Source organism: Panicum virgatum, chromosome 1N (assembly GCF_016808335.1).
Source record: "Panicum virgatum strain AP13 chromosome 1N, P.virgatum_v5, whole genome shotgun sequence".
Taxonomy (NCBI): Eukaryota; Viridiplantae; Streptophyta; class Magnoliopsida; order Poales; family Poaceae; genus Panicum; species Panicum virgatum.
Genome location: NC_053145.1, coordinates 65,905,652 through 65,974,504, shown reverse-complemented (window position 1 = coordinate 65,974,504; position 68,853 = coordinate 65,905,652). Strand labels below are relative to the sequence as shown.

General features: G+C 44.4%; 6 protein-coding genes and 1 long non-coding RNA gene across 14 annotated transcripts; 4 read left to right on the top strand and 3 right to left on the bottom strand.

Annotated features, from left to right (window-relative positions):
* Positions 1–10,943: 10,943 nt before the first annotated feature.
* LOC120657637 (serine/threonine-protein kinase PCRK1-like) lies at positions 10,944–15,464 on the top strand. Of its 3 annotated transcripts, none has more exons than XM_039936022.1 (5): positions 10,944–11,382; positions 12,159–12,538; positions 13,011–13,271; positions 13,449–13,571; positions 14,666–15,464. In XM_039936022.1, the coding sequence occupies exons 2-5, from the start codon at positions 12,161–12,163 to the stop codon at positions 15,185–15,187; spliced, it is 1,284 nt and encodes a 427-aa protein (XP_039791956.1). In that variant the 5' UTR covers positions 10,944–11,382; positions 12,159–12,160; the 3' UTR covers positions 15,188–15,464. The 3 variants fall into 3 exon arrangements, with proteins under 3 accessions (XP_039791956.1, XP_039791955.1, XP_039791954.1); XM_039936021.1 differs by having other exon boundaries at positions 10,944–11,443; positions 12,142–12,538; XM_039936020.1 differs by having other exon boundaries at positions 10,947–11,382; positions 12,142–12,538.
* Positions 15,465–19,790: 4,326 nt separating this feature from the next.
* LOC120657636 (OVARIAN TUMOR DOMAIN-containing deubiquitinating enzyme 9-like) lies at positions 19,791–24,168 on the top strand. Of its 6 annotated transcripts, none has more exons than XM_039936016.1 (12): positions 19,791–20,180; positions 20,432–20,580; positions 20,730–20,810; positions 20,900–21,033; positions 21,634–21,707; positions 21,896–21,950; positions 22,801–22,875; positions 22,961–23,034; positions 23,135–23,183; positions 23,308–23,392; positions 23,478–23,534; positions 23,685–24,168. In XM_039936016.1, exons 2-12 carry the CDS (start codon positions 20,472–20,474, stop codon positions 23,750–23,752), a joined length of 861 nt encoding a protein of 286 aa, XP_039791950.1. In that variant the 5' UTR covers positions 19,791–20,180; positions 20,432–20,471; the 3' UTR covers positions 23,753–24,168. The 6 variants fall into 6 exon arrangements, with proteins under 6 accessions (XP_039791950.1, XP_039791952.1, XP_039791948.1 ...); XM_039936014.1 differs by having other exon boundaries at positions 19,792–20,180; positions 20,432–20,604; XM_039936017.1 differs by having other exon boundaries at positions 19,797–20,180; positions 20,437–20,580.
* A 4,889-nt stretch (positions 24,169–29,057) lies between these two features.
* Positions 29,058–33,619, top strand: LOC120657635 (P-loop NTPase domain-containing protein LPA1-like). The gene is made up of 8 exons (XM_039936013.1): positions 29,058–29,410; positions 29,504–29,665; positions 30,534–30,811; positions 31,083–31,164; positions 31,416–31,835; positions 31,960–32,628; positions 32,837–32,944; positions 33,069–33,619. The coding sequence occupies exons 1-8, from the start codon at positions 29,315–29,317 to the stop codon at positions 33,336–33,338; spliced, it is 2,085 nt and encodes a 694-aa protein (XP_039791947.1). The 5' UTR covers positions 29,058–29,314; the 3' UTR covers positions 33,339–33,619.
* Positions 33,620–34,621: 1,002 nt separating this feature from the next.
* On the bottom strand, positions 34,622–40,911 carry LOC120657634 (pumilio homolog 1-like). The gene is made up of 11 exons (XM_039936011.1): positions 40,623–40,911; positions 39,455–40,139; positions 38,015–38,849; positions 37,363–37,924; positions 37,130–37,271; positions 36,907–37,014; positions 36,587–36,799; positions 36,399–36,509; positions 35,724–35,918; positions 35,266–35,440; positions 34,622–35,143 (listed from the first exon to the last, which is right to left on the bottom strand). The coding sequence occupies exons 2-11, from the start codon at positions 40,088–40,090 to the stop codon at positions 35,112–35,114; spliced, it is 3,009 nt and encodes a 1,002-aa protein (XP_039791945.1). The 5' UTR covers positions 40,091–40,139; positions 40,623–40,911; the 3' UTR covers positions 34,622–35,111.
* An 897-nt stretch (positions 40,912–41,808) lies between these two features.
* LOC120657633 (thioredoxin-like 3-2, chloroplastic) lies at positions 41,809–44,295 on the bottom strand. The gene is made up of 5 exons (XM_039936010.1): positions 43,921–44,295; positions 43,001–43,075; positions 42,857–42,923; positions 42,409–42,426; positions 41,809–42,327 (listed from the first exon to the last, which is right to left on the bottom strand). The coding sequence occupies exons 1-5, from the start codon at positions 44,232–44,234 to the stop codon at positions 42,229–42,231; spliced, it is 573 nt and encodes a 190-aa protein (XP_039791944.1). The 5' UTR covers positions 44,235–44,295; the 3' UTR covers positions 41,809–42,228.
* A 226-nt stretch (positions 44,296–44,521) lies between these two features.
* Positions 44,522–47,237, bottom strand: LOC120657632 (probable protein S-acyltransferase 15). Its single transcript, XM_039936009.1, has 7 exons — positions 46,896–47,237; positions 46,376–46,471; positions 46,184–46,285; positions 46,039–46,107; positions 45,319–45,417; positions 45,135–45,230; positions 44,522–44,978 (listed from the first exon to the last, which is right to left on the bottom strand). The coding sequence occupies exons 1-7, from the start codon at positions 47,094–47,096 to the stop codon at positions 44,889–44,891; spliced, it is 753 nt and encodes a 250-aa protein (XP_039791943.1). The 5' UTR covers positions 47,097–47,237; the 3' UTR covers positions 44,522–44,888.
* Positions 47,238–59,640: 12,403 nt separating this feature from the next.
* On the top strand, positions 59,641–64,724 carry LOC120657630. The gene is made up of 2 exons (XR_005668250.1): positions 59,641–62,900; positions 64,414–64,724. It is a non-coding gene; the product is annotated as an uncharacterized LOC120657630 (long non-coding RNA).
* Positions 64,725–68,853: the final 4,129 nt, after the last annotated feature.

Below are 68,853 nucleotides of genomic sequence, written 5' to 3'. Positions count from 1 at the left end.
GAAGTCTCGCACGAAGACGAGCACAGATGATTACAAGCAGACAAAAATTCTCAAATTTAATTTACAAAGCAGAGCTTTACAAAATGAGTTTTAAACAAATTATCAGAGTTAAACATGCAGCGGAATTTAAATAGAAGTTTAGTTTAAAACCCACGATAACTACGATGACGTGAGGACGTCACATCGAGCCCACCAATGTGAATCCTGGTTAGCTCCAATCAGCAGTAGTTACCTGAAAACAGTGTGACAACAAACCCTGAGTATACTAATACTCAGCAAGACTTACCCGACATGGGTATACTTAGCCCACTATCTAGACATGCAAAGCTTTTTGGCTCTGGAGTTTGTTTTGCCGAAAGGCTACTAATACTAAATCCTTACTTTCAATAATTTAGCTCAATTTAAGTTTATCAAGTACCAACTAAATTTGCCTGACATCTAAAGCAAGCATGGTTGATCACATTAAACCTCTATTAAAACCATTCAAACGTATTCAACTCATTCTCATTTCATCCTTTACTACGATGTGACGAAGTGACCAAAGTTCTCTTAACCGAGAGAGACGGCGAAACGATCCGATTTAACCTTGCAAGGTGGACCTAACTCACTGTAGCGAAAATGGCCTCTTATGCCATATTTCAATATAATGTTTTAGCGATTGATGACACACACAACACTTGGACTAATATGATTGTTAAGATAAACATTCCCAGGCTTTTAGGTTCAAGTGATGACAAAGAGAAGATAGGCGTAGCTAGGCCTGAAGGGCCGCCCCTACGGGGGTTCCAAGGGACAAGATTTGAGGCATTTTGCTATCATCGGTTAAACCGACGTAGGGCAAAATGAACTCACCGGTGCAATCACAGAGAAGGTCTGCGGGCTAGGGTTTTACACCGGATGAACCGACGCTACTGAAATTGTATACGTCGGTGCATTGGCAGATGAAGACCGAGGAAAATGCCTACACCGGTTGAACCGACGATGCATCGGTCAATTGCATCGGTTCAGTTGTCCAGAGAGGTGGTTTTTGGAGGAACGTGAAGAATTTACACTCACCGGTTAAACCGACGCTAATATTGCATACACCGGTTGATTACATCGGTTAAACCGGCGATACACCGGTTGATTGCTAACGGCTAGTTTTTCAATTAGCAGTTTACATACACCGGTTGAACCGATGATGGCTTTTGGGGTACGTCGGATTAACCGGCGTTACGCAGTTTTCTGGCAGCTTTTCTCCAACGGCTATATTTGCTTATGCTGCCTATATACACCCCCAAGGCCGGGTCATTTGAGTGTGCTGGAGTTCAAGGAAGTATACAAGAGCTAAAGATCATCTCCAACCACCATAGAGCTTCATTGTACATCATATAGGCTTAAGCACACTTGTGAGAGTGCTTAGTGCTTGTAATAGGGATTAGTTCTTGCGAGAGCTCCCTTGAGAGAAGTCTTGCTGCGGCTAGCAACTTGTGATCCGTCGTGTGACCCTCCGTCTTGGTGTGGAGTGGCAACGACACTTTGTGCGGGGGAAGAGGAGGCCCCCTCCTTGGTGGAGAAGCTCCGTAGTGGATTACGGCCGGGTGACCGAGAGAGACGGTGGCGGTGCACGAGACTCGGTGTCTTAGGGGGCACTTGCCTTTGGTTGCCGGCATCGCCTTGGTGGCGTAGTGCAAGACGGTGATCGGAAGAGCCTCGGTGTCCCGTGGACGTAGGCGTTTGTGCCGAACCACGTTACATGACCGTGTCTACTCGGGAGTTTGCATCCCTCTTGCACTTACCTCTTTACTTACCGCATTACATTTCCGCATTTACTCTTTCTTGCTTACCTTTAATTTCCTAGTTAGTTTGATTAGGATTGGCTATAGGTTGCAAGTCTTTTGGGGTAAGTAAAGGGTAGCATAGATAAATCTTAGTCATAACTAGCATGTGTAGGACGTGTTAGGTTTATCTTATGCAATTAGATTGAGCCCTAGGTTAAAAAGCGATTAGCGACCCTATTCACCCCCTCCCCCTCTAGGGTCGGACACCCCGGTGATCCTTTCACTCACACGACACGTGCAGCCACGCCGGACCACATATGTCAACCGTTCCCATCATTACCCCGACGTCTGAATCACGCCTGCCAAAACCCAGGTGAAGGGCCCCTCACGGCGAACTCCTAGAGAACCCGGAGGTGACATACACTCCAACACCCGCCATCATTCCACTCCCAGAGTGAAAGTGATCTAGGCCCCTAAGTGGGTTTTGGTGTTAATGACAAAACACATGTGCATTTAATTGTGTAATTGAGCGTGTGTGCAGGTGGTGAGTTTGTATAGGTGAATCAAGTGACGATGTACAACCCCTCAAAAAGGAAATGAAAAAGCGGAGTTCAAAGGATACTCATGGAATTAGATTTTATATTTGAATTTCGAGTATAGGAACGCCGTACTATCAAGAGGGACTTGATTCAAGGGCTTTGATTTGTAATTAGTACTCAAGAGAACCTAGACAAATACTTGTGAGCCACAAAACAACTCAAAGGAGCAAAAACCAGAGTTTTTCCCCTGCCATACCCGGATACTCCGGGTATAGGGCCGGATACTCCGGACTCCGTTGCCCGGAGTCTCCAGGCATATACCCGGAGTCTTTTGAGGCTGAAGAGTATATATACCCCCTCCATACCCTTTCAGCCTCCTCTCTTGCCACTTTGACGAGCTGAACTCAAACCTAAGCCAAAAAGAGCTCTCTCACTCTCCTTTCTCCATTCTTGAGTGATTCCCTTGAGGGATTTGAGTGAGAAGCAAGCAAGAGCAAGGATTAGTGCTAGTGAGCCTCATTTCCATCTCTTGAGCACTTGCCCGCGGATTCAAGTTTGTTACTCTTGGAGCCTTGTGCTCCTAGACGGCTAGGCGTGCTTGTGATTACTCAACCAAGATTGTGAGCTGCACAAGAAGTTTGTAATCTCCATTCCTCACCGAGGAATCCATAGTAAGTAACTTTGGGCTTGAGAGGTGATCTCGCCCTTGGAAGAGGAGCATAGGGGTTCTTGAGCACCGTCACTCGAATCCTTCCTCAACGGAGACAAATCCTTGTCTCCTTCGTGTTAGTTTACTTGATTTCATTGGTATTTGCTTGTGAGACTTCATTTCTAGGGTTTGAGCTCGATCTACTCTCTCACGAGTTTCTAGTGAACTTTGTTTGTTGGATATCATCCTTAAGGAACCCCTGGTACTCATTCTCTAGCTCGATCTACTTTTCTTACAGAGTTTCTTGCAGTTTCGTTTCAGGTCGTTCAAACCCGGAGACTTCGGAAATAGCTCCGGATACTCCGGACCACCAAACCCGGAGTATCCGGGCATATACCCGAGTATCCGGGATAGTATGCGTCTGACATTTTTGTTAAGTATTTTAAATTGCAGATTGCCTATTCACCCCCCTCTAGGCATCTTAAGATCCTTTCACAGAGTAGCGGGTCGCGATTCAAAGTATCGTTGCAAATCAGGTAATTAGCTTACCGGTTTCGACTACCTCCTACTTCCGGCATGTTGTTAGTACTATTCAAACTTGGTCAGCACGGCCAACAACGGTACGGTCCTCAATCGACACAGACAGAGGATTACTTTCCGTTCCTTTCATATCCAGATCCAATTCCTCTCCGCCCGGTCTCCATTTTTCTTTACTCACAGATTCATTCTCAAGCCACTTTTCCATAAGTAACAAAAACCTATAGCTCGCGAGTGACAGCAATCACTCGACTTCTACCGGATCCTAGTTAAGCATGGCAATACTATGACACATGTATACTAGTATAGACTCATAGGTACCTAGGGAGAAACATGCATACTAGGGTTCCATACAACTCCTAAAAACATAAATGCATAAATACTTAAATACACATTGAATACTCAAATTAGGGGTTATGCTCCGGAGCTTGCATGGGTTTGACACAAAGTCAGTTAGTTAACTTGTACTCTTGCACCAGCTTGACATCATCCCAGTCCAAGCATGCACTCCAGTCGGTCCTTCCGTCTTCTGGATTGGTCCACCCGTGCACCATCTTCTGGCTCGGCTTCAACATTGCCCTCCGGTTCCACATGTCGCACATTTAGCGTACCTAAATGATATGCAACGATGGAAATGCAATGCAATTAAAGGAAAGACATGACTGGGTAATCATTTATCGAGCAAGCACCGCATACACACTAAAAAGGCAACTGGGTTGGTGCTACAACATGAGAGTTCAAACAAGTATTTTAGCCTGAAGTGTTTCCTACAAAAAGTGTGACTAATCTGATTAGGAAGACTAAGCATAAACCTAGAGCAAAAAGAAGTAAGCTCTGGACTTTATTTACTAACCAGCAAACACAGGCAAAGCACATAAAAAAACAAGCAACAAACTGGTTCTAGCATGGTTAGCATGATTACCCAGGAAACAAGAATTATCTACTGAATTTAACATGTAGGAAATCACCTCTTAGCAACACACAAGAGAACAACTATATTTAGGAACCAAACAAGGGCAACAACTTGACATGCAGCAAGGACCCGATAGCATAAATTAATTAGCATGATAAGATACTGATAAAGAGTGTAAAAACAATTTACCAACATTTATTGCTAACATAAAGCATTTATTTTAACCCTAGGATGGAAATCCAACAATAATAAATCCACAAACACGTACCTAGGCTATGCACCTAAAATTTTTCCATTGAACTACACATGAAAAGAGTAGGCTACCACAAAATTTTCAATATTTTTAGACAAACAGAACAACAGATACAAAATAAACTAGATTAACCACAACCCAAAATTATAGCAGGGGCAAAAGTGACATTTCACAAGCATGGGTATTTTTCCTCTGTAGATCTTGATTTAAGAAACCTAACAAAATTTAGTTTGTATTTTTCTGATTTTTTTAAGATTTTTAATTGAATTTAGAAGTTCACTGCTTTTAAAACTAAAAAGGAAAAGGAACTTTGCAAACAGGCCCCTGGAAACTTAAAAGATATTACAAAATGGCCCTTGGCCGGGGTTGGAGACAGGGGAGGCGGCGGCGGCCCGTTTTTCGGCGCCGGTGATCGCCGGCGGCGAGGGGGACGTTGGGGGAAAGCTAGAGGGTGTCCAGGCGAACCTGTAGAGGGACTTGGCCGGCGTTGGGGTGACTCGTGGTGGCGGCGCCATGCGAGCAGGCGGCCAGCGGCGGCGCTAGGTCGCGGCGGCGGCTCTCCGGCGAGTAAGGGAGGGCGCGGCTTGGTCGATGAGCTTCCTTGGGAGGTAGGGAACGCGGCTGGGTGGTCGTTTGGGGAGGAAGGAGGCCGGAGGTAGGGGCTCCATGGCGAGCTCCGCTCGGCGGCGACTATGGCGGGTGGCGGCGGTAGCTGGCGGCGGATGGGCCGATTCGGCCGGGGAGAGTCTCGGTCGGGCTCAGTGAGGGGCGGCGTAGGTGGAGGGCAAGGCAAAGAGGGTTGTGGCGAGCTGAATCGATGCGGGGCGGCGAGGGGCGGCCGGAAGGGTGTCGACGGTGGCTCTGCTCGGCTCGGGTCAGCGCGAGCACGAAGAGGAAGAGGAAGGGAAGGGGAAAATGAAGACGACACCGGGAGGAGATAAGCACGAGCTCGCGCGGAAGAGGTCGGGGCGCGATGGCCGACATGTGGACACGGACATCGAGAAGCGGCGACGGCTTCGGCGGCATGTCGAGCAGCGAGCAGGGGAGGAGATGGAGTAATGGCATTCCTGTAAATAATTCTAGGTTCCAAAGCCCAGTTCATAAACTCACCTTTTCTCCTTCATGGCCTCAAATGGAAAACTTTTGAATACGAAAGTTGTTCAAAATTTTGAGATCTTCAACTTTTGTTTCAGTCAAAACTTTATTTGAGGTTTAGTTCAAAAGTCAAATTTGAATTTTTGAGAAAGTACTTGGTTGTCCTATTCATGGTTGAATTCAAAATTTTCCTAAATTTTTGTGTAGCAACTTGAAAAACCACCAACATGAAAATTATTCACAGTTTAAAACTCTACAACTTTGTTTTTAGGCAAAAGTCCATTTGAGCAAGAATTTAAAAGTTATTTTTAAAGCATGTTTCATTGGATTTGAAAATTAGTCATCATTTCATGTGTTAACAAGCTAGCAAAAATTTAATCCAAATTTTTTTAGCACGATTAACGCTAATGATGATGTCAAACACATGACTAATCCTAATTACTGGTAATTAACACCTGGGGTGTTAAACGCAAGCACGGCACCGAGCGCGCTCGACGCCGGCCTCCCCTCCCCAGCGCCCCGCTCGCCTGCCCCATCCCCGCCGCGCACGCCGAGCTCCCTTGCCGCCTCGACGTGCGCGCTCACTCCTGCTCCCGGCTGCCCCCACGCGCTGCACGCGCACGAGTCTGTGCGCAGCACGCGTTCCACGCGACCGCGTCGCTCGCCATGCTGCCCGTCGACCGCACAGCGCCACCGCCTCGCGGCCCGAGCCACCCTGCTCAGCGACGCCGGCGGCCGCACAGCACCCCGCCTCGCCACTCGAGCCGCACGGCCTGACGCCGAGCACCGCAGCCGGCCCCTCCACTAGCTTGTCCTCCCCTGCACGTCCTTCCTGCCCGAGCCATCGCGCTGCCGCTCCACCGAGCGCCATTAAGGCTGCCCGCCGAGCTCGCCGGCCTCCACCGCGCCCGCTCCCTCCGCCGCCTTATTCCGCCTATAAATAGGCCCCCCTGCGCCGCTCCCCACCCCACAACGCCGACCACCGCCACTAGCCCTCGCTCCTGCATCTCAGCGCCGCCCGCCACCGCGGGCCACCGTCGCGCCGCCCCCTCGCTCCATCCCAACCCAAGGTGAGAGGGGCAATGCAATGCCCTCGCCCTTCTCTCCCTTTTTCCCTCCTCCTTGACCGCCGCGGGATCCCGCAGTAGCGCCACCACGACCATCGCCGCCCGCCGACCGTCGGGGCCGGGCCGCTTCACTCCACCCCCGCCCGAGCTGCGGCCGGGAATCGATTCCCCGTGTCGCCCTCCCCCTTTTCCCCCTCCTCCTTTTCCCCCTCCTCGGGCGCCACCGTGGCCCGGAGCCGCTGGCCAGGCGCCGCCGGCCACCGCCCCCTCCTTTCCTCTATTTCACGGGAGTGGAACGGGAGGGAGGAGGAAGAAAGGTAATTTTGCCTTTAGGCCCCTGCCTTTCTCTCTATTCTATTAAGAACCCTTCCACCTCTCTAGTTCTTTTCCAAAAGAAACCTTTCATATTTTTCTATTCGCAAATAAACCCTCCACCATATAGAATATAATTTTGAATATGCCCCTGCCCCTTTTCAGAGTAACCCGTGTATTTTTAGAAATTGCAATCAAGTCCTTTCTATTCCAAAAGTAATTACAAATAAGCCCCAGATCCCGGTTTAGCCCCTAAACCTCTCTTTAACCTATCATTTCATGCGCCAAACATTCTCCGATTGACCTGAAACCTTACCACGCCTTTTCTAACATAATTCCGGCCATACCATTAGAAAACCGCCCAAAAATATTATTTCTAACTCCATATCTTAATTGTTCCCGATTCGAGCTCAACGATAAAACATTTATTTCTTCTTCTTGATTGTGTGCTTGCATGTGTGCATCGTAGATTATGGTGTGAACGAAGGAGAACCCGTCGACGAGCAGTACCGCGAGCAAGTGAACGAGGACCGGTTCCGCGACCCTGAACCCGGAGGACAATACCTCGATCAGGACTACCCGGAAGGCTTTGAGAACAGCAAGTTCAATCTCATCCTTTGATGCATACTTTGTCCCAGTTTTATAAACACAACCTATTGGCCTGTTTTACAAAACTGCATATTATTTTGCTGCCGAAAACATGGTTGGATGGCCACCCCTTGATTTGTTATAACCATTCCTTGACCACCTAGATTAATGTCTGAATATGATTTATTCTATTTGGATGTTAATCGCTGCTAGAACGCTTAGGACCTCGAACACGGTACCACTTGTTTTATAAAAAGAAAATGTGTGAGTGTGTGGGAAGAGAAAATGTGGAATTTTCGAAAGATGACTTTAGATGGGATGGATGGCACTTCTGTGTGAATTGCCGAATGGTGTGCTCATACCTGTGTGGTTGAGCAAGGTTGGGAGATATCCATCTTGTCATAATTAAGGACCGAGTTGGTGTGTCATCTTGCCCAACTTCACTATCGTGCAAACCACTAGACCGTTGTATGTGGCAACAGCTTAGCATAAATCCCACTAGTTAGTCTGATAGCCATCAGGAGAGCTGAGAGCAACGGGTGATCAAGGAGAAGGGATAAGCTCTGTGTGACTTATGCCCTGGTTAAACCTCAGGGATAGGTCAATGGCCCCTTGGTGGATCCCGTGTTGGCTAGTCAGGTCTAGCTAAGGTGGGTAATGGCTTTGTTGGGATCTGCACCGACACTAAGTTGATCGTGTTGTGGTACCCCGCTTGTGGGTAAAGTTACACACCTCTGCAAAGTTAAAATCTATTCGAATAGCCGTGCCCACGGGACTGGGCGAGTTATGGTTTGGTCACACAACTAATGTTTCTTATAGAAATGGATGGGCTGGAGTGAGTTATTTTGAAAAAATGTCCGGTACTTGTGCCGTGTGCTACGGCGGATGAGGAGTCCGGTAGCAAATTTAAAACTTGGATCCTGTGTGGATCAACCCTACGTATTGCTCGGTGCGAGAAAGCTGCTTTGAAAATCCTTTTCTTGCAAATAAACCCTTACATAAAAATTAGCTTTTCACAAATTAAACCATAGCCTTATCTTTGATTTACCATGTGCATTATATTCTGTTTATACCCCCTCCGTGGGTGTGGTTGGACTTGCTAAGTACATTTGTACTCACCCCTTTCCTAATTTTTACAGAAGAAGATCCATACTTCATTTCCGAAGACGTTGAGTAGGGGTTCCGTCCGGCACCCAACTCTGCCTGTGGTGTTGGCTCTATTCAGGATGCTTTCGCTGGCGTAATACTCTAAGCCAGAGCTGAATCCCATGTAGGTCGTGCTCTGGTGTATCACCGTAGCCTTTTTACTTCTTGTTATTGTCTGTCTCGAGTGTCCACCTCCTTGGAGGTTTGTACGGTGATGTATCATCTGATGTAATAAATGTGTATCAGCCTCCTGGGACTGATATTTGTATCACATTTAAGTCTTCTCTTATGAGGGGACGCTTCAGATGGGAAGGTAGCTTTCATTGGCATTGTTAAGACTGGTTTTAATGTGGTTCAATCATGCACAGTATTATCAAATTTGCTGACATGAGAAAAGTTTCATCCTCATAAAATTCAGTATGCACAATTATCTAATTATCTAGTTCTCAATTTTTAGCTGTGCACTGACACTAATCTAATAACAAATTAAAGAGTAGTAACTAATAGTTAAGCTAGCTACCTACCGGCGACTTTGTCCCGCGCTGGCAGTGGCGTGACACTTTCCAATCACGCAACTAGAGTGAGCGAGTAAACAAACCGAAATAAACTATACATTGACATCAGCAATGGTAGAGGATTTGTGAGAGTGCAAAAAAATAATATTTGACAACCGATGAGAGATTTTATTTAATTTCTAGCACCTTTTTATATTGACTTATATTTACAAAAGCTGGATACAGGAATTTCTAATAGGATTATTTTGCTGGGAACATTGATTTGCTTATTTTGTGGGTACATGCAGGTCTGGTGTCAGGAGCAGGGGCGGCGTCAGGGGTATGCCCCTGTATGCATAGGCATACCCAAAATTTAGAGAAAAATATCAACATGTATTCATAGATGTATATACTCCATTGCACAAAAATTATAGTTTTAGAGAATTTCAAACACATTACTCATTCAAAAAAATAACTTTGTTACCTATAATTACTTCTACCAATTGTGATTGAAAACTGTATTATTTATTTGGTTTTCTAGATCCTTAATGAATGCATACACATTGAAACTAGAAAAATAATATCTACTGAATATTTGATTCGCTCTATACGTTCTTCTATGCAATGCTTTCTTGGTATAATTGGTATTGCTTTAATTAGATGAATCTCATTACAAGCTAAAACTACATTCTTTGTGGGACAAAATTTGGATGCCGAAAACTATACTTATTTTGACACGGAGAGAGTATCATATACAACTTATGGACCCAATTCAACAAAGCCGCGCAAGGAAGCCCCAAATGCAAAAGAATCATTCTCTCCGTCTCTACTCATAGCTCGCCCAGAGCCCCCGTCCCCCCGGCTCCGCGTTCGCCCCAGTGCGCCTCCGGCCCTTGGCTTTGAGCCCTTCGCCTTCGGCCCTCGGCCCTCCGCCTATCCCCTGGATCGGCGTTTGGCGGCACTCCGGCTGCCGGCATCCGGCTCTCTCATCCTGATGACCTCCCCAACTCGGCAACGGCAACTCCGGCAGGGGCAGGCCGCAAGCCCCTCGCCGTCCCAGTGCCAGCACCCCAGCATCAGTGCGAAGGAGGCCGCCACCGGTTATTATTCGCACCGTTCAACAGCGCTTGGCTGTAGCTACCGCATGTTGAGGTAGCGCAAAATGGCGGTGGCAGCTGTAACAGCAGCCGAACAGTGCGATTATGGATTTGTTATGCAACTTATCGTCAACTATATTGCGTATTAGCTTTAATTTTTTTTCTATATTCGGCATACCCAGCCGCAAATTTCTGGCTCCGCCACTGGTCAGGAGATGGTTGGATCTATACTGGATTAGCAGCCAGGTGCTCGAGCTTTCAAGGACGCGGCAAAGACGTTGTTACTTGGGGCAGTTGCTTATTTCCTGACCCCAAAGAAGCCTCTTCCCTCCTCTTTCTTTTCTCACCAAACCAGAAAAAAGGGTAGGCAGGCTTCGCACAAGAACATGCCAAAAAGAAATGGCAAAAAAAATGGAAAAGGAGTGACACCACCACACTGCCGTCTCGTGCTGTGCGGAACCTGCAATAAATTGTCGCGTGTTCCCTCCGGTGATCCATCTTTCTTCCCACCTCCCCTTCCCCTCGTGCTCCTCCCGTCACCACCTCTCTTCCCCCTCCCTCTCAAGTCCCAAGTCCCAACTACCCCCGTCTCGTCTCATTCAGACGACCAGGAGGAATTCTTCTTCCTCCCTCAGCGTCTTCTCACCAGCGTTTCGCGGACCAAGCGAAGAAAATTCGGGCGCAGACAAACAATAATACTAAAAGAACCAGTCTTTGCTTCGCAGCTTCTTGGTTGGTGAATGGTGACCCAGCACCAGCGGAGGAGTGGGGGAGAAAAAATATCAGCCGAGCTCCCAACTTTGACCGCAGCCGCCGCCGCCGTGCTCGCTGCGTAGCCCCGCAGCCGTCTCTTCCCGGATCGGAGCTCCCCTCCCTGGGACACCGCCGGCCGCCTCCCCTTGGATCAGCTCGGCCTCCGCAAGATAGGCGAGGTTTGTTGCTAGTGGCCTTCAATTCATGTCTTTGCGCTCAAGCTTGCGTGCATCTTATTAGGTACGCTCCGTCCTCTCCTTTCTATTTCTCAGTCTCTACCAAGCTTAAGTAGAGGTTTGGTACAGTTAAGGTTGGTATCAAGCTAAGATTTGGTAGAGTTTATGGGTGGTATTATGCAGAGGTTGCTTTATGTGTAGTTCCAGGTTTATTGGGGTTGTTGCTGGTCCATGTAGTTTCATGACTCAGCACTAGTATTTTGTTAGTTGTTACAACTGCAGAATTCTTCCACAGAAATTTTGGTATTGCAGTTGAAAGGCATGATTTTTTAGCCCTGCCTTCTCTGAAGTTTAGGTTTATTTTGGCTTTGCAGTGATAAAAAAGCTCCTATTTCTATCTGGATTCATAGTAATTTCCAGTTGTGGCAATTCTGCAGCATTCTTTTCATGAGATGGTTGTGCCCTAGCTACTTGAGTTCAGAACCCGTGAAGCCCTCACCTCAGCTTCCATTCAATTATGAATTACTTACTAATTATGTGAATTTCCTCCACTTGCTGTACCTAACAAATTCCTCCAAGGTAGAATGTTTACTGCCTGAAAAAAAATCTGAACTTTCTTAGACCACAATGGTTGGTTGACAAAACATTGTATTGCAGGATCCCAGTTCAGTACTCAGTAGCTTTTCTGACTCCGTTGCTTGATTTCTTTTTGTATTTTGTGGGTTAAAGCAAGAACTCCTCCCTAACTGTTTCCCTAATTAGGTCCTGCTGCATTGCAGCAATGAGGTGCCTGCCTTTCTTGCATGGAGAGGTCAAAGAGGATGATCCTGTCACCATGTCTGCATCTGTACGGTCCATGAGCACAACATCAACGGAGCGTGATGTCCGCTCTGGTTCAGACTTCACCTCCTTGAATGCATCCGACATTAGCGCCGAGTCAATAAGGAGGACGCAGTACCCCAGCTTCACTGACCGGCCATCTAACCTGAGGGTGTTCTCCTTCTCTGAATTGAAGAGTGCCACACACAACTTCAGCCGGTCACTCATGGTTGGTGAGGGTGGCTTTGGCTGTGTGTACAGGGGCATCATCAAGACATCTGACGAACCTAGTGAACGAATCGAGATTGCTGTTAAGCAGTTGAATCGTAAAGGACTTCAGGCAAGTTTTCTCACTTGTTCGTGAGTCTCTACTATTTAACAGTAGGACGCTAGTCTGGTTATTGGGAACGCTGCTAAAGTTACTAAATGTTAGCAACATGCAAATGTTGTTGTTGTTGTTGTTGTTGCCGGTCTGTAGAAGGTCTAAGAGCAGTCTTATTGGATTTAGTTATGAATTGTCAAACTCGGCACAGCAAAAATAAACCAAAAATTTCAGAGCCACCATTTCTCCAGAACAGAAACTGTTCAGTAGGTTCACCGGCATCAGGGAATGCACATACTGTCCTAGGTATGATGAATTGGTGATAACTAGTTCTGCCATATAGAAAACACTAGTAGACTTAATATACAAGCCAAGCATAGCTTGAAATCCTTCAATCCCGCTTGCTTGATGAGTCATTTTGAAGTCATGTACACTGGAATCTAGATCTAGCTAGCTGTATTGATTCTAATAAAGTATTATCTTCCTTCAGGGGCAGAAGGAGTGGTTAACAGAGATGAATGTGCTTGGAATTGTTGACCATCCAAACCTAGTTAAACTAATAGGCTACTGCGCTGATGATGATGAGCGGGGAGTACAACGCCTCCTAGTGTACGAATATATGCCTAATGGAAGTGTTGACGATCACTTGTCGAGTAGGTCAACTTCAACTCTATCATGGCCTATGAGACTGAAAGTAGCTCTTGATTCTGCCCGGGGACTGAAGTATCTGCATGAAGAAATGGAATTCCAGGTAACTCATTTGCTTTCTGATGATTGGAGCCCATAACACTTGTATGACCTGAAACATTTGCATCCCTCCTAATCTGCATCTTGCATAAGGAATCAATGAAATGTCAAACGTTGCAGTATGCTTTAGCTGTTTCAGTAAGTTATATCTGTCCTCCTAAATTTAAGATATGCGATGCAGGTCATTTTTCGAGATCTGAAAACATCTAACATTCTGTTGGATGAGAACTGGAACGCCAAATTGTCAGACTTCGGTTTGGCTAGGCATGGACCAACAGAAGGTCTGACCCATGTCTCCACAGCGGTATGCACCTTTATAAGCCAAAAGTTATTTTTTACATTAATGATTTCTGATTGCATCATGTCAATATCCTTTTTGGTAAGTAGGTACTAGTATTCTTCTAACAGTATTCAACTGGCAAAATGCATTATGACTTGAATAGAATAGAGTTATGATGCTGAAGAATAGGAAACTAGTCTGCTCTTTTAGTTGTACTTTTATAGTATTCTTCATCCTTTTATGGCAATGAATTTGACAGTATTCAGCTGGCAAAATGTGTTATGACTTAAATAGAATAGGGTTATGATGCTGAAAAATAGGAAACTAGTAAGCTCTTTCAGTTGTACTTTTATAGTATTCTTCATCCTTTTATGGCAATGAATTTGAATAGTGTTGCTCCACCTCCAGCGACTGAATTATTTTTGCTTACTACTTGCATTAGTAAGGAAACACTCTAGTGTACCCCAACTTCTTTGGGACTAAAAGGCTTTGCTTTTGTTCTATTATGCTAACACTTGAACTAGTAACCTCTTAATGCATATATCTAGTTTCTGAAGCAGACATGAAGAACAGAGCCAAAACTTTTGAGAATGGGAACTCAAGTAATAGAATGGTGTGGCTTCATCAAAACATTAAGAAGTAGTAGTTTCATTTCTCAAGCAACTTCAGAATCTAGCATATTGTAGCCAAATTACAAGGGCAAGAAAAAAGTTGCCTATTTTTGCGTGGGTTGGTGCTATCAGTCCGTGTGCACCCAGTGTTTGGTTTATGGTCGTGCTCCTGCGTGGGCAAGTTGGTGATTTCGATCACCTCTTTTTTTTCTTTTGTTATCCTGCTTTCCTTCTAATAAAATTTCACGGCAGAACTCTTGCCGTCATTTTTTTTCCTTTGGGGGGGGGGGGGGGGGCAGGGAGAGAAGTACTAGAGTTTTGGTGTAAGCCGTCCATGCAAAGTTGCCAGCTACCATAACAAACAATTCAACTGAGGACTTTCAGGGTTCACCCTGTTTGATGGTTCTGTCTTGTTCTTGCCATCTAATTTAGTTCCTACAACAAATATCCTGGACTTAAGATCCATCTGAACTATCATCTTATGTTCTTATGGTCCAATTTTAACAGGTAGTTGGAACTCTAGGCTATGCAGCGCCTGAGTACATGCAAACTGGACGCCTCACTGCAAAGAGTGATATATGGAGCTACGGCGTTCTGCTGTATGAGCTCATCACCGGCCGCCGGCCCATTGACCGGAACCGGCCAAAGAGTGAGCAGAAGCTCCTGGATTGGGTGAAGCCATACATCGCGGACAAGAAGCGGTTCCCCATCATCATCGACCCGAGGTTGGAGGGGCGCTACAACCTCAAGTCCATGACAAAGCTGGCCAGCGTGGCGAACCGCTGCCTGGCCCGGATGCCAAAGTCCCGGCCGAAGATGAGCGAGGTGTACGAGATGGTCCAGAAGATCGTCGACAGCATCGAGTCCGGCCCACCGCAGCCGCCTCTGCACTACCATGGCTCCGTCTCGGAGCCAGGCACGAAGCGGACCAAGAAAGGATCGCTGAAGAGAAGGCTCCAGGAGTTCAAATTCGGTTGCCGGAATGTCGTGTTGCGGAGCTGGAAGCCTGAGATCGTAAAGACCTTCTGAGACGACCGTAGACTCCTTGCTGTAAGTATAGCTGTGCATAGGTATGAGGGCTGTTCCTCTGTGTGTTTTCTGTTCGGGCGAGTTGAAACCTGTGTGATTCACCTGGTCCTGAACAACACAGTGCGTGAGCTGCAAGATGGTGATCGATTAGGCAGGCCCCCTTGTGTTTTTCAGTGCAGTGCCGGGTGATACCCACTTACGAACTGCTTTGTTTCTGCAGTGTAATTCCTGGCCTTTCTTTTTTCTGTTATGAAGTCGGGGTTCAGATTCAGCACAAGTATTGTTTCTGCAAAACTGACGAAAAGAAGCTGCTAGTTATTTCCTTGTGGAGAGGAAAAGGGTTGCAGGAAACGGTTTAGATTCAGGCCAGATGTGAACTGAATCTGAATGGATTGCGGTCGGCCAATCCGAAAGGACCGGCGCCTTATCTTGAGCTCTGCTTCCGAACGATCTGACCTAAGGATGCCTGGCGGTGGACGCCCACCATTCTTTTGTGTGAGATAAGACTCAGCTGCGGCGGATGGAAAGTGACTGCTGCTTTCTCCAACTGGGAGGCGGGAGACGGAGGATGGGCATGGGCGTCGTCAGGAAACTAATTGAATCCGGTTTAGGTTCATTCTTTCAGTCGACATGACAGGATCAGGAACAGGATGGGCATGCATGACTGTCAGTTCTCCGGGAGATGATCCGATTTGATGCTCAAAGCGTCGTGCAATGGACTAATCGTGTGGTGGTTATACTAATACATGTCATAGAAGTTCTTTTTTTCTTTTCTTTTTTTTTTGCGGGTAAGACATGTCGTAGAAGGTTGTGGCAGCTGAAAACTACTATGTACAGTACAGTACATAAGGGTGACTGGAAGCGAGAGAATTGTGCATCACCTTGTGCGGTTGTTTGTTGCTGCCGATTTGGGGTGGTGGGCAGCGATTGCAGGGCTCCTTTCAGCGTTGACGACAATTCTGATTCGTAGCCTCGGCTCGCTGTCGAAATGGAACTATCTGTTTTTTTTTTTGAAAAAGGAAGTCGAAATGCAACTAGTGGTACTGTTTCATTTCCATTCAGCCGGTGGCAAGAATTCACGGCGCTTGTTGGATTGGATTGCAAAGAAAAGGATCCAAGTTTGTTTGCACATCACATGGCGTGTGGCCACAAACCTTTTATTTGTCACCCCTTGTAGTTACAGGCAGGCAGGCAGGCATCAAAGATTCCAGCTTTCTGGATGGAGCGAATTGGCGCTGCAGCCTATGCGCGAAAAAGAGGGGCAGGATCTGTTGACAAGGAGAACCAAACCAAAGCAAATCAAACCTGGTGTCCCACCCACCCAATGACCCAATGCAGGGATTCAGGGAAGGACTGCACTGCTGGTGTAATCCAAATCCAGTGCAGTGGGGAATAATGGAATTTGTGCGCAGTGCTGTTCGTGGCTGCAAACACATGGCATGTTAGGCAGCAGCAGCAAGTGCTCGTGTGTGTGTGTGTTGTGTGTCTCTGACCAGACCCCTGAACCGAAATGAGGCGAGGGCGAGGTTCCGCGGGCACATGGCCTGCCTTTGTTGTCGCCCATCGCTCTCTCTGCTGCAACTGCAATGCAAATATGCAATAGCTGGCTGCTGGCCTGGCCAAGCTGGGTTCAGAATCGCCTGCCGCAAATTTCAATTTTTTCCTGGATTTCGAGCTCTTGCACTGCAAGCAGCCCGTCTGACATCTGCGCAAGTTGTTAAAAAAAGAAAAGAAGAAGAAGAGTGAAATCATTTTCAAATCAGACAGAGGTAAAAAAAAAAACTGCTAGTAGTGTCGTAGCCGGGCGGTGGGTCTCTGTCGGAGCATCGTGGGCGTCGCCTGCCCAGGCCAAAATCGCGGCACCATTCATGCGCCTTTGGTTTCCATTCATCAATTCTTTCCGCTTTTCTCTCGCGTAAAGTTAGCTCCAAACCAGACTGTGGGTTTGTCTGTTTGTTTCATATTATATATCATTGTAAAACACAGTACTAAGTAGGTTGTGGAAATGGGAAGGAAAAAAAACAGGCAATTCAGTCAGTTCTCGATCCAGCCGTCACCAAAGCAAACATGGGTGCGCCGTCGACTTGTGCTGCTCAAGCTGAAACTCCATCCATCGCTCTGGTTGGGCTACCTTGGCACAACTCCTTGCCAGCTTTTGGAGGTGCCGCCGAAACGAGCCATCGGTGGATTTGGTCTCTCATCACCAACCACTGCGAGCGTGACGGCATTTCGTGTTGGATCCAGGTCATCTTGATTAACATCTGCTGCGTCCCCTCCCAATTCTTATTCTTCTTGCTATCCTATTCCTATCGCTGTCAGCAAACAGTGAAAGTACAAGGACCCGAGCAGCGGCCCTGGTTGAAAGAGAGGAGTCGTCTTCTTCTCCCTTTTTTTCAGTACAACTTTTAGGTCTTGTTTAGATCCTAAAATACAAAATGTAAATTTTTTGTAAATCGCTTGTATGGTGTATTAAATGTAGTCAAAAAATAAATCGCATTACACAAATTGACTGTAAATCGTGAGACGAATCTAATGAGCCTAATTATGACGTGATTAGACATTAAATTGCTACAGTAATGCTACAGTAACATGTTCTGATGAAGGATTAGCTATGCTCATTAGATTCGTCTCGTAGTTTACAGACAAGATCTGTAATTAATTTTGTGATTAGTCTACATTTAATACTTCAAATATTAAAGATTTTCTTCTAAAAACGCAAAAATGTAAAATGCAAAAAACACACCCTTATTTTGTTTCCCAACCCTCGTCCATGAACATGTCTTGCTTCATCAAGGAACGAGGATCCAATGATGGTGCATGGGAATCAGCAATCAGCCTCTCGCACGTGACCTCGTCAGAGTCAAAGTTAAGATCCGCAAGTTATAAATTGCCTCCTCTATTATTAGTTGGATTCAAGGATGTTCAGTTCATGTTCAGCCTAAAAAAACATATCATCATTTATATATTAAGACCCAAAGAGTGATCTTTGAGCATGTTTGGATCCATTAGTGCTAACTGGGGTTGTTTGGATCCACCTATTAACATGTGTCTGAACAGTTAAGAGCAAGTATTATAGTGGGCTGTAACTTGGCTGAATGTTAAGGTGGAGAGAGGAGAGGAAAGAGAAGGAAGATGGGCTGCAACTGCAAGCTTACAATTCACTTATGCACAAGAACCAAAAAATTTGTGAAAGGAATAGGTGAGCCATGCATTAATAGTGAAGAGCTCAACTACTAAATGGGCTGAGAGAAAGTTACAGAGAAACCTTACAGCCAGCAGCTGGCTATATCATTAACCTTGCTCTAAGATTTGGAGAATTGCATATTTAGAACTTCTAACATCGTGCTTCGCAGTTTTGTCATTACTAACATTGACATCGTAAAAATAGAACTCCAAGACTTTGTAGTAATGTCAAAATTGCGGATCGTGATGTTTGGAGTTCCAAAATTGCAATTTTCTCTTAGTTTTGGATAGAGAAAACAAAATGGTTATGGATTTGAATTCATACGCTAACTTTAGTTGCTAACTATTATCACTAACAAATTCAAACAGGCTCTGAAGTTGATTTTATTGATCTGATGAAGAAGCGATCATTCAGATTTGATGAGCTCTGAAACTGAAGAGGACCATGAGCCTGCCTGCCTGAGCCTGACTCTGAACCGGGGAGGGAGCGCGCCAACACCAAGGACAAGGAGGCCCAGTTGGACGCATCCGGGCGCGGGTACGATCCGCGGGGCCCGCCGCCTCTGACAGCCATCAGATGCCGAGCAGAGCGCCCGGATTCCCTCGGAGCAGCCGCCGCTGACGTCAACACCCACTGACACCACCGGGCCCGCCGCCGCTGACGCGATTCCACTGGTCGACGACGCCTTCTTTTGCATTGAACTCCCCGTTCTTCCTTCCAAATTATAACATGGCTTTGGTGTCCGCATCCTAGTGCCTACATACATGTTATAGGCAGCTTTCATATTTTTCATATGTAAAGTTTTTCAAGTTTAAATGAATACGGAAACTGAATGGAAAAAACCTCATATACATCGTCAAATTAAATATACATAAGCAAAACCTTGAGAGGTATATCCCTTCTTTAGTCGTCTTTGTCTGTTCAAGCCACATCATATTTGACCGACGTATGTTTTCTCCTAGTCATTCTAATGCGAACTTAAGTGTACAGAGGCCTATGGAAATATGCCTCGTTTTCTTTTGTCTTACTCAGCCAAATCCGTCCAACAATTTAATCATTAGTTATTAAAAATTCAATTCAGCATGCATGCTTTAGCATAGTTTCTGGCTGATCCTGTTCTTCATCAAACACAAAGAAAAATCAACCAAACCACAAAAAAAATTAAATAAGATTTGAAGAGGCGTCCTCGCGCCGCCACAAGATGAAAAGATCACCTTGCTCACTCCAAGGTCCCTGTCCAAGGGTGCACGCAAGCCACACGAAATGCTCAAAGCAGAGTGTTCAAAGAAAAAATGCTCAAAGCAGCAAACGTAATTAGCCAAAAAGTACAGGACCCTATTCATAAAAGGCCACCCCCACAGTTAACGCAAGCCGCGTGCCAGCACAAAAAATAAATAAAAGCAAGGAAGAAAGAAAGAAAGCGAATTTCGCTCTACCCCTCCCTCCCCTTCCTGACAATCAAAACATACCCTGCCTGCCATATATACATACACTACCTCTCTTCCTCTTCTCCTCCGGCTCCTCCTCACCCATCCAATTCCGGCGCCGGAGTATCGCCGCCCGCCGGCTCAGATCGACCTCTGCTCGGGATGCTATCGAACTCCAGCTTCAGTTGGCGGGCTCGCTGGAGCTCGGCTCATTGACAACCCTCCCGCCTCAGGGCTCAGGGCCTCAGCCTCATCTCTGTTTCCTTCCCGCTTCCCCTTGTCTCCGACTCTCTCCTCCCTTGCTCTTCCTTCCCCGGCGGCCACGGCTGGGCCATTCGTCACCTCTTCGCCCAGCCCTTTGCCGGCGACTAGCATCCACCAGGTATGACCGCCCCTTCTCTTTCCTTCTGCTGTGCGAGACGGAGCACCCCAATCCCCCCTAACAGAACTATTTGTATTCGGATCTGATCCAGTTAAAATATGTTACCTGCTAACTTCGATTTCATTTGCAAAACTTAGCTGTGTCCGCCCCTGGTTACTATGCAACCCGGCAAAGTTAGCTGTGGTGTTCTTTCCTATTTATTTGTTTTGTGTTGTTGCCATGGTACTAAAACCGCTGAATCTCTTTGCTAGCGAAGCGCTCCGCTCCCACAGACAACTTGGGCTCAAGCGGATGAGCATGTGTGAGAAAGATCAGAATTTGCCCTGGGGATACGACCTTTTTCGCGATCCCTTTGCTCCTCCTCCCGGGTACTATGGACCTCCTCCCGGTTACTGCGATGGTAACTGTTGTCACCTCCATTATGGTAGGGTTAGTCAGTATTGTGGAATACCATCAGATTTTTATTTTCCATTTTCGTTTGGTGGATATATAATAATAAACCATGAAAAAAGTAGACATCATTCCTCATGCGTGTATTTTTGGCTGCAGCACATCCAGATGAGACTCACTTGCATTCCTCTCAACTCACATATGATTTGTACAACCCATCAGTAGGCATCTACCATCCCGGTGCTGAAAAAATCCATAATCTGACTTAAATTTCTCCTCCAAAGCACCACTTTTGCATTTTCTCCCCTAATGTTCTTTGTACGTTGCAGGTAGTGCTGATGATCATGAGCACGATACAGTATACATAGAATCGTCTAGTTCCTCTCCAGGCCCCAGCAGTGACGGTTATTTTGAGATGGAGGAGGAAGTAGGGAAGAGGTTTTATCCCATGGTCCCAGTCCCTGTGAGTATACTGATCCTTTGAAGTCAGGTTAAGAAATAGTTTCATTTGCATAATATATAGATCTGCCTCCTCAACTACCAGAAGAATGAAAGTTTTACTTCTAAGGAAGCTTACTAAGATACTGCTAAAATCTCATTGGGGGCAAAAAGGTACATGAATATCACTTTCACGGTTGGACCACTAACCTTAAATGCCAATTGACTTTAATTATGATGTGCCAGCAAATTTCTCTATAAGCCTTTAAATAACTGAAAGGCCAATTAACTTTGCACGTTCTTTGGTCTTAATGCGTGTCTTGGAAAAGTTATCCTAGACTGACGCGATATTGTGTTAACCAATTTTTATTGGTAGAATTTTGTGAACAAAGCTATAGGTTTTGACTTCTCTGAGTATGATATGTAGTGGTACTCTCTGTTTCACTACCAAATAATCTTGATAACAGTATAGCAGACACTCCTTTTCTTTCCCATTATCCTCATTGCTACGAAGGAAAATTACCTGTTATGAGTGGCGTGCTGCATCTGTTTTTATACATATATTTTCTGCGTCTCCGACTCCATTTCCAACTGTGGTCCAATAATCTGTCTCTGCCTTGTCCAGCATGTCCCTAAAATTAATGGAGAAATTCCATCAGTCGATGAAGCCACTATGGACCATGAAAGGCTGACAGAAAGGTCTGTCCTCTAGTTTGAGTTCTCATTGAATTACTACTATTATGTATGCTTGCTAGTGTCATGGAATGCTTTTCAATCTTCACATTTTCAGGACCAGATTACTTGCATATAATGATATTTTTTTATTCTATTCCTTTTTCATGTAAATTGTAACCTGCTGGAGTTCATTTTCATTTGTCATCTTTTAGGTTGAAGTTGTATGAGCTGGTTGAACACAAGGTGCAAGGAGATGGCAACTGTCAGGTAGTATCATTCATTCTCACCTGAACTGTTGTTTTTTCTTTCCTTCTCCACCTTTTACCATTCTTTTCTCAAATGATCTCTGCTCTTTTTTCTTATTCATCTTTCCATTTCCTGCCTTTTCTCTTTTTTCCCTCACAAACTGATCGTGTACTCTCTTCTCAAATGATCTCTGCTCTTTTTTCTTATCCATCTTTCCATTTCCTGCCTTTTCTCTCTTTTCCCTCACAAACTGATCCTGTATATTGTGGCTTGGTAGATTGGTAGTGAAATTTCTCAGCAAGATATTGTCTATGAATCACCGATACTCCAAAATATGTGCAGTACACGTATCCGATACGGCGTGATACGCACCGATATGCGTATCGAGAAGTATCGAGAAATTATGATTTAAAAATAAAATATTTAATTCCTGATACGCCATCTGATACTACCCGATACTCCTTCCGATACTTTTGGGCCAATAACACCTCATTCGAAAGAGCACCGGGAGCCCACCAACGTAGGCCCATCCTAGTTGGAGTAATCATTTAGCTATTTCTGGTTGAACTTGAACATTTGCTACGTATGTTGACCCTTTGGAAACGTAATGTTTATTATCTATTTTGTTCTCTAGAATTATTTGGCAATTTACATTTTTAGAAATATATATACTTGCCGTATTGGGGTATCCTTGTTTTTTTGGAAATCGCCGTATCTCCGTACCCGTATCCGTATCGGCGTATCGCTCATCGGTGATACATAGGATAGTGTGTTAACCAATATGTACATATTGATTGGTGTTTCCTATTATAACCTTCATGCATCACGTTCACAATCAATTGATTCTAATTGCACACCCCCAATTCCACAGTTCCGAGCACTATCAGATCAACTGTACCAAACTCCAGATCACCATGAGTTTGTGAGAGAGCAGATAATTAGCCAGGTATTTAACCGTATAAATTTTGCTTTGTAATCCCTAGCAGCAGGCACATTCTTTCATCTGTTCTCTGATAAACCATCCTTTCCAGCTTAAAACTAACCGTGATGCCTATGATGGATACGTTCCCATGGCATATGATGATTACTTGGAGAAAGTTGCACGGTCAGTTGCACGCACCAGGATGAACAATTTTTTAGAATGAGTACAGATTAAGTGCATGTGGATGCTTGTCTGACATCCATTTTACTGCATAAATTGACAGAAACGGTGAATGGGGCGACCACGTGACGTTACAGGCTGCTGCTGACAAGGTTTGCCTTTATACAATCAATCTTCCAGTTGTCGTTCCTGTTATATCTTGTTGTGTATAGGATCTGACAAGAATGCTATTCTTTTAGTCATCCTAATGTAATATAAGACAAAATCTGGGTGCAGTATGGAGTAAAAATTTTTGTGATGACATCGTTCAAGGATACCTGCTACATCGAGATCCAGCCTAAGGTTCAGAAGTCCAACAAAGGTATGCTGATTCGTATTAAAATGTTTGACTGGTTGTGATATCAGACATCTGAATTTACCCCCTGGCTGTGGACCTATGGTTGCAGTGGTACTGTTGAGCTTCTGGGCGGAGGTGCACTATAACTCCATATATCCCCAGAATGGTGAGTAGCCGTGCTATTTGCATGCCAGTCATCCAACCATATGTCGTCGCTAGTCTTTTGCCTCATCACAATAATATAATCATCCACAACCCCAAACGTGCTCTGTTGTATGTTGCTAAAGATGGGCGTTGTGGTCTGTAAACGCTACAGATGCCCCGAGGTCGCAGACAACGAAGAGGAGGAGATGGTGGCCGTTCTCACAGCACCACAACCATTGATGGCGGATGGCAGAAGGCTCACCCCCATCATCTTCATCTCTCTGGGACTGGGATAGATGCCAGCATGGTGGAGCTCGTCATCATTGAGGATCAGGTGGTGGTCCTGGGAGCTATGGAGGGGCCGTCGTCCAAATGATACAAGGAACGGCATTATGATTAATATCATATCCAGAGCAGAGCAGAGCAGAGCAGACCAGACCCGATATAGATACATGGGATGGGATGAAATGAAATAAGCATGAGATGAGGACTGTCCTCTGGTACATAGTTGGGAGTGGAGGCCAGTGCGTGCCAACTAAACTCTTGTATTATTGTTTGTATCTACAAATTTTGCCGGAATGAGGCTAGAATTACTGGGAAACGATTATGGTAATAATTATGGTGATAATAAAACGGGCAAGAATTGAGATGACCCAGTTGCAGGGGGTTTGCTATCTATCTTGTGTAAGATGGATAAGCTATTTATTTTAAAATCCATTTTGTCCCAATTACTAAAGGAGGAAGATAAATTTAATGTTCGACATTTTCCTTAAATATGTTCAACATTTTCCTTAAATAGGTGGAAGGAGGGAGGAGGCACCAACTGCTAGGGTTGAGAAGTAATGTATACACGATCAAACAACTGTTGATCCATGCACTAATCTTAAATATTGAAAGGTAAGATACAAAAAATCTTCTTAAATATTGGAAGGTAAGTTGAAAAAAATCTTTCGGAAGATAGATAGGTTTCACAAGTTGCAGGCTGAGCTATCTGATCAGATCCTAGTGTTGGACTGGAGTAGAAAGCACAAAGAAGAGAGGTTTGGAGGAAGGATGGGCCCTGAATGAAGTAGGGATTCTCTTTAAGGCCCAATAGATCTAACGTCTTAGGATGAGTTCACAAAAACGAATGGGCTCCCACTTAGCAAAACTGGAAGGCCCACTCAAATTCGGTCGATTCTGTCCTCCACCATTTCCCCTTTTTCTTTTCGTTCCACCACCACGACCATGACCTCTCTCTCTCTCCAAGAAGAAAAGAAAAGAAATGGAAGTGGTCCACGTGCCTATGCGTACACGCAGCAGGTTAATTATATTGGCGGATGACTTGGTTAGATGTTGGAATCGGTCAGGGTCAGGGTCAGCAGCAGCCTGCACCGACCACATGGACGTGTGCTGTGCACCGACCTTCCTCCTCCTTCCCTTCCTTCTAGACGCCCGTCGCTGTATTTGTACGATAATAATGACGCATGTCCGATCAAATTACACCCCTGAAAATGGCGTCGCCAGCCCTTAAATGCTTTTTAGGAGCGGGTGACATCACTCACTTCTCAAAATGGGGCTCCATTTGTAGGGACAGTTGATGATGTCACCCGTCTCTGAAAATATATTTTCAGAACTGGATCAAAAACTAGCGGCCTTGCTCCATTTATAGAAACATGTTACTGTTTCATCCACCCCTAAGAAAATAGAGCGTTGCTACAAATCGTTTTAGAGAAATCTACTAATATATATTTCTTGAATAATCTGGAAGACCTAAAGTGTACTAATCTTGTGAGCAAAATTTGGAATGGCCGCTTATTAAGACCATTTCAAGCATCACTTGTTGAATGCATGATTATTCATTCGTACTAGCTTGGGAGGAGGATGGAGGGAGGAACGGAGGTTAATTTGCTTATACTACTGCAGCAAGCTAGGAATTGAAAGAGGGCCACGTTGCTTGAGTATCATGTTCTCTGACTCGAGACTTTGGAGCAAATCAGCAGGCAAGCAAACAAGTAAAAGTTGTCTGAAATTTGTATCGGCCGGGGGGCGGGTACTATATATGTTTGGTTTGGTAGGAAGAAAATTAAACAAAGGAGGACAGATTCCGACAAGTGCGTGCTAGTAGTGCAAGAAAGGAGAAGAATCTATCATATCCCTGGCAAGAAAGAAACGATGAGAAAGAGAAAGAGAAAGCTAGCTAGGATCCTCTCCTCTCCTGTCCGCGCTAATCTAACTAATACTTTCTCCGTTCTAAATTATTAGTAGTTCTAAGTATATAGTTTTTGCTAGCATATACACATAAATTAAGTTTAGACGCATAGCAAAATTTATGAATGTAGAAAGGCTAAAACAGTTATTTATAATTTGAGCTCTTTTACAATAATTGTAAAGTACCAATAGGTACTTTCAGGTACAGAAAGAGTATAATCAATTCGTATGCGCAGCTATTAGTATAATCAATTCGTATGCACAGCTATTAGCTCTCGTGCCTATTTGAGAAAACAAAAATGATTGGAGGATGAATGGCCATTGGAATAAATAATAGTACTCCATAAGCTAGCGGCCGGACACGTTTAGTTTCCTTTAAATTTGAATTAACCATATATGGGCGATACTGAGAGAGATGATGATGCCGCTCGCTGTATGAAACGAATAACAAAATTCTCAAGGAAATTAAAGCCGTTGAGTAGCTGCAATTGCAAGCGCATCGATGCTTTGCACAATTGCTGGTTTCCACAATTGCTGGCGCTCTTTCTTTTTCTTTATTTTCCACAATATCGGACGATGGAGGAGGGGCTGCCGCTGCGTTTAGGCTTAGCAATAGCATCAATTGACTTTATTTTATACTGCTAGCTACTGTTATTTTATTCCTGCTGTTTCCATCCGATCCTTCGCCAAAATTCAAAGGCCAGAGCGATTAATAATGCGCTAGTGCTTTTCTTTTCTTTTCTTTAAGAAAAAAAAAATCAAAGGCCACATATATTCTAATTAATACTCCCTTCGTTCCAAATTATAAGGCATTTTAAAAATCTTGGAGAGTCAAAATTTTTTAAGTTTGACCAAATTTATATAACAAGATAATAACATTTACGATGCTAAGTAAATATCATTAGATTCTTTATTAGTTATATTTTTATAGTATACCTATTTGATGTCATAAATTTTTGTGTTTCTCTCTATAATTTTGGTCAAACTTTGAGATGATTTGACTCTCCAACATTTTTGAAATAACTTATAATTTGGAATGGAGGGAGTAGGAGAGAAGGAAGCTAAGTACCAGAGAAGGTGAGCAAAGCACCAGACAGTGAGACGGCGGCACCGCGTGGGGAAGAGGAAGAACTGGTCGGGTCCGCCGTGACCTCAGCGCGCGCGGCGACCGTTGTTTTTGGCGCGCCGTCGGTGGCTCGCTTGTCCCACCCATCTATCCCCTTTGATAACTTGTTTGCTAGGGAACGCTACTCGATGCAAACCTAGGCGATGCCTTGTGTCCACCGGAAACCAAAACGAGAGAGAGAGAGAGACGATGCAAACCTAGGCTAGAAGAACGTATCTGCGGGTTAGATATTACCATATTACCAACTTTAATTATATTTAAATTTATGCATCTAAAATTTCAAAACAACATATAAATGAATAGAGAATGCAAACATCTACTATCAAGCAAATTTGAAATGCAGCTGAAATTTGTGCAATGAGAAACAAAAAGAAGAAATCAGCATATGAATATTGGCGGATTATGAATCTGAGATGAACAGTTGAACTCGCAATTATTTAAATGCAAGATTCTCTTTTCTGTTTCTTCTTGTACAAATTTTTGTTCAACCTCAAAATTTGCATGATGGTATATGCTTACGTGCTCTATTTATTCATATTTTTGGATAAATTTTTTATCTACAAATTTAGATGTAATTAGAGTTGGTAACACAGTAACACCCTAATGGATGGTAACACCAGATATGTTCTCTAACGAAGAGTGTCATACATTTTACCAAGATTGAAAACTTGGTAACTGAGCTAGAGTGATGTTATGATGATAAAACTTCTCTCTCATCCTAGAAAACTCCGCTACCTCTCTTCTCTTATAATGATTATGTAATGTTAATAAATTTGCTGATGTGTCATAAAATTTAATTAATACTTATGACACTCCTATGAAACTTCCATCAACATTGGTATTACGAGGAATACATGAGGTCTACAATAATTGAAAGTTTAATAATTTTGCTAAGATGATATTCCATTAAAGCAGGAAATAACCTAAAATGCTACTACAAGCTAAGATCAGTCGCCGTGCACAATTTCATAGCACATTAATTAAGACTGAAAATTATATAACTGTACCGGCTAAGATTTATGGGTCTTTTTTCATCCTATGAGGGCAATCTCAATGCAAGTGTTATATGAGTTTCATTCTCATTAAATTATATGCCACATAGGCAAAAGTGATAACATGGCATGTAATTTAAGAAGAAAGAGAAGAATAGAGCTTCATGGCGAGAAACTTGGTGTACACATTACATAGAGCTATGAAACTAGAATGAAACTCCATTGGGAGGATTTGAGTTTCATCTATACCCATTCATCAACTTCTATTGGTTGCATGATATATTTGATCATCAATACTAATCAACAATTAATTGTGATAGTTTATCTTTGTAACTGTGCAATGAAACTACGCATTGAGAGAAATGGTTTCATTCCAGTATCAAGCTGACATGATACTCCTGGTAACTATGCGATGACACTATACACTAAGATTGGTCTGAAATTTCCTCCTCTCTCGTCGCCATATCAGCAACTCTTTTGGCCATATCAGCAAATTGATGATATGATATAGAATTTAATACTACGAAACTTCTCCATACAATTTTTATTGAAACTAGCCTAGTAATATACAAGTTTGCGCATGCTTAACAACTAAGGACGATTAAACTACAAAACCGTGTTCATATAGGAGTAGTTTTCTTAGCTTAACCGTGTTTGTTAATTTAATAGTAAAAAGGACCTTGTCTTGTCCCCATCGTTTTACATTAAACAAGATGACAAGGCCACAAGGGTGGTCTTCATGTTGTGCAGCTGCATTCGCCCCATCCTAAGCCTATGCTCCATCTGTACCACTAAGCTAGCTCTTGATCGTTGACTTCGGGGAACAAACTGGCAACATATATATTATACATACTGTACATGCAGTTCTATGCGGCGTCTTGGGAATTTAGCCAGAGCCAATAAATTTTTTCAGAATTTTAGCAGAGTAGAGCAGAGATGAAAGATCTAAGAAACTACTCCAGCAGTTAAGCTTTGTTTGATGCTTTGTTGTATGCTCCATCCTAATCTAAATTCTAGTGCACGCCTTGTCTAACATTGTTAAAAGTGAAATAAAATATATAATGGATGGAATACGATTCAGGGATTTTGTATGACCGGCCGGGATCTCATCTCATCTTTCCCGGTTGCGTTTAGCCACAACTAATCAATCACATGCCTTATTGCTAGCCCATCTGCCTAACTAGATAGATTGGAGTATATATAAAGGGTCAGGAGGAGCGAAGCATTTCGCCGTGACAAAAGCCACCACAGAAGCGGCAAGAAATTCGAAGAACCCTCGAAACAAGGAGAAAACTGGGGGGAAATTCGCATCCCAAGAAGGCAAGGGGAGAGAGAGAAGGGGGAGGGGCACCACCACCACTGGGGGAGGCAGGCAGGCAGGCTGGCCGGCCGCCCGCCCGAGGCTCCGAGAGAGGGACACCGAGGCGGCCAAGGCCAAGCGGGAGGAAGACAGGGGGTGAAGAAGCGAACAAGGCGGGCGGCCATGTGGACGCCATGCGCGGACGCGGCGTGGACGTCGTGACACCTGCCGCCCCCCAACCGCACCGCCATGACCCCGCCGCCGCAATGCGCCTCAAAACCCACCTCCAGGTATCGCCCTCTCCCCAGTGCCGCGCCCGCCGCCGCTCCCCTGATCCGGCGGCCGCCGTTTCTTGATCCGGCTTCCCGGTCCCTCCGTTGCAGGTAGGGGACATGGCGGAGGAGGCTCCACCGCCGGCGCCGGCGCCCAAGCTGCTCTACATTGCCGTCGCCGACGGCGGGGGCCGGCGGGCCTTCCGGTACACGCGCCCCGTGCTGCAGAGCACGCTGCATCTCATGGGATGCAAGCCTCGCCATGCCTTCAAGGTGCCTCTTCCTTTCCCCCTCTATTCACGCATCCCTGCTCTTGCCGTCTTGCGTGCGATCTTGATCCCGACCTCTGCACCGCTTGCTTCTTCCTAAGTTTACTTTGCTTGGCGTGCTAATCGCCTTGACCCTCTTCTGCGGCAGATCCCTGCATCGGAAGCAAGCACGCCCTACTTTCTGTGACCTCTTCTTGTTGCATGTCTATTATTGTGCTGGTATCTGTGGTTTATGATCGGCGATTTTGACATTAAAAGGTGACATTTTAAGTCTCCTGCTGATGCGCAGATTTGTTCTCGGCTCAATCCAAAATCCCCTTCCCCTCACGCCGTATCCTTTTCGTCGTTGTAAGGGAAGATGGGCCCTTGTCATGCTTGAGCTCCCCAACGCTTCAAGTGGCTCCAATTTTGCATTTTTGGAATCCGAAAAATCCACCTTTCCTTCCAACTTCTTGTTCTTTCTGCGAACAGAATTTGTCCTCAAATGATACTACTTTGCTTGTGGGGTCGTTATCGCAGATATACTGCCATGCAACTGTTGCCTCTTAGTTCAGGTGGTGTGGATTATTACTGCTTTCTCGTAATTATTGTGTTTGATCGATAAAGACAACGCCATGTTGTGTGATGTAGACGCGTTTTGTTTCGCCTTTGCATGATGCACGATCCTTTGCTTTCGGACCCTAGCTTGTTTGATGGGTACACGATTCTAGACAGTATCTGGCAATTGACTTGAACGGGTATCAGGTTCCCACTTGACGTGCCTTATTTTTACTCTGATTTGTTCCTCTGGCGGTCCAATTGGGTTATGTGTAAAAGCATTGACTAGACCTGCATTGATGAGAAACTTTTTCCATTCTTGTTGGCACCATCAGATTAGCAAAAGAGTATTCAATGTGATGAAGGGTGAATTCTTGGCGGCATCAAATTTAGATGGGGTAACCAAACAAGAAAATTATCCTGCTCTTGGAGATGGTACAGATACTCAAAAAACTCTGGAGAGAAGTAGCAGCAGCATACCATTTGAATTATACAAGAACCAGACAACCATTGTTATTTCAAGGGAGCAGTTCGTAAGTGTTGTATGCGATGCCCTCTCTTTGTACAAGTATGTCGGACCCAACCAGAAAGCTGACTTCCTTCTCGCTTGCAGGTAAAGTAACTTCATTGGTGCTGTATTTCTGAGTTCACATGAATTTAAGTTATAAACATATGTATATATTTATCTTCTCATCTAATGCACATGTCCATCATATCTATTTTCATGCATGTTTGGCATGCTTTCTTTTAAGTGGAATTATTTGTCGTAACATGATGGATGTATTTTGCCCATCAACGTTTCATCACAGCACAGCCACTCAAAAGCAACCTGAAAGTAATTGATAACATTTCTTTCTTTTCCTTTCTCCCACTGTTCAAATCAGAATTAAAGAGAGAAAGGAATCGGTGACAATACTCTTGTGTGGAACAAGCGGATGTGGCAAGTCCACTCTATCATCTTTGCTGGTATGTTTATCGTCTAGAGCAGTTGTCCATTTTTTTGGGTTAGCAATCATTTAACCATATCAGCAATCCAGCAATTTACTACAAGTCTGTTCATTTTAGTAACAAGTGCCCATAATACAACCAACTTGGAAGCATCTTATTCTTTCTAGTTTGACTTACTGTTTAATTGCTTTAAGAAAATTTTATCAAACTCAAAGAAATGAACAATGACAATTGTTGAATGCCTTATACGAGCTGTTTTTGTTTCCCAGGGTGGTAGATTGGGTATCACGACAGTAGTTTCTACTGATTCCATACGACATATGATGAGAGGCTTTGCAGATGAAAAACAAAATCCTCTTCTCTATGCCTCAACCTACCATGCAGGCGACTATTTAGATCCTATTGCGGTTGCTCAGGCAAAGGCAAAGCGTAAGGCAAATAAACCAACAATTGTTGCTCATCCTAATATCAGTGGAGGCAAAGATGTTACTTCAGATGGCAAATCTCATCATGGAAACTCAGAGTTACCACGTAGAACTGAATTGATTGGCAACAAGCAAATGGCAGTAGAAGGCTACAAGGCACAAAGCGAGATGGTGATCGACAGCCTGGACAGATTAATTACATCCTGGGAAGAACAAAAGGAATCTGTGATTGTTGAAGGAGTCCATCTAAGCCTTAATTTTGTGGTACGTATTATAGTCAAGAAAGAATGAAAGGGATATCTCATAACACTGTTTTCATTTATGCTAGTTTGTGTTAGTTATATCTCATGTCCCCTGATTAAGCTGTTCTACTTATGTTATCCAACAGATGGGGCTAATGAAGAAACATCCTTCCATAATACCATTTATGATATACATTACAAATGAGGAGAAACACATGGAACGATTTGCTGTACGTGCAAAGTACATGACTCTAGACCCAGCAAAGAACAGATATATCAAATACATCCGAAATATCAGAGCTATCCAGGAATACCTATGCAACCGAGCTGACAAGCATCTTGTACCAAAGATTAACAACACCAATGTTGATGACTTCAACACAAACACTGTTGCCGTGGTGGATGAGGAATACAGGAATCAACGTGCAGCGAACACCTTGGGTTCTAAGGGCATGTTCCAGTTGATCCAAAGGAAGGGGTCCTCAAGGAATCTGATGGCTCTCCTGAACACTGACGGTTCAGTCACCAAAACTTGGCATGTAGGTACAGGTGATGGCAATGGGGATCTCAATGATATTGCAAACAGCAAGAAGTCTGCTGAAAACACTATATTGGATCCCTCACAAATTGGGAAGGCGGAGGTGGTCAATCTCCACTTTGGTCCATTTGGGATCAGTGCCTGGATGAGTGACACAGGTGGAACCAGCCATACTGGAAGTGTAGAAGACCTGAGGGTTGATTGCATGGAGAATGGTGGCAGAAATTTTTCATCATGCTGCAGTTCGCCGAAGATGTCAGATTTCACTTCTAAGGAGGTATGTTTTGATCTACAAGGATTGGGATTTGAGTAACATTTCAAACCTCGAGATTTTTTTTTTGTTTGAAATGTTATAGCATCCTGTGCAAATCCTTGGGGGCTCTTGCTACGGCCATATGTATTACAGAAAACTTCAGATTTTTCGCATGCGAAATTAGTATGCCATATGCAGTATTTGCAATCTAACAGTATTTTAACTTTATCAGCTTATGGAGGAGTACTCGGTCTATGGGAGCGAAGAAGAAGAACCTGATGACCCTCGTGATGGTGAAACTGATGAAGATCTAACCGATGAAGAAAGAGGCAACCACGAGGTGGTGATACCCCTCTTTCAATGTGAAACAATTTTGATTGGTGCTTTGCTTCTAGTTGTTTCACGCACCAAACACTTAGAAGTCAAATGCGCTGAATGTTCTCATGTATGCTGAATCCTTGCAGATAGACGCAGGCTCTGTGGACGAGCACTCCACCAAATCAGATGAGGAATATGAGGATCTAGCCATGCGGGACGTGATGGAGAATGGTGACTGGTCTGATGACGAGCAAGCAGTGAGCAGCACCAAGAACTCACTAGCCCCGGAGGGCATCATCCATGGAAGAGAAACAGACGAAGATGATGGTATGGAAGGCATGTACCACCACAACCTGGACCTGTTCCTCAAAATGTCCAAGGAGGTAGCCGGCACCAGAATGCCGTGCGCGTCATAGCGCCACTGGCCCAGCTGGGTTGAGGTGAAAGCCAGATCCACCGGTCACCGACCGGGTGATCTTGGAGCGGTGTGCTGTAGAGTGTAGACTAGTGGCTTGTAGCTTGGACCTGTCCAAAGTGCCGTCACCTGGCTGTAAAAGAGATAGGACCTGATGCTCTGTCCAGGCAAACATGTTATGTCTGTATCTTTGGAATAAATAATATTCCGGGCAGGCCTGTATGTATCCCTCGAAGAAAATAACGTCCCGGCTGTTAATAAAGTTCACCCCTTGGCCTAGAATAGGTGGAGTTTTGAGCGTGGCCAATCATACTGGGAATCGGAAAATATAGGCTCTGTTTGAATTCCGTTACCCTTTTATGAAGAAAAGAATTCGGCTATTCTGAGGCCAAACTTTAAACCGTAGGCTAATTAGCAAGATCAAATACTCCCTCCTTCCCCGTTTATAAGGCATAGTGGAACATGACACGGTCTTCTAAACAACACTTTGACCATTTATTATCATATATTATATCACTTTTGATTATAAACTTATAATCATTGTAAACTATATTTGATTATGAATCAATCATATGAAATTTGCATTATAAAAACAAAAATTTAATAGTCAAATTATTGGTCAAAGATGAGAAGGTTTGAATCTTGATATACGTGTATGCCTTATAAACGGGAAAAGAGGGAGTATGTGCTAATTTCTGAACCAATTGCACAAATATGGTTAATTGATGGTTAGAGTCTATTAGCCATAATTAGCCCCTAATGTACCCAAGACCAAGTTTAGTTCAGTAACATAAAATTGGCTAGTTGTGGAGCTAATTGCGCAGATAAGGGTTAATCAATACTCCCTCCATTCCAGATTATTAGTCATCTTGACTTTCACTGATTCAGGTTAATCAATACTCCCTCCATTCCATATTATTAATCATTTTGATTTTCATAGATTCATATATTTTACTACGCACCTATATCTAGGTGCATAGCGAAAATCTATAAATCTAAAAAAAATCAAAACAACTAATAATTTTGGACGGAGGAAGTAGTTTGTTTGTTTGCCCTAATTAGCTCTCATTTAGTCCTTTCGTAAAATCGGCTAATTGCACAGATAAGAACAATTTGATGGTTAGAGTCCAGTAGTCCTACTTTAGCCCCTCTAATTAGCATTATAGAATTAAGTTTGTTGAACTTTAGCCCCTCTATTTTAACCCATACAAATAGAACGATAACTGCATTCATGTTCAAAAGTTCCAAACCAGCCTGTGCTCCAGTATTAACTAGGTGCTGGCATTCGACAGAGAGAAACATGCATTTGATTTCAACAAAATGTCAGTAAATTGAAGGCAGGCTTTACAGAGACTTAAACATCATCATGAACCTTACTTATACACTGACTGGTGAAATCCAAGGAAAAAAAGATATTCTACAGCTGTCCTTGATTCCCATCATCTATCATCCTAAACCCTTTTCTTTCTGCTAATTGCTTTGCTTCTTCCACAGTATTTTGCACTTCTTTATCCTGCTGCTTCCAGAGGGGTAAATAAACCATACAAATATACAGCTTGATTTCTCAAGGACAAGCAAAATCTCTTCTGATTTCTTATTTATTTCCAGAGGCTCTCCTTTATTTACAGCAAAGGCTTTGGGAGCCTTTTTAACTTCTCCGGTTGTACTCTCTCAACATGACTCACTACTGGGGTAATGGTAAAAAGCTAGGCCTCGCTATCTGTCTGTCTGTCTGTCTGTACAGGTGTTATTCTGTCAACTAACCATTGCCATCTCAGCAAGATGATGGAGCCCCAACACGCCGCTCTAGACGATGATAAAAACACAAGCAATATGCAAATGCTTTAGTAACTGACCAGGAAAGATCAAACAAAAAGGATGATAAATTCATCAGTATAATATAGCTTTTGGTCTCGGGATCTATTTACCTCCTGCAGCAATGAGCTTCTCAACACGCGCAACAATATGTTTTCCATAGGTGTATCTTTTCAGTGCATTCAAGTGTACCTTGATACGGGAAAGAATCAATTCACGGTTCTGGTCATCACAGATCTCTAGAACCTTCTGCACCACATAGTTTCCAAACTGATCTTTCATCATTGCCTGGGAAACATAAGTTCACATGACAAGTGTTGTGAGAATGCAAGAAGCCAAGAAATTCAACCCTGCAACAGCAGATCATGGTACTGCCACAGAACTTAATTTACTCAGCAAAAAGAAAATAAGAATTGCCTTCCGCTACTTATATGCTACCACAATTCAGCATCTAAATCGCATCAAGAGTTCAAAATTATTACTGATCTCTTTTGCTATTGTTCTTCTACCTTTGCTATACCAAAAGTGCTTTGCAAGAACTAGCAGCTCAAACAGATTGTTGAAAACAAACCTGTAATGGCACATTTTCATCAGTTGTGCCAAGCATCTCATTGATCAGAATCTGGCGTTGCTCCGGAGTACCAAAAGTAAGACATTTCTCAACAACATTGGAAGCAAACTTCTGCTGACTCATCTTCACTATCTGCCCAGCAAGTTGTGTAATTATAGTAGAACGCTCTTCTGGTTTCCCATGCTGCAGAACATGCTGTGAAACAAGGAACGGGGTTATAGAAAGCTATTTCTGAAAATGGGATGAATAAACATAACCCGAAGGCAATGGCAGGTCAATACAGAAACCACAACATAATATGCCATTTTAAATAAAAAGGAAACATATTGAAAGTAAAATATCAATCATTAAAACATCAAAGCCTTTTCAAAATATCATATTTTGGGATGATAAAGCTGAACATCACGTCAACACCATGCCGGAAAAATTGGCTCATGGTAATGAAGCAAAAGTAGAGACAGAACAGTAGGGGTGTTAGTCACAATAAACAAGTCCTAAAAACCACTTGCTGCGGGATAGTAAAGCTTATATGCACAAGAGATATAGCTACAATGGATGATTGATTGACAGAAGAATGATTCAGTATAGTGTGCATCGCTTTGTAGTTTTGTACAGGTGAAATTGAAGTCATAAGTCAGTCATCAGAAAAAGACAAGGAAATGATTAGAAAGTTACCTGGATTACATAATTGCCATACTGGTCCTCTGCTAAAGTAACCACAGACTGCATAATCTCTTCCATCATGGCATTTTGAGTGCTTTCATCATCACAGTGCTCCAAGACTCTCTGGTGATATCCAAGAATACATTTAGCAAAATCATTTTTTTAGAAAGATGGTAAAACCAGAGGAAGGTTGATGTAACCTGAATAACACGGCAACCATAGGGATGCATGGAAAGCTCCACCACATGTCCATAGAAGGCTGAAATAATAAAGCGTATCCTCTCCTGAGGGATGCATTCTATACATTTTTGGATAACATGGTTGCCGTTCTGATCACGAACACATCTCATGATAGATCCATCAAGCTCCAAAGCCATTTGTGTTTGTTGTTCCACTTCAACAACTTCCAAAGCCTACAAAAATAGTACACTACTAAGCATCCACAGAAATTCTGGATCACTATATGAGCGTGATTTAAACTAATACGGAGAAAACAATGTGCTTGTAGAAATATACAAACCTTCTGAATCACTCGGCAGCCATACATTTGAAGACTCAGCTGTAACACATAACCCTTGAGTAGGCTCGCCAGTTGCTTTGTTTGTGTTTCAGTTCCGTATTCAAAGAACTGTCAAGCACAAGCAGTCACCAATTAAAGACTAAGATCTCAATTTTACTGCAAATTTGCAAATTAAAAAAAAAATCAAATCAAACTTGTTCTATTGCAAATGAGGTTTGCTCACCTTCTGTATAACATAATTTCCGAAAACATCAGTCATCAAAGTACGTGCCTGGGGAAGGATCTCAGGGAAAATCAGGTTCTTCTCTTCAATAGAAGCAGTTTCCAGTTTCTGCTGTATAAAGCGACTCCCATACTGATCCGAACTGAAGGGTGAGAGATTGAGAGAGAGACAACCATATTAGCTTCATGGAAAATAAAGCAACTTGAATCTGTTGGAATTCCAAGGAATATTACCTGAATTCGACCACATGGCCTACAATATCTAACAGCTCAAAAGATTTGGTTTTGTTGGTTTTGAATTCCTCCAGCAGGGACGACCCGTAACCATTATCCATCAGACCATTTTCCGAATTCCATGATCCCATGGATCCTCCTCCAGCAGTGTTCCTCACCACAGATGGAATTCGGGTTAGTCGCTCTCCTTGCCTGGCATGGCCTTGATGAGATGAGATATACGGACTAGATGGAGGACTTGTTAGATAAGTCATTCCCATGCCAAATGCAGGATCATTGCCATAAACATTTGGATTAAGAGCACCAGATTTGGTAAGGTATGGCATTCCATACTGAAGCTTTTGCTGGGCAAATAATGACCCAAGGTATGCCTTTTGGTATCCAGGACTATCCAGGTGACCTGTGCTAGTAAAACCCCTCCCTTGGAAAGGACTCATGCTTGCAGTTGCACCAAGGGGGGAATCAGGGTTTGCCTGCAAATATTGCGCATACATTGTCTCCGTCGGTTGGCCCTGAAAACTGGATCCCCCATGGTTCGAAAGAACGTTGCCATAGTCCGCATCTGGTCATGAAAACACAGTCCAAAAGGTGAGTGAATGAAATACAGACAGACATGCATAGAGGAAGAGATAGGGAAAGGGATTAAGTGTACCAGGAGTCAGTTGATTGTTTAGCATGGATGAAGTAAAACCGCCTGCATGAGTCTTCATGTGTCGTCCAGATATATCAATGCCAGGGCTATCACCATTCAGGTTCTGGTAGTGAGAAATTGATCCAGCTGAGCTCATCAAAGATCCTTTCTTGTTGGCATTACCGTGTGGTGATTGCATAGAGAACTTGCTATTGCTATGAGACGCCAGCTTACTAACATGCAAATTACTGAAGTTACTCCCCCCATTTGGAAAAACTGCATATTCAGGGCCATTAAGCGAGTCTTCATCAGTACTTTGAGCTAAACTTTTCTTTGAAAATTGCATATGTTCCTTTGGTACATTGAATAGTACATCTGTCTGATCACCAAAGTTCTGGTAAACATGATTCTGAGCTTCAGTTTCCATATTTGACATCTTATTTCCAGAGAGGCTTAAGCTAGACAGAGTTGCCGCAATGTCGGCACCATCATGATTAACTGAAGCAGCTGCTATAGCTTCAACCTTTTTATCAGAACCCCCCATTCGAACTCCAACAGGAGGAAGGCAAGGGCTAGGAGTTCTCCGGATCAGCTGGGGGTCTGGTGTGGTGCTTCTTGAGACAGAGGAGCCTACTGGAAAAGCAAAGGTATGAGACATTGACGAACCAAGACTTTGGACCCTGACCAGACTGGGTGAAGTGGATCCAGATCGCAGGCCATTCATGGATTCTGATCTGTTCTGCAGTTGTGGTTTAGGTGAATCAGATGACCTGAGTGGATTTGGGCTCTCAAGAGCATTGCGGCTATTGGACCGTGAAAGATGACCAGTCGTAGCAGCAGGACGGCTAATATTTTCCTGACATTGAAACAATTGCAGATGGGAATCGGAAAACAAAAAAGAGAAACATAATGTCAGACACACTAATAAATATAGTGGAGATGCATTGTAGTAGCAGCCTATCAGTATCTGTGCAAGAAGTTTCATATGGCATCCACCAAGTTCAGCAGTAACGCAACTCTGGTTGATTTTAATGTTACTAAAGGTACGATTTGAAGGCAATATAAATAATCCACTAATTTCATACTCCCTCCGTCCCAAAAAACAAGTCATTCTAGGATTCAAAATTTGTCCCAAAAAACAAGTCATCTTACCCTATTTAGAAAGTGCATATGCATGCAAGAATCAATTAGTGCCAAATATGGGAAGTAAATAGGGGCAAACATGGTCATTTTACCCTTTTGTTAATTTGTCCTAGAATTCATAGGATGACTTGTTTTTTGGGACGGAGGGAGTATAGCATTCCACCAATAGATCAAAAGAGACGCACTAAGTAGTCAGTAAACAAAAAAAAAGTTTGCTTATACCGAATCTGACCATTCAATAAGAATGTTTGCTTCTACTGAAGATGTGAATACAGCAACAAGATAAAATCAAAATCAATGATGAAATATCTTCCAAACCTGCAATGCATCAGCAAAGCTCTTGCGCCGAGACCCAAGGCCATTGACATCTGACAAGCCAATGAGCCCATCAGTGCCCCTCACGAGCCACTCCGATGACTGCTGTCGTGCAAGCCCATTCCTTTCACCTCTCCCCATTCTATCATTCAGCAGCGCCTTCTCTCCACCACCCTCACGTGCCCCTGGCTGCACTGAGAACAGCGAGTTTCCACCCCCAACCTCTGAGGGCCTCCTCCTTCTATCCCCAATACCTCCAGACACAGTCTGGAAGCGCTGTGCCGCACGCCAGTCCTCTTTAGACACCATTGGTGGTGGAAGCCTCGGGTTGAGGTGCTCATTAGAATAGTAGTATGACAGATATGCTGGGTGTGAACGTATCTCTTCCTCAGTGAGCATGTCAACACCAGCACCACTACTACTGCCACCTACAAGATTGTTGGCATGAAGTGGTGGACCAGAGAAGAGCGCACCAATGGCGGTGCGAGAGCCCTCGACAGTGGGGGGAGCGCTGCCACTGCGGAATATGCTGAGGTCGTCGGCAGATGATGTATGGTTCTGGTCCATCAGAACTGCCTGCAAGTCACGTTCAAGGTCTTCGAAGGTGGGGCCAGCCGCTGCCGCTGGAGACGGAGCCATCGCCGAAGCGCCTGCCTTTGTTGTGTCTGCTGCTTCCTTCAGTGAAAGCCTAAAAGCAGCAAGCAGGTAATGATCAGTACTGTTGTGCCCAATCATGTATACGGTATACAGTTGGGTGGTAGTCTGAGTTTTTTCAAGAATTCAAATGCAAGTACAATTGGACACATCTTTCAAGAGCAGAGTGGAATATAAAACAAAAGAAATCGCTTCATCAATTGCAGGTTTTTGCCGTTATTTCTATCAAGAAAAATCAAACCTTTAAGGGTAGTAGGAAGCTGGCATCAAGTTGCCTTAGAAGGAAGAAACAGACACTAGGAGTCACTGAAAACCTAACTATCAGACGACATCCCGAGGAGAACTTGAGGGGGGGAAATATCCTAATCCGCGGGATAAAAACAATGGAACATTCCCTAACCCAACTAAGACAGGCAAACAACACCAAAAAAGAAGATAAAACATCGCACAGCCTCCCACTGTCGTACCCGGGCAATCAATCGATCGAGAACCTACGCGAACCCGATCAGAATCTCACCTCTAGAAGGGCCGCAGCAGCAGCATCAAAAAGGCAGGCGGTGGACCCCCGGAAGCGCCTTCAATCCACTACGGAACCGAAAGCGCCGGCCGCCGGCCCATCCAACGGGCCACCGCGAAAGAAGACTGGATTCAGCCGAGGATTTCGGGCGGCGATTGCTCCGACGGGAGGGGATTTATTTAGGGTTTGGGGATTGGGGAATTTGTGGAAGGCGGCTGCTGCGCCGGAGAGGGGAGAGGCGCAGCGCGAGACGAGACGAGACGAATGGGAAAGGAAGCCAGCGGAGGCGGAAACAGAAAGCGACGTCCGGCCTTTTCTTCCTGGAGACCGGTAGGCCGCCTCTCGGCTCCTCCACAGCCGTCCGATCAGCTGAGATATGACGTGGCAGTGCAAATCTGGAAGCCCAACAATCCATCCAGATAGAAAGAAATTGAAATCGACGAGGAATGTACACATCGCAACAAACCACGCCGTATCTGTCTTTCAGTTTGTTTGATTTGAAGCAGATTTATCTTTCTTTCTTCTTTTTAAAGGAAAAAAGGAAAAGATTTTATCTCCTCTTGCTCATGTGTTCCTTGCTTTTTCAGGAGTGAGTGAATACAGAACGGTAGTTCTAGGGTACCATGTTTACCGATGAGAAGTTGTTGCGTTGATTATTTCTTCTCAAGGTCTGTGGCTGACAGGTGGGCCCACTCTCTGCAGCGTGGGGCCAGGGCAGAGCGCACCATTGACGGGCAAGTCAACCGGGGATAGTACCCTGCTTGACAATGAAGAGAGAGGGCTGCCTATTGGTGTTGTTAATAGAAATATGAAAAAAAATGCTAGACACAAGAAAGTGGCGAGGTTGCGATCGTGCTAAGAAAACATGGCGCAAGAAAGGCATTGGGGTATTGTTTGTGGTTGAGAAAAAAGTATATCCTCATCTCGGGCACCCATCTGGTATTAAAAATAGTAATCAAGCAAACAGGGGAACCTGCTGCCACTTCACAATTAAATAAGTTCGTATCAAACTTGTCTTTCGATAATTCAAGACCAGGATTTACACTACTAGTAGCTATATACTAGTATTTGTGATCAGGACTAGCATATTTTTGGAAAGCTTGAGAAAACAAATACTAGTCATTGTGCTGCATCTGTATTCAAGTCTGTCACAATTGATGAATAGTTTAGAGTAGACAGCAGGCACTGAAACCACACCACTGCAACATGTGTTGCTGAGGAGTCCTTGACTTAATGGCCAATATGAAAGTGCAGTCAGTACATAGGCAATAAGTCTTTCCGTATTGAATTATTGTTGATACAGCAAGTCCCAGTTAATACCCACACATGGATACATCAAGGACATCACAGGAATATCAGGCCACTCCTGGTAGCTGAATTCCATCATTCTTCTGATTCCAACACCAGAGTGTGCTGCCCTGAGTGTTTATGCACGATGAAACGATGTTTCGTGTCGCCTCTGACCATGGGATCCTAATATGTCAATACAAGGACTCACATATTGCTCAACCTTTGAGCAAGTGGTAATACTGGATTATCTTCTTTGGCACACTTTTTTCGTTGAGGAGCATTGACGCGCAACTGTTGCGCTAAAAGACACACTGGATCATTCCTCCCGCTCGATCATCCTCCGAACATCGTCAATTACCAGCCATGATTTGTATCCGCCGATCACCTCGTCCTGTTTCTGGGAGCCACTCCACAGCTGCACAGGACAAACAACCGTCCTCAGGATAGACAATAGCAAGATGGAAACCATGAAGTAGGCAACAAGCCCGAGTTGTACCTGTATAGAAGGCATCTTCTGCTCAAGCTCCACGGTACAGATCACACAAGTTGGACAAAAGCAGGCATTAGCGTGTGTATTAATTTATCAGATATACAAGGGATCTAATTTGTCAGTTGCGCATATATTTAATTGCTGCAGACAAGGTAATAGTGAGGCCAAATGCATAATCGGAGGATATTTGATATTCTACTCTAATACCAAAGCTAAAGGATAAGTCTAGGAAACATTTAGATGCAAGTTGCACGAAGCTGGCAACTGACAACAAAGTTTCCAGGGCCAATAAAGGAGAGGTTGCCAGGTTCCAGCACAACAGGAAAGAAGATGAGAAAGGATTCGAGAAGCTTCTCATAAATAACAAAAAGATTAAAAAAAGCTTTGATCTTAGCATAATTGGACGTAAATATGTTTTCAGATATATTTATCAATACGGCAAAGGTATACTTACTGTTACTCCAGCACGGTTTACAAGTTTTTGTGGAACCGCATTGACATCGACACAGTAGAACCGGATTCTGCGTATTAAGATTATCGATTGTCAAAAACACCAGCAGCGTATTTCATTGTAAATCTATGGAGAAACCTCTGTAACCTTGGATGGTATTCTGCAGCCAACTTCTCAAGCTTAGGCTTCAAATATATACATTTTCTGCACCAACTTGCCATCCTACATATCAGAAAAGTATGAATTCAGGCATGGTCCGATAGATGCTTTGGGAAGTTTCTGACGGGCGCAACTATAGACAGTACTCAAAATAAATTTGACATTGGTAGCATATTTATCATGCAATGTAGGTTTTATTGCATAAACAACCTATGTATGGTTGAAGTAGATGAAGAAAATACCCACACAAAAAAAAAATAGATGAAGAAAATGATAAGTTGCAATTTTTTTCTACATAAGATGTCTATAGTGGAAGTACTTTCCTTCAACCAACAGATATGAGTTAAGTAGACAAAAAAATAAAATGAACAATTGCCACTGCTATTCATATTGGTAAGGATAATACAGGTAAGCTGTAAGCAACCTGTTGATCACTGAACCATACACCAGAACCAGGACAGCATAACATTGGCTGCAACACGTGCACGCAATAGACACAAAATGAAGTGCGGTTCAACATTTATTTAGGTTTCTGCTCCGATATAAATAGCAGCTTTACTGTCAATATAGACACAGGTAGATGGAACTGAAAATCAGAAAAAACAAAAGGTAGATTCACGAAAAGATCATTGCAATATGCCGATGCAAATAATCCGTCCAACCAGAATGACATCAAACCAAGTCACACACCTAAATTTCCCGGCTACCACCAAGTGACTGAACATACGAACAAATGGACAAAAGGTCTCTTTTCCGTTCACACAAGATGCTCAATTTGAGCTCCAGCAATGGCCGCCTGATCGACAAACACGACCTGCTAACCCCGCAATCATACAGAAACGATCGCTTTATTGGAGAAATTAACAGCGGCAGCCTAGACAATCCAATCCAGGAAAAGTGGGGTTTACCAGAGCAGGACGATGGGGAGGTCGAGCTGCTGCGCCTCCGCGAGGGCCTGGTCCAGCTGCTGCTCGCTGGCGATGGGCTCCAGCTCCACCCACGCAGGCCCCTCCTCCTCCTCCGCGACCCGCTCCTTGGCCGCGGCTGCCGCCGGAGCCGCGTGGCGAGGCCCCGGAGGCAGCGAGATCGCGGCCCACCGGGAGGACGGTTTGGAGAGGAAGCCAAGACGAGGTGGGATCCTACGGGTCCCAACTCGGCCGTAGGACATCACCGCTTCACCGGCGGCGGCGACGGCGGCTGCGTGGGCTGGGGCGGTCGCCATTGCCGGCGTGGGAGCAAGAAACGTGGAGTTCTATAGGCTTTCGTTTCGTTTTGACCTGTTGCAATTGTACGAGTATGGTGGCGGCTGCAGTTCCTTTCTGTCCTTTCGCCGACTCGTGTCGCTGCATGTGGGGCCACTACTTCCAGAAGTAACAGAAGCACATATTTGATGCCATAAAATTGGGGGAAAGTTGTAAAACAAACTAACAATAACTTTACAATCCTACTCTCTCCGTCCCAAAATAAATGCAATGTTTCTCAAAATAAATGCAATGTTTCAGTACCGTATTTCAAGCCCAAAACAACTCTACTCATACACTATGTTCATATCCCATACAATTTGGGGAAAATTTGTAGCACGTTCAAAGTAACTTCACATCCAATGTATCAGTACATTTGATCAAACTCAAAACATCTCTACACATACTCAATAAAATTGAACAAACAGTCATCAAATATACATGGAGATGGGACGGCGGGGAGGAAACTTTACATGCTGTTACAATATTGGGGGAGATCTGAAGATTTCTACAGATGCCCTGGCTGGCAGCAAAGCCAATGGAACAGGACTATGAGCCATTTGGTAACAAAACAAACTGACTTGTAAATCTACATGGCAGTACGAGGCGACTGGCAATGCTGATGGTGCATCCCGTCAGTTGTTTGTGATTTGGAACTCGATGCCATCCTTCAAATGCCCTGTCGCAGTAGGGCAAAGCCAGCAAAGAATGTTCGGACCCAGGATCTGTTACAGATCAAATCGACCAACAATTCAGTCAAATGGAGTACTAAACAAGAACAGAGTAACTGATATGTAAATCTTTAACACCGAAAACTGAAATCCTGATCTTGTAAGGATTAGTTTTGGATGTGGTACATATTTTTTTTAATGTAAAAGTACCATTTGAATGTTCTTCCTCATGCCAAGATCGAACCGGTGGCGATATTTCTGCCCGCTCTTCTTTGCAAGCCACTTCGCTCTTACTGCCTCCCGGTACTGATGCAAAGGAGCTGAAAACAATAAAATATGGTGCAACAAAACTATGTAGTGGATGAGAAGTTTGGAATTCCGAATAGTAGCTTACCTCTATGGTTGTCATGTTATGACACAAAAGATAGACGTGCCAGCATAATAGAGAACCTATTGTCAAGCTTAAGAAGAATAACAGGACACCAGCCAAGATCTGCATTTTCAGTATTCAATTTTAAATTGATCATAGTCTTGTGCTTATATATTAAAAGAAGTAAATACATAACACAAAACTAAGTAGAGAAGGTCTCAAAAAAAAAACTAAGTAGAGAATGACTTCATCAACCTAAAAGATTATTTTGCAAGGTTAGAATGTTTCTATCTACTATGCAACTGGAAAAAATTATCAGAATCCAATTTTTACTTCTCTTCAGCTAATACTTATACCAATCTCAGTTGAGTTGAAATCCATGACAAACTGCTGACAGCTTACAAGAAATTTACAAGAAAAGTGTCAATTTCGTTACTAGTTAACAATTGTTCGTGATCCTCTGATAGTGTAAACGAAAGTACTAGGATTTAATGACTATCTAACTATTGTACAAATCATATCAGCATGGGCATACAAAAGCCGCATTACAGCTGATCATGATAAAATAGGCACAAAACCTAATCTTTCTGGCAACCAACCAAGCAAACCCTGAATTGGTGAGTAATGGTACAAATTGGAAGAATAGTGGCATCACAGCCAATAATTGATTGAATATTTAGCAAGAAAGAGGTTTTTGGTAGCATAGTGAGAGCTCCTAGCTCAGAATAAAGGCCAGGCACTTACATATACTATCTTCACATAAAGAACATCAAACTCATGCTCTTTGAGAAAGAGATCACACAGAAATATCACCTGCAAAATATTTTGACACGATTGTGAAATTGCCGAAGATGCACCCGATAGTTTGGTGCAGCATATAGTCACTTACAAATGAATAAAGAGACCCGATAGTTGCATTTAGGACACAGATGATGAAGGCTTTGTAGTTAGCATATCCCACGCAGTTGTTGATCCAGACACAGTGATGATCCTGCCATCAACAGCATTACACAGGACTTTTGGTTGCAGCAGTGTATGGCAAGACAGAGCATCAATACAGACAAAGATGGTGCCCACCTACCATTTTCAGAACACACCTTTTGCAGACCCTGCAATGGTGGGATCGAGGAGGCTTGAACATGCAACATTTATCACAATACCTTGATTCCAACCCCCGCTGCAGCCAAATACATAATCAGCGTGCAAAACAAAGCACTAAAGAGTACTGATCGAGCAGAGTGACATGAAGGAACCAAGAAAATACGTGTGATTATCTGGTGTATGCACAACCATGTCATTTAGTTCATGGTGACTGGTTCTCATCTCTGAAAACGATCAAGCCTGTGATTGGTAGCTGATGTAATGAGACATTGAGACATGGATTCCAGCTGAACTTGGTGAGGAATATGTCAATTTACACTTGCAGGTGTTCCAATTGAACAAACACCAGTTGGTCACGGTTTTATATATAGCAATAAACCTAGTGATAGCCCCTCAAGGTTGGCAAGAAAGAGAACTAAATCCGAGACAGCAAGGAAAGCAAGGAGCATAAATAAGCAAAGCCGAGAGAGTCCCAAGTCCCGAGATCTCGGTTGTCCGACCTGTCCCTGCGCAGCTTCGGCGTCGGGTGCGAAGGAGGCGGGAACGGAGCCCGGGTCGGCAGCCGCGGCGCACACAAAGGCGAAGAAGCACGCGACGACGGCGAGCGAAACGGCGGCCGCGTGGGCGGCGCCGGCCGGCGTGGCGAGGCCGAGCCAGTGGTCCAGGAAGACGAAGAGCGTGGAGTAGTACACGAGCGCCATGAGGGCTACCGTCCCGACAACGGCCGGCGAGGCGACCGCCGCGCCATCTCTCCTCCGGTGCCGGCGCGCTCGCCGATCTCGCTTGGCCTCCTCTGCTAGAGGTAGGTTGCCCTGGGCCACCTGAGCTGTAGAGGAGCTGCTGGGCTGTAAGACTCTCCGCACTCGTCACTATGTAAATTCACCCTCTAAAAAAAATATTTCTATCTGGTCATCGAAATTATCTTCTCTATATTCAGTTTCTCCGCACCCATTCATTCTCTATATCACTCTCTATACCAACTACCAGACCGTGGGGCCCACACGTCGTAATTTTTTTTCCTTTTATTACCCCCCGCCCTCCCTCCCCGCTCTCTCTCCCCCGCAGCCCCTATCTCTCCCCCCCTCCTCTCTCCCTCCGCCACCGCGCCCCTCCTCCACCGGCCACCGCCGTGAGCCTCGCTGAGCCACGCCGCCCCCTCCTCCCTCGTCCCTCCCCTCGACCTGCCATGGCTCGGAGGCCGGCGGAGCAGGGGTCCCGCCCCCGGCGGCGGGTCTCGCGGCTGCGCAGGCGGGCAGCGCGGGGCCTCACGGGCGTAGGAGGTGCCGCGCCCCCTCCCTCCCTTCCTCTCCATCCCTGCTCCGCGTGCGGCGATGTGGCGTGCGGGGAGCTCCGCGCCGCCACAGCCCGCGGGCGGGCGAGCCGCTCCCCGCGCCGGCCGCGGCTCCAGCACGGCGAGGCCCCTGCTCCGAGCTCCGCCGCCCCTGCTCCGAGGCCCGGCGGCGCCCACGGACCGAAGCTCGAGCGGCGCGGGGCGGCGGCGGCCCACACGGCGCGGCGGGGCAGGGCGGCCTCCGCCGGCACCCCTCCTCCTCCCTCCTCCCACGCCGGCCGAGCGCACCCATCCTCCTCCCTCCTCATCCCTCCCTCCTCCACCGGCGTCCGCGCAGGCGTGGGCGGCCTCGCCGCCACGGCCTCGAGCTCGGCCCTCCACGGTGCGGACGGCGGCGAGCGGGCTCATGGAGGCGGCGGCGTGACGACTCGAGCGAGCCAGGTGTGCTCGGCGGCGTGGCGGGTAGGTCGGCGGCGCGGCGCGCAGGGCGGAGCGGCAGCAGCGGGTCTCGCGGCGTCGTGGCACAGCAGTCAGCAGGGGTCTGACCCCCAGCCACAGGCTTCGCGGCAGCGCAGGAGTCCCGCCGCCTCCATGAGCGCAGTGGCCATCTCGGTTTCCTCGGCGAGTCTCCGGGCGGCAGGAGGACGAGGCGTGGCGCGGCGACCGGAGCGGTGGGACGGAGGCGCGGGCGGCGTGGCCCCGTCCCCGGCGGCGCCCTCGCAGCGGCGCGGCACCTCCTACGCCCCGGACATGCGCGCGCCACCCTTGCTCCCTTGGCAGAGGGGACCCGCCAGCACGCGGCGGCCGCGCGGAGGTGGCCAGCGAGCGGCGAGTGAACGCGCGGCAGGGCGGAGAAGGCTGGTGGCGGCCTCCGGAGGCGCACGCTCCTCCTCTCCGGCGAGCAGCGCCCTGTTCGGAGCAAGGGCGCGAAGCAACTGGGGGCAGCGGCGGCGGGAGGCTGAGGTGGGGCCAGCGCAAGATAGAGCACGCCCTCTACTTCGCTGGGAATACCGAGCGAAAGAGACGGCGGTAAAATAGCGCGGGCTTTCCAGACCCCCGCTGCAGCCAAAATTGCGCTATCCGCGTACTGGATGCTGCGTTGCGTATCGCTTACCGATGCCGCTGCGGGCAGCCTAATTGCTGCCATGCCCGCCCATACGATTCTATGGGCTGGAGGTCCTCTCCTTTGGGCCTCGAGTGCCCTTGGGCCCTAATACATAGTACCCATGAATTGCACTGCATGCACAGTGATTAGAGAAATTCAGAGTCCAAAAAAGTCCATTCAGGAATGCTGTTGTACTAGGCAATTTGTGCAAACCGAAGCAGGTTAAACTATTTTATTATTCCTTGGGAAAAAAGAGGGGGGAAAGATGAAATAAATCATTTGTTTAGACGTACGCCAGCTCGGAAACCTAGTCGCGCTTAGATTCTGTTAGCGTGTATTGGAAAGAGCAAAATTAAGCTAGTGCGTCTCGAGTGTTGCAAATAATGATCAGCTAGCTTGCAGTGGTCCTCGATCGGGTATAATATACGACTAGACTATAGCGCTAACCCTCGATCTCACCGCCCCTATAAATCAATTTTCAGAGGCGGGTGCTGGAAATGTATTTTCAAGGGCAAGAGGGGTCGCCCGCATCTGAAAATCGATTTTCAGCCTGCCAAAAAAATCACCGATTTGAATTTAAACAAATCTTCTTCTCTCTCCTCCATAGATCCAGGGCATTATTTACTTAAGAATGGAGCAAAAAACTATAGATTGATTTCAAATGATTACATAATCTTGTTCTCCTACTAAAATAGCACAAATTTATCTAAAAGTCTAAGGCAAATGATGTCTCAAATTGCTAATCCACACCATGGAGATATATAGCTAGTTAGAGGTAAATAGAGCTCTATTTGAGCATTAAATCTAACAAAAGAGCTTAAAAATGATAAGAAATTAGCATCAATTTACCTCCTACAACCCCCCAACTCAAAGGAAATCAAGTCGAACCCCCCTTTTTTTCTTTTGGATCTTGGGGGAGCTCCTCACCCGAGAAAACAACAGGGGTCGGGAGAAAGAAGAAGTGCCCATATTTTTAACAATTATTTTAGGGGCGGGTGGGGGTGGGCCACCCCTAAAAATAACAATTACAAGGGCGGATCAACCCCTCAGCTGCCCTGAAAATGAGCACGGGTGGGGGAGGGGGGTGAACCGCCTCTACAAAATTCATTTTTAGGGGCAGCTCACCCCGTCCCTAAAAATGGAGCTCATTTGTAGGGGCGGCTGAGGGGGTGAACCGCCCCTACAAATCAATTTTCAAAGGCGGCTCTTTTACTACAGTGCACCTGCTCCATTTGTAGGAATGGATGAAAAATTAGTCCGTCTCTAAAAAAATCAAAGCATTGCTATAAATCATTTTTGTAGTACTGACTACTACTTACTGCTGCACTCTTCGACGGGCCACTTCTTCTTTGTTCAACTCTGGTAAATTTCCAACCAATTAAGGCTGCAGTATTTTCAGACATGACACATAACACCTGTTCATCTTCAAGCTTGAGCATATGAGTTGTGCTAGCAGCTTCACAGTATGTAATAATTGGGCCGGCGAGGCCCATTAGAAAATCTGAAAAATCTAGATATGCAAGGCCTATTTTGGTTTTTTCTCAGGAGTGATGATTCAGGAATCGGTGCGGCAGTAATTCATCGCATGTATGCCTCGGGAGTAAAAGCACATGCAGAGAGTAATCAAATCCGCAATAAACGCTGGTTGTTTTTTTCCAAGAAAAACTAATGACGGAAGTGCTTCTCTTGGTCTTTGAGCCAAGCAAAAATAGGCCTTGCATAGTTGGATGGAGGAAGTATTTGTGAACATTTATGTTTTTAAAATAGGACTATCAAAAGAGAATGGAGGGAGTAACATATTGATGGAGATCCAATTATAATGCAAAGGAGACGGAGGGATCAGATCACTCTCACTCAATATCTTAAATAGCGGGCTATAGTGGCGCTATAGCAGTTTCATGTAGCTGTTGTGTTATGATAACTGCAATACAAAATAGTGATGGTGCTAATAGTGGTTTGAGATCCCACCGCTAAATCCTATAGCCAACAATTTAAACATTGCTCTCACTCACCATGGTCCATGGACAAGGATGACAGGCTCAACAGGAGTGTACTGCACGAGATGCAGGAGACACATTCGTACGCACTATAACCATAGCCCGTCCATCACGGTTTGGGACACATCAGAAATTACTCTGAGACTGGTACTACTGCTCCTTTCCTTTCTAAATACATGGACTATTGTTCTGCTGTTATTTTTTGGTTAAAATGGGTAACAAGCAAGCTGAGTAAAACAGAAATCGCCACAAAAGAAAAACAGCGTTGTTTTCAGAGAGGACTAGATGAAAGAGAGTGGAAGGGGGGCCATAGCCCATAGCAGTTCGCTTTTGATTAGCCAATAGGAGAGAGAAAGCCATGGTCTCATTGGCTCAGTACCTGAAAACGACTGGTGGTGACCCGTGAAAGTTTGGGCTGCTGGGGCCCGCCTGCATTGGGCTCAATGGGGGTGGTACTAGGTTGTTGCCCACATCACAGGCACCCGGGACCGCCACCACCGCATCCAACCTTCCCTTTCTTTGAGGCAAAATGCCCCGTTGGTTTTTTCTTCATCCTTTCGCCCCTCTCCCCGCTTGAAAATCATTTCATGACTAGAACTTCGATTGCCACTGCTTTGTATGTATATATAGAGGGAGGAGGATCATTTGACACTTTGTGCATCGTTGATATCTTTTACATGCAGAAAAGCATCTTATGATCATATTCCAGCCTTTTTAAAGAAATAAGCCTCTAACCGACCGTTCATGTTGTCCCAGTAATAGCCGCATCATTCACTATGACAAAAGAAAAGAAAAGCCACCTAACACATGTGCCGAAGAACACTGCTAGATAGGACATGATAATAACTTTATCTGCTAATGCACTGGTTGGTCATCAACAACCCAGCTGGCAAACACACCATCCTACGTGTATATATTCAAACTCATATAACCCTGACCCCAATATTTGTAGCGTTCAGTACATCCCATGAGTGATTGTCGGTTAATATCTTTGTACGATCCAACTAACAAACACCTGATCCTACGTGTTTGTTCAAAGTCAGAGAACCCTGTCCCCAACCTTTATAGCAGTTAGCACATCCATGAGCAATTGTCGATTAATATCTTTGTACGACCGTTCACTCACGGGCATCAACAATCCAACTAGTAAACACCGCATTCGACATGTCCATGTTCATGTGACCCTGACCCCAGCTTTTGTAGCAGTTAGCAGATCTGATTGTCAGTTATTAATATCTTTGCACAACTTGATCTAGAAATTTAGTCCTTTTATTTTTACCCTTTATTAAAGAACTGTTCATAATTTAGTCCCTTAATTATACCCTTCCACGTTAAAATACAAAAAAGATGGAAATAAAACCATCTCTTGGTTAATTAGCCACTCATCCTGTGAGAGGGGCTCGTCCCAGATATAGGCAGTCCTATGATGAAATGCTCTCCTAGTCTTTACCCTTTGTGGGTGGAGTAGCAGCTAGAGAGTGAAGATGCAATATATGCAATCATGCATCTGTACTCAACCACGCCATGGCTCAATCAGCACCCAAAAAGCTTTCCATACAACAACAACTCATCCTCCTCGTACCACTGTCCTTTGTTTTGTTGCAATAAACAAATTAAAACACTGTGGGTGGGCGTTATGACCGATGATTTCTTTAGCTCTAAACTCCACACTAGAATCCAGGGTCCTTGATTAGGGTTCGCAACTTTTAAGGTTTTTCCTTCTCCTACTCTCCAATGACTTGACCCGATGGTGCTTAGCTAATAATGATATGTATATTGTTGCTTTTTTTAGAAATGTATATTGTTGCTTTTGGTGCAACTAATCCTATACGCGCGTTGTGTTCAATTGTGCCCTAACAACAACTTTGCTACTCCTGTTTGGAAGCACCCCACTTCTTTTGCGTAGCTAGGAACATGCCTGCTTTTTTTTGCATTGCTTCCGCTAAAGCTAGCTGATGAGTACATGCCCCTTTATTCCTTTGTCTATGTGTCTAAGGCAATTGACTATGCTTAGAAGATCCAAGAGCATCTGCATTTTAGAATGCAAAGCTTCTTTCAGGTGGCTCTCCCTTTTAATTTCTTCCCTTTTCACAAGGATAAGATCAAATGTATTGAAATAATATATAATTATAAGCTGAAATGCAATTAAGCCAATCAAATTATAAATAAACTATATCTCCCATGCAGTTTAAGTTATTATTCAAGTATCACAATGACATCAAACAAGTAGCATTTTTCCTTAATTATAACATCCCTCTCCCTCTAACCCATGATAAAATGCACTTTGAGTCAAACGGAAATTCCTTTCCGAATGGAATTTTCTGAATTAGAGTGAGGGATGTTACAATTATGAAAAAGGTAAGCTTAGAGATAAATCAAACAACCTGGCCGACGTCATGCATACGCAACACTCCAACCCCATTGATTGTTTAGTAGGTGTTTAACGACCTTTCAATTGCAAGGAAGGGCCGTCACTAGAAGCCAATATATGGACCTGCATGCCGCAGCTGCATTAGCAATGGTTTAGTTTACTGGTCGTAAACTAAGCTGTGGACATTTAAAAAATCTCAAATATATTGGAACGCACCAAAATATAAAACTAAAGAAATGGACCACGCATTTTAATTTACCTGGGCCAGTACTATATAGGAGTATACTACAGGAACTGAAACTTATTAGAAGCCCCCAAAAGGCGAATAAATTGTACAATATTCAGAAGGGACCTGCCTGAGATCGAGACGAGGAATCTTTTGGGAGAGGAGGCAGGCTAGATGCCTGTACGTGTATACTTAAATCATACATACTGTATTTTTTTCATGGGATCGTTAACAAACTAAACTAATCATCAATCAGTAGTGATCGAAAGAACGTCATGATTTTTTTTTTGAAGGCGAAAGTCATGATTTATCAGTCTGGTAAAGGAATCAAGCCATATTTGTTCGGCACAGATTAGGGAGGATTGGAACAGTCCGTACATCTTTTTGCATTCAAATTATCTTCTGCAGTCCATTTGTTGCCATTTGTCGTCTTATATGTGATGACACCGATTGATTTGAGATATGTGCTGGCGAAGAGTAAAATAAAGGCAGCTTTTCCTTTGAGATGGGGGCTTTTCGAAGCATCTTGAGCTGATGATAAATGCATGGTTAGGACACTTGATTGCTTCAGTAGTACTCGTCCACGTAAAGACGGTTCATTTATCCTTCAAATTTTGTCACACAAGGACTGTTTGTTTAGATTGTAGTAAAGTTTCTCTAATTAAAGTAATATCAAATATCAAAAAAGAATTGCATCGAGAAGGGTATGAAGCCAATCAAATGTTTAAGTAGATGTTACTTTTCTGATTCGAATGCATTTGTATTTATTGAGGATCTAGAGAACTAAATAAACATCGCATTCTTCAAAATCACAACTGCTATTAGTTAATTAAGAGTAACAAGATCATTTTCCACTACTAGTAATACTATGTCTGAATTTTTTTAAACTAACAGTCTTTGTGGGACGGAATAGTAATCTTAATAGGTAAATGTTCATTAATAAAAATATTCATAAAGAACCATGCATGCATCCTATATATTCTCCACGTTAAGGGTGTGTTTAGATCTTTTGGCAAATTTTTTCGAAAGGGAATTTTACTATTTAGAAGTGTTAAATAAATATATTTACAAAAAATTTTTGCAGTCCGCTAATTATGGATTAAGTAGGCTCATTAAATTCATCTCGCGATTTACAACCCATCTGTGCAAAAAAAAATTGTAAATAGATTTTATTTAATACTCCATGCATGTGTCCAAACATTTGATGTGACATTTTTGGTGTAAAATTTTTGGATCAAAAAACACCCTTTGTCGTCGTGTCATAATTCATGAAGGAAATAAATGTTCGCAAGATGAGATGTGAGTTAGTATATAAAAGTGAATCACCACAGTTAGTCTTGTGATATATGCACAGTACATCTTATCAGAACACTAGGTAGTACTCATCACTCATCAGGCACAAGAATAATGACGACGTTAATCGCTGATAATGGATTGGAGTATATGTTATTGGCACTAGGCGCATGCATGCCACTGCATGAAAAAGCTTCATTGGTACCGGGCCGTTGCCCCCGCTAGTACCGGCTGGAGCAGCCGGTACCCGTTGGTACTAAATGAGCGGTCCATTTAGTACCGGTCGCAGTGTCCGGTACTAAATGTGCTGTTCCTAAAAAAAATACATTTGAATAAATGTGTGTGCGCCGGGGTTCGAACTATAGATGTCCATTCGGGCCACCCGGCCCGGCCCGCGCCCGGGCCCGCACTGGCCCGGTCATCTCCGGGCCGTGCCTGGCCCGGCCCTACTCCTTAGCGGGCCGTGCCGAGTCAGCCCACGGGCTGCGCCGACGGCCCAGACACAGGCTCGCGGGCTAGTTTCGTGCCGAGCCAGCCCGCGGAGCCCGGCCTGCTTGTCGGGCTCGGGCCACCCGCGGCCCACGAAGGGAGGCAGGGCGCGGCAAGGGGGCGGCGTCCCAGTCGCCCGCGGGAGGAGGGGCGGCGGACCGGCGAGGCGCGGGTCGCCGGTCGCGGGAGGAGGCGCGGGTCGCCGACTCGCCGGTCGTGGGAGGAGGTGGGGGTCGCCGGCGGCCGGTCGCGGGAGGAGAGCAGGAGGCGAGGAGAGGAAGTGCGGGGGCGCTAGATCTAGGGCTGCGGTGCGGAGCAAGGGGCGGTGTCGAGGAGGAAGCGGCGGCCGGCGGGGCGGAGACGACGAGGCGGCGGCCGGGAGGCGGAGCCGAGGAGCAGCGACCGACGGGGCGGACCGGAGACGAGGAGGTGGCACCATGGCGGGGTGGAATCGCGGTCTTGGCCGGCATCTCGCCCTCTCGCGGCGATGCGGTCGCAGTCTCCGGCCTCGAGGCGGGGGCGGGGACGCTGTGCGAGAAGGCAGGGGAGCGGGAGGCGGGGGTGCGGGCGCTGTGCCGCTGCACGAGAGAAGGGAGGGGCGGGGGCGCTGCGCGAGAAGGGAAGGGGGAGGGGGCGTTGCTGGGCTGGGCTGTCTTGGCCATTGGAGTTAGCGGGCCAATATCGGGCCGGCCTGCTAACTCCGTGCCGGGCCGTGCCAGCCCACGGGCTGGGGTGACGGCCCAAGCCCGGGCACGGGGAGCGGGCCGGGCCAGCCCGGGCACAGTTTGGACCGGGCCGGGCCGTGCTTGGGGCGGGCCAAATTGACCGTGCTTCGGGCGGGCTAACGGGCTGCATGGACATCTATAGTTCGAACTCGTGACCTGTGGCCTCGCGCGTAGTCTCTTCTACCATCCCACCCACACAGCACATGTGAGAGCATTGAAGATGCCATCCTTTTGAAGTAACTGAAACGGACTATTTAGTACCGGGCCATAACACCATTTAGTATCGGGTGGTGTTATGGGTTTATGGCTCGGTACTAAATGGCTAGGGGGGCCAGAAGCTATTTAATACCGGGTCATAACACCAACCGGTACTAAATGATGACATTTAGTACCGAGTGGTGTTAAAAACCGGTACTAAATGGTTCTGAAGGGCACTGTGCTGTAGAACCGGTACTAAATTGGTATTAGTACCGGGTTTAAAGCAACCGGTACTAACGGGAACTGGACGAATGCCTCTTTTCTAGTAGTGTGCATGGAATAACTACTCATTGGATGGATCTGACGAATCTCAAGTATAGTAAGCTAGTGATGGATCAACGACTGACGACAGAGTAATAGAAGCTTAGTTTGACTTAGGGAGTGTGGAGATGTCGGCATCAAAACCAGCAGCGGCTGTTACCACAGTTCGCATCCACACGCAGATATAGTATATACAAATATATATAGATGGGCCAGCAGGCCACCACCAGGCTCGGTCAGTATTAAGTAATCCTAAGTATCCTGGTTAACTACTGACTAATGAATCACCACGCACATAATGTGACAGCCTGTGCCGCGTGCTTCGAGATGCCAGCCGGCCCCTGATCGATCTATATATCTATGCGTACTGCCGACAGGAGATGACCGGGTCGGCCGGGTGAATTCAGAATAACAATGCATCATGCATATGCTAGCTGCTCTGAATAATCTGATCATCATCACTGTCTGACAATGCATGAATGAAGAATGCCCGCAGTATAATATATAGGTAGAAATTTGGATTTAAGAGTGGTTTAATTAGACACACAGATCTGCTTCTCTGCTGGAGGTAATGTGTGATCGGGTTATATTATTGAAGCTACTACTAACTAGTCAGCAATGGTGTGGTGGTAGAACAGAAGAGGTCGATCGGCCAGCATGCATGTTCTCGCGGGGGACCATGGATGGTGGCCATGGCAGCATGCAGTACAGTGCCACCGAACGAACAGCTCAGACTGCAGCAGCAACGCACCAATCGTGGATGCGATGCCGTGTGCTGCTGTTCACTGCTCAGGGAAGTCGTCGTTCACATCCTTCTATTTTTCTTCTTCTTCGATCTGCTTCACTTGTTACCTTCTCTGTCTGTTTTTTTTTTGGTTTTGCATCTCAGGACCAATAGTACATACCACCACTGTGTTGAGCACAAGGAAACTGATAAATTAAGCTGGTGATGTAACTAAATGCGTAGCTAGCTAGATAATTAGGTCAGTTTCTATGGGAGTGTCATCGACACAGTTACTAAGACCGTAAACTAGGCAATCAAGCTGGAGGAGTATCATGGAGATGACACCATGACACACCTCTCACATTTCATGACACTCCCCCTCTTCTCTCTTCATAAAAATTTTATCATGTCAGCAAATTTAATGCTCATAACACTACTATGACACTTCCACTGAGACTGGCCAGAGTTCCAGACTAGTTAACTAGCTTGTAAACATGCATATATATCATAGCGGGAGTGCTTTGGGGATCTTGATTTATCGATGATTATTACAGCTTTGATATCATTATTTTTCAGTAGTTTTCTTGCCAAAACTATACCATTTTCTTCCTACGAAAAGACATTTTTGACAATTTAACTGATCACAGGACTGCTAGCTAGCTACTCTATCAAATCATGCATCTAAAAATCATGGTACTGTGCTATATGTGCAGCATATATAGGTGGTGAGACACCCACACACATCCTTGTCACACCAGGGATCACGTCAGTGACAAAGTTTTAATTTGTGTCCAGTGTGGACCTTCTCCTGCATTGTAACTTTAGACATGGACTGACCCGCCCGTGGCAGCAGCTAGCTCTGTGCCTCTGTGTGTTGCGGGTCATGTACTACTGCTGGCGGCCGGCCTAGCCGTCAGGCTCAGGCAGAATTGTAAATTGTTGCCCGCCCACCGGCCTCGTGCAGTTCCCGGCCGTCCGGCCCCAAATATACACATGCATTTCCACTCAACTTTAATCCAAGCACACAAGTTGGTGCATGCATGAGAACAAAGTCATTTATATTTTATAGGGACCAGGAGCTCATACATACACTACCCACACACATCAAGGGAGTAAAATTTACTTTGATTGCATTGCTCTAGCTAAGAAATTTCTTCAAAAAAATAAGTTCAGACAAGGGGATTATAGCATCATATCATTATATTGCTCTAGGAAATTTAATAAGCCTTAATTAATCTATACTTTCTCCAGTATTTTTAGCTTTTACTACAGACACATGAACTCTTATATTAGACAGATAACATAGGATTGACACTGCAAGAGTACTTTTTTTTAACGAACCAGGCAGGAGAGCTGGCAATTGTATCAAAAGGAAGATGAAAGTCCATACTGAACAATACAACAACAGAGAAAAACAGCAAGAGGTCTTACAAAAATATGTTCATATTACGATATAATGCACCTAAGTGCATTTTGTATGGAGAATGCAACCCACCCTCTCTGTTGCAACTGTGACAGTTCTAATTGCAACTAGATTGTAACCAGTTGCAACCGGGTTGGTCCTAGTTCCAACCGGTTCGCGTCCAGTTGCAACCGGGTTGCGTCCAGTTGCAACTGGTTCGCATCCAGTTGCAATTGTTCTATTCTCTCAGTTGCAATCGGTGCAGTCTCACTCGGTTGCAACTCCAGAGTGGGTGCATTTTGTACAAAGAGTGCACCTTGTTGCACTTTAGCATATATAAGAGAGAGCTGTGGTGTGTGTAGGCCACGCGCAGGAGCAGCATTGGCTGATGAGGAGAATATATACTATACATATGTAAGTATAACTCTTGAAAGAAAGACTCACTAGCTAAGTATATAAGAGCAAGTATTATGGTGGGCTGTAAGTTGGCTAAATGCTGAGGTGGAGGAGAGATGAGAGAAAAGAGAAAGGAGGTGGGCTGTAAGCTTACAATTTGCTTATGCACAAGAACTAAAAAAACTTGTGAGAGGGATAAGTGGGCCATGCATTAATAGTGAAGGGCTCAACCACTATATGAATAATGGGCTGAGAGAAAGCTACAAAAAATTCTTGTAGCCCACAGCTAGTTGTATTATTAGCCTTGCTCTAAGTAGTTTATGGTTGGTGTGCCCGGCCCCTAGATGGCGATATGCTATTGGTTGTCTCAGAAAGTTCTTCGAGAGCATGTTGCATTGTTGGTGGCGCTCGCTGTCATGGATACATGTGGGGTGGGGGCGGTCGGTGTCCCCCAGCCCCAGCCCCAGCCCTTGCCAAAACAACCGGCCAATCGGACGCAAAAGCGCGGGGCCGCATACATGTCAGCAATCCAACGCTTTGCTTGCATTGTTTGGTCTCACCTCTACCAGCAACTTTTTTTTAGTTTTATTTTCGTCTTATTTTTTAATGAGAGAGCTAGCTAGAGAAGAGAGATCAGAAGAGGGAGATGGAGCCCACTTCTTTAATCTACTGGCCTAGAGAGAGTAATGCGAGTACTAGTCCATCCACCGGCCTTTCAGTGACTCTAACTAAACCTTATCATTACCTTCTCAGCCTCTCTCTCTCCTCTTCTCCATTAGTCCGTCCGTCCTTCACCTCGCTCCTCAGCTCCATGTATGGAGCTTTCCTAGGTAGATGCATGGCGCCTACAACGAGGAACCAGCAGCAAGCAAGATCCAGTACTCATCATACCATCATCCTATCTAGGGTTTTGCGGCCGGCCCAGCTGTCATCGATCTTCTTCTTCATTCTAACCGGCCAGGGGCGGCGGCCGGGCTTATATAAGCTACCTCTTACTTGCCTAGATCGATCCATGTAGCCAGCCCAGCCAGCTACCCCTTCCCAGGTCTCATCACCTCCCTTAGCTTGTGCAACCAAATGCCCCGGAAATCTTCACCTTACCTTGTTCAATTCGACTGCTACATACTACTTTCTCTCTCGATATACGCGAGTGTAGATCGATCAATCGATCCTCGATCTCACGCATCTCCATCCCCTTCTTTGTCCGGCGGCGACTGTGGTGTACACTACACGTGTGGCGCGTGGAAAGATAAACAGATCGTGCGGTCCGGTTGTTCTTGATTCTTCGATTCTCTCTCTCTCTCTCTCTCTCTCTCTCTCTGTATATATATCACTTCCCTTTTGATCTTTTGATATATAGCTGCTACTCGATCTACATATATATCCTTCCTCAGAATATAATGAAGGCCGGTGTCTAATTTGATGCGTTCGTGTTCCTCTTCGTTCTTCTTGATTCAAAGCAAGCTAGCTGCTACTAGCTCCTCCTTCGTTCGTGTATATATATGGATCCAAACATATATATATATAGCTAGATATATACATAGATGTGGCATCTTTCTTTCCCACTGATGATCTTCCCTTATTAGACGGGATTCAGATATTATTATTAGCCAGCTAGCTACAGTCGGTGCTTGCAGGTGCAGCACCATCAAGATTCACATCAAACTCATCTTCAGTTATGCGCTGCTTCGCTGTTGCTATACATGCTGCTGCATAGCTGTTGATTGAGATGAGAATCTTGATGATGCTGCATCAGCAGACACTCACTCATCACCTTGAAGATCGAGGCGGATCCGGCCGGCCGGCGCAGCAATTGCATTGGGGACGAGTATTTCCTTCCAAGCCTTCTTTCTTTCAGTTGTTATCATGCTTATTAATATTTTTCACTTGAGTTAGTTGAGATAATTATTATTCCTGTGATCTCTCTCTCTCTCTCTCTTTTTGCATACTATACATTTAATTTGTTTCATCGATCTTGCTAAGCAAAACGTACTGCAGAATGAATCATGCATCCTAGCTATATAGACTCCATCGTGGACAAGTGTTTATTATTTGCCTGATGTTGGGCCCAAAAAGAAGAAGTGTCGCCGCGCCGCAGATGTTAGTAATTTGCCCTTTAATTTCCTCACTCATCGCTCCATTTCAATTGATACATGGCATCGTCAAACCCTCATTCTCAAGGTAGCAGGCTGCTGCGGCAGTGGAAGGCGATCGAGTCTCGCTTGCATTGGTTTCATTGTGTGGTTCAATTCGTTTCCAGGTGGGACAACTAACCAAGCTTATATATAAACACTAGTTCATGATTATTAAGGCCAGCCGGGCCGGGGCAACATGATTTTATGGTGTATTATGAGTTTACTAATTGTGCACACACTTATTTGCTGATTTATTTGAGGATAATTTCCTTTATTTGGATCGAAGAAGTGTCCATATATCATTATTAATAAGCTTGCTTACACCGAGCTTAAATAAAGGTTCTAGTTAATTTGCGCATATAGTATAGTCCATGTAACCTAGCTACGAGTAGTATAAATTTCATTCGGTTTGCTGTCTTGCTCGCTCTTCCTAGTGTTTCCCCCCTTTTTGATTTTGAAATATATGGTACATCATCTTTAATTTGGTCTATATATATCCGGCCTCCCTCAAGATAGATTAATCCAGTACTAATACTACTGGTATATAAGATACATTAATTGGCAATCTATATAACTAAATAATTACTTTATGTATTCAAAGAGTTCTGTTTCCTTACTAGCTAGCTCATTCTCTGCCATCTACATATACTTATTTATTTCTTCTTGTGTCCCAAAGCAAACCCAATATATGTGCCAACACTGCACTCGCGTCGGCATCATCATCTGATTGACGTACAGATATGCTGATCTACAAAATATTCCCAATCATCATTAGTTTAGATGTTGTGTCACCTTAGCTAACTGCATATATTCTCTAGCTGTATCTGTATGTACTCTCTGCTGCTACCTCAGACATTATATATGTTGCATTGTACGCACTCTTATATCCATTTCCTATATATATAAAGCCGGCCGGGTGCCATGCATCCAATGCAACAAATTAAAGACTGCAGGCATGCATACTCTTTGTTTGAGTAGCTAGCTAGTTGTGTCTAGACAGCATATGCTTGCCTAAGCTAGCTATTTGTTCCTGATGCCTGTATGTGTGTTTAATTTCCTCCCACACACAACCAATAGTGCAGTGCAGACAGCATCTTATCTCCCTCACCAGAGAGGCTAGCTGCTTTATTTTTTTCTTAGTATGAGTAGTCATCATATAAGCTTAATCATTCCTGGTAATAGATGGTAAACTGACCAACAAGTTTAATTAATTTCTCCCAGATTTGTGTGTGATCGAAATATATAAGATGGAAATATCTTCTGATAAATATATATATGTGGTGTTGATGAGTTGGTCATGCAGTACTTGGTTGTTTGTGAAATCTCAAGCAGGTGGGCCACTGCGACTACCAACAAGCTGCAGCAGCCATGCATGATATCATGAGAGGAAGAAGAGAATAACACAATACCGGCCGGCCGGGAAGCAAGAAGGGGCATATGATTCAGCAACAGCAGTGGCATCAGTTGATGGAGTATGATGATGAAGAGAAATCAGCAGTGGCAATGCCTGTGCCTGTGCCTGGGTAGAAGAGAGATGCTAGCTAGCTAGCTGCTGCTTCAACTTGTTGGAGTGGACCATTGCATTGCATTGCATTGCATAGATGCATATGGATGGATCATATCGATCGATCGATCGATCGATCTCGACTGATGGATGCAGCAGGGTGGTGGTACGTACGCAGTACATTGCTATTATTGTGCCAAAGGAAGGGGACCAATATACACATAATGCACACACCAGATGAGCTGCAAGGTGAGGGACAAACCTTGCAGACTCTGGTGGTGGTGGTACAACGTACTACTGATTACTGGCCCAACAATGCAAGCTAAAGGTGAAAATTTTCAACTCACCTTACCTATTACTTTTGCCTTTCTGCAGGCTGCAAACTGCAGGTCTTTGTGTGTGTGCTCTCCCTTTATTTATACTGGGTCCGATATGCATGATAGATTTTTAATAGTTTCAGTTCACACTGCATGCATCCATGATCGATCTGTATATATATATATATATATATATATATATATATATATATATATATATATATATATATATATATATATATATATATATATATATATATATATCTGTAAAGCCTGCAAATTGGATTGCCACAGTTGTGTGATGGTCCAGCTACTTACCTGCTGATGATCGATCATACACATACTGTGAGTGATAACATGCTGATGAATGTAATAGGAGGCTAATGCTGTGATCGAAACCCACCTCAAAAAACTTTGCATATGCATAGTATATGCATGCATGTCTTATGAGGCAAAACAATAAATATGTTAGGTTATATACTGTGTAAGTGTGCGACGAACAGCACACTCTAAAGGCCTCAATCGGAGTTTAATTTTCAAGCTAATAAGAGCTGCATCTGTGGGTTAATTAATTTTACATGTAGTACTGATGACTCTCTGTTATTCTTAACTTTCTCTTTATCCATGCATGCAACATGTATTTACATGCACGCTGCTCTTCTGTTTGTTAGTTCCGATCAGGAAGAAGCTAATCTTTTAATAGGGGGTGTTAATTGGTGACCCTTAAGTGCACCTCCGATCCTCTTTAGTTCAAAATTTTGTACTATTTCTTCAAAATAGATCTCAATTTCAGAAATTAGTACAAAACTTTGAACTAAAAAGGGTTGGAGGTGCACCTAAGGTTCATCAATTAACACCCCTATCTTTTAATAATCGTGGCATGAATTTACATGTTTAATTAGTTCCAATGAAGCTTCCGATCGACATGAATAATGTCTGATATGTGCACCGCATATATATTGTACTGTTGTATATATACTACTTGAGAGTTGAGAGAATTATTAATAACTGGGCCTGTTTAATTTGTTTCAGATTATTTGCCCCTAAATTTTATATATGATCTGGTTTAATTTATATAATCTCACATGGATAACAAACACTGTAGATTATAATCTATACTATCATATTATCATAATCTCATAAGCTACCCAAGGTATGCTTATTTCAGGATTCAGATTATAATCTGGATTACATAATTAATCTAGCACTTATAAGCTGATTATATATAATCTGCCTAGGAAACAAACGGGCCTTAAGTAGGATTATTACAGTCTAAATATATAGTGCATGCTAGCTGCATTGTATATAAACTGTGGGGAGGAGTTGGGTTTTACAGTACTAGTGCAACAATTGAATTGTTTCAGTACCGGCCGGCCAGTAGTACGTACCATGCATGCATGCAGCATGCATCAACCTAGCTAGCCGGGTACATGCTGCTGCGTGCATGCATGTATATATGACTACTTCAGGTCTGTGTAATGTTTCATCAGACACGTATTATTAATTACCTTTTTTTTTCATCAGACACGGATGGATGGTCGATCAGATCGATCGCGTGCATTGCATTGGGTAGCAAACATGCAGGTACTGAATACTATACATACTGATGCTCAAAATTGCTGATGATGCATGTTATGATGAATACTATACATACTGATGATGCATGTGTTATATATCTGTTGATGAGCATTGTTCGCTAAATGGTCATTTAGCCCGTTTACATAAGGTTTAAGTGTTAAACAGTGGTACGCCATTTCCGTTTAATTGGTGTTTTGACTATTTAAATGGTCATTTTGCCAGAATAATAGACTAAACAGTATGTGACCGACGGTTTACTGTTTAGTGTTTAGGATAACACTGCTAACGAGTCTCTCTGGCTAGCTAAGTAACTATATATATATATATATATATATATATATATATATATATATATATATATATATATATCTTATCATTTAAATTCTTCAGGTTACATATATACCGGCCAGGTTACATATATGCTAGATCATATTTGTATATATTGTGTCCTACAAATCTATATAAATGTGATTAATCCACATATATCTATGTATATTATATTACTCACCTACATATCTACTACCTCCGTTTCGTGTTGTAAGTCATTTCAACTTTCTGAGAGAGTCAAACTATTTTTATGTTTGACCAAAATTATAGAAAAAAATTATATATATATATATATATATATATATATATATATATATATATATATATATATATATATATATCGACCTGCTATCGATTTGGGTGACGATATGATCCACGGTGTTGTGTGTGATGAGAGTCTGAGAGAGATATCGATCGACGGTTCTGCTAGCTCCTCGATCAATCGATATGCGTGACGATGCGCAGCGGTGGCACACCAGCTAGTAGCTAGCGCAGGATGACACTGCACTGAAGCACCAGCACAGTCCCACTTGTTCCTTAGCAGTAGCTTGTTGTTAATTAGCTCCTAATCCTCGCTGCCTGCCTGTACGTGCACTTCATGCACAACAATTAAGTACCATCGATCCATCTCCCGTCTTGAGCACAATTTATTAAGCATCGTCCATCCATCCATCCTCATTCAACCACTACTGCATGCCCATTAAAGCATCACACATAGGTTTATTTTTCTTATTGCAAGAAAATATAGAAATTTGGTTTTCTAAGCCAGCCTAGGGTACACAAACTAATCAAGCCAGAGATGAAACATGCACTCCATCGAATGAACCTAGCTTCTAAAACCTCCGATTTTCTATTTTCTCAATCCCAACAATCGGATCAGCACCCTCCGATTTTTGTTATTTCATTAGAAGATATATGCCATCTTGCTTGACAGTTTTTAATTTTTTTAGATAAAGAATTAACCTAGCCTCTATATCCATCATGTGGATATATACGACCAACAGTTACAAGAGGTTTTACACTCTAAACCTCAAACGAGAGATTCCACAAAAACAGGAAAGAAAGCAATAAAACAAAGAAAAGAGTTAGAAGACTAAGATTCAATCTTTTTCTTCATTCCTACTTCAAACTTGTAATATCATCACGCAGAACCAATCCATGACATCTCTCATCTACTTAGAAATTTGATGTTTGGATCGTCTATTACGCACCAAATCTTTTCACTTCAACCTCCGCCTAGCGCAAGGGTGTGAGGAAAAGTCAACATCGCCTCCAGGAAGAGAGTGACACCACGAGGTGTCACCGATGTCAACGCCAGCATAATACTAGACAATAATTCTCTCAAATGGTTTCACATAGCACCCGATGACACCAAGAAGTATAGGGAGCGCATCGGCAAAACCTCTAAGAAGGAAATCGGCGCAAACAACATCGCCATTGCCATCCGGCATGAGACAGGACTAGAATTTTTCCCTACTATCCCCAGTATCACCTCCACACGTCTGTGCCCATTAGATGCGCCAGCCGGCGGTTCACCTCGAGGCCGAGCCTCCACCTTCTCCACGGGCGAGACCAGACTGGCCTTACCGGCCCTGGAACCAGCATAACCTCCCTAACGGGGTGCCAGCAGGCATGCTGTAAGCGCCTAGCGGTCGCGCGGCCACCCGGCACAGGGAGGGTAGCGGCGGCGTCCACCCGACGCTGGGGGAGAAGCGGTGATGAAACCATATAGTGGAGCCTTACCCGCAAGGCCGCAAGCCATCTGGTGCTGCCATAGTGTTGTGGACACCTAGGGCCCCCGCGTGCCGCTGCCGCCACCCATGACTGCGCGCACCAGCACTGGGCCCTGAGTTGCCGCCGCATAGGCACGCAAGCTGCCGCTGCCACCGCTCGGCCATGTATCGCTGCGGGCACCAATGGCAGCCAACAGCCGCTGCACAAGCTTAAGACCGCGAGGAAGACTTGCCCGGGCCCTTGAGCGCCACTGCCGGATCCCAAGGCCACGAGCAGCCAGCCTCGATCCGCCGCGAGATCTCGATCTAGGACTATATGAAAAAAGTCGCTCAAACTTGTTTGAATCGTCTCTGAGCTGGACAGAATTCCAACCGGCAGTTTGGGTCCGCATGATGTGGACGGACCAGCAGGAAACACACAACACGACAATTTTTAAAGTGGTCAATAGTTTTACTGTCTCTTACTATTTTCTATAGAGTGGACAATGTTTTTTTCTAGTTTAATTTGCATCTTTATTTTCCTACATTTTTATCAAATCATCGATAATATGATACTCTAACAAACTTACTTTCCGCATATAGTTATGAGATGGTAGGTTGTTATCATAGAAATCATTGGCCATTTATAAAGAAACTGCTGAGAAAAGTTATTTATTACTCCATTCTTGTAGTACTTGCATCTTTACGTATGCAGTACTGTTGAAGTAGTGGTAATTATGTAATCCTTACTGACAAATCAATACTAGTGCGTTCTGCTTTGCCAGTGCGTGCGTGTAAAAGAAAAGAAAAGAAAAGCTGTCGTGCAGGGGCGGGGGTAGTTTTTTTTTTTTTGAAAAGAGGGTAGTTTTTCGTTGGCTGCTGCCTGGGTTACGATGGAATCGAATATATTGGTTGGGTGCACGTGATGTGATGCTGCAGTTCCACCGCCGGGCCTACCCACCCGGCCCCTGATCGATTGCTGATGCCGTTGCCATCCATGTATATGTATGCACCTACACCTAAACTATAGGTCTAATCTAAACCGATTCAAAATACATGAATGCCTGCCGTCTAGCACACTGACATGCATTGCTTTGGTGTTCCCGAGCTGATGTTCTTTCAGCAGTTACAGTTGCTAGATCTCATTATAAACAATAAGTGCTTCTTATGATTTTTAATGTCTTATATGGTGATGACCTTTGCATGTGTCCTTTCCCTTGCTGCCTTTTCGGTGCATTTTTCAAGATCCAGTGTACAATAAACAATCGAATGAAGAAGACGACAGAGAACTCTTCAATATAATTTTGTTTTTTTATGTCGTTTTGTGCCAAGTGTCCTTTCGTACTATCAATTGTCTTCCTCAATATGAATCAGATATGTTTTCTGGTGTCTTTCTCAACTAAAAAAGACATGCATTGCATGGTCTTCAAAGGTTTATAAAACTTTGACAGACCTGCTGCCACTGCTTCCTTAATTAGTATACATAAAGACATGGTATTTTAAAGGAAATCAATCAATTACCATTTTGAAACTGCTACCTTAGCTTTCATAGTAGTAGATAGATCTTCTATCGACTATTTATATATAGAGTAATTCCCATCAAACTCATTTTCTTTTTTCCAATGATAAAGGAAATGCCAAATGTTGACAAACACAACTGCACGCAGAAAACTAAACGATCCGTCCGGTAACAGGCCGGAAAGCCTAAGAACTTACAACTTAGGAGGCCCATAAGCGGCCTGTCCACAACCCAGCCCATTGGACTATAGCAAGATCGATGATGCAAAGTAATTAACTTTTTTAGGGGGTGCAAAATAATTAATAAAAGAGGAGCCTACACTACATGGGCCTGGCCCAATCTTCTTCTTCTACTGTTTTGGTAAGCAAAGGCCTAAACAAAAACTCACCCAAGAGACAAAAATGGCTGTTTTTCATGGAAGGCAAAAATGTGAAGGGCAGCCAATTTTATTCAGCTCCTTTTTGACTCACCCCACCTCCAAGTTTAAGCGGTAGTTCATGGTAACAAATATTCAGCTCCTTTTTGGCTCACCCCACCTCCAAGTTTAAGCGGTAGTTCATGGTAACAAATAGTATACCTTCCTCTCATCAAAACAAATGAAAACACACAGCTGTTGTGCGTGGTCAGTGACAACTAGTAGGGCAGCACAACACAACACACAACAGGAGGGCTAGCTTGGTTCCAGAATTCAAAGCCTTTTTTTGAGTCAAATCTGGTTGGAAACGGCCAGTCCTACCCGGACAAAAATACCCATTTCCAAAGTCGTAAACTGGTGTGGGATGCGGCTTTTATGTGGCGAGAAAGCAGGCACTCTTCTCTCGTCTTGGC

What these genes read in the sequence shown, in the direction of transcription:
- LOC120657637 (XM_039936022.1), top strand. Translation starts at nt 12,161, where the DNA reads ATGAGGTGCCTGCCTTTCTTGCATGGAGAGGTCAAAGAGGATGATCCT. An exon ending in ATGAAGAAATGGAATTCCAG is followed by an intron (nt 13,272 to 13,448) that starts GTAACTCATTTG and finishes TATGCGATGCAG; the next exon opens with GTCATTTTTCGAGATCTGAA. An exon ending in TGACCCATGTCTCCACAGCG is followed by an intron (nt 13,572 to 14,665) that starts GTATGCACCTTT and finishes CAATTTTAACAG; the next exon opens with GTAGTTGGAACTCTAGGCTA.
- LOC120657636 (XM_039936014.1), top strand. Translation starts at nt 20,472, where the DNA reads ATGAGCATGTGTGAGAAAGATCAGAATTTGCCCTGGGGATACGACCTT. An exon ending in AGTAGGCATCTACCATCCCG is followed by an intron (nt 20,811 to 20,899) that starts GTGCTGAAAAAA and finishes TGTACGTTGCAG; the next exon opens with GTAGTGCTGATGATCATGAG. An exon ending in GAGAGCAGATAATTAGCCAG is followed by an intron (nt 22,876 to 22,960) that starts GTATTTAACCGT and finishes CATCCTTTCCAG; the next exon opens with CTTAAAACTAACCGTGATGC.
- LOC120657635 (XM_039936013.1), top strand. Translation starts at nt 29,315, where the DNA reads ATGCGCGGACGCGGCGTGGACGTCGTGACACCTGCCGCCCCCCAACCG. An exon ending in GACTTCCTTCTCGCTTGCAG is followed by an intron (nt 30,812 to 31,082) that starts GTAAAGTAACTT and finishes TGTTCAAATCAG; the next exon opens with AATTAAAGAGAGAAAGGAAT. An exon ending in AAGAAAGAGGCAACCACGAG is followed by an intron (nt 32,945 to 33,068) that starts GTGGTGATACCC and finishes GAATCCTTGCAG; the next exon opens with ATAGACGCAGGCTCTGTGGA.
- LOC120657634 (XM_039936011.1), bottom strand. Translation starts at nt 40,090, where the DNA reads ATGGCTCCGTCTCCAGCGGCAGCGGCTGGCCCCACCTTCGAAGACCTT. An exon ending in GGCCATGTGGTCGAATTCAG is followed by an intron (nt 37,272 to 37,362) that starts GTAATATTCCTT and finishes CTCACCCTTCAG; the next exon opens with TTCGGATCAGTATGGGAGTC. An exon ending in ATGGCAATTATGTAATCCAG is followed by an intron (nt 35,919 to 36,398) that starts GTAACTTTCTAA and finishes CTTGTTTCACAG; the next exon opens with CATGTTCTGCAGCATGGGAA.
- LOC120657633 (XM_039936010.1), bottom strand. Translation starts at nt 44,234, where the DNA reads ATGGCGACCGCCCCAGCCCACGCAGCCGCCGTCGCCGCCGCCGGTGAA. An exon ending in CTCCCCATCGTCCTGCTCTG is followed by an intron (nt 43,076 to 43,920) that starts GTAAACCCCACT and finishes TCTGATATGTAG; the next exon opens with GATGGCAAGTTGGTGCAGAA. An exon ending in GCTGCAGAATACCATCCAAG is followed by an intron (nt 42,924 to 43,000) that starts GTTACAGAGGTT and finishes CTTAATACGCAG; the next exon opens with AATCCGGTTCTACTGTGTCG.
- LOC120657632 (XM_039936009.1), bottom strand. Translation starts at nt 47,096, where the DNA reads ATGGCGCTCGTGTACTACTCCACGCTCTTCGTCTTCCTGGACCACTGG. An exon ending in AAAGGTGTGTTCTGAAAATG is followed by an intron (nt 46,286 to 46,375) that starts GTAGGTGGGCAC and finishes TGTTGATGGCAG; the next exon opens with GATCATCACTGTGTCTGGAT. An exon ending in TTTATGTGAAGATAGTATAT is followed by an intron (nt 45,418 to 46,038) that starts GTAAGTGCCTGG and finishes CTGAAAATGCAG; the next exon opens with ATCTTGGCTGGTGTCCTGTT.